Genomic DNA, 72,089 nt, shown 5'->3' with positions numbered 1-72,089 from the left:
AAGTACAACGGGTAACGGTAGAACTGACCAGCGTTCTATTCATGAATAGATACATAGGGACGTTGGTCACTACAATGGTCATCTCCCCAGGGTGGCAAGCCTGATAAATACTCTATTTTAATCTTAAAATACTCCCGCTCGTGTAGGACTATCGCCAGATCAGCCCGCGTAATTGGCCGCTTCATTGGTCAATAAAACCGCATAGTTGTGTTCATAGTACTTCATAACTCAATTGTTGTATCGTAAAGCGTCAGTATCAGGGATTAGAATATATCTTGACAAAATTAAAAGGTATTGTTTCTGTGTTGCCATTTAAACATCAAAGAGTTTCGTCTCTAGACCATCAGCTTTTCCTAGGGAAGAAAACAGTAGGTAGTTATTGGAAAGTGTCTCTATAGACATACGTGGGACACCTGGTATCACTCTACTCTATACAAATGGTAAAATTACACCTGAAATATGTATGTTAACATAATGTTTGTTTACGACCACAATTAAATATTCTGTGGAAAAATAAAATAAATAAGAGTGAACTTTCAGTTCATTCCTGTGAATTAAAGTAATATGCTTGCATGTAAAAATAAATTAAAACAAATCCCCACATAAATCCGACATCAGGTGGGAGTAAAACAGCTCCATTAGGGGAGTCAAAGGTCAAAGAAACTGAACCCGGGTACATATCGGTATACGAAGTTAATAGACACATCGAAATTGATTTCAGGCAACATTACATTGCAATAATCGGGTAATCAGAAAAGTTACGGGGCTTTCAACAGTCGCCATTCGAGACATTTTAGCGACTCCGATCTCATGTAAAAACAGTTTCCCTTTTGTAAACAGCCCTCTGAGAATTAATCTAAATGACGAAATCACAGGTCATTACGGAGAAAAGTGCCTTTTAAGATAAGTTAAACGACTTTACAAATGTGACGGAAAATTCGAATGTTTTGATAAAAATTACATCTCATAGTTATAATTTTGATTCATGAATGGGTAGGGTAGATTTTAAAACATGAATTGATTCGTGTTATTCAGTTCTTGTGTCAGCGATTAGGCAGGAATTGACTATTCTGTGTCATTCATAACCACAATGTAATACAGTCGCGTGCATGTTTCACCAATAAAGACATCATTTTCATGACGTGACTATACCGAACATTATCTTCTTTTTTAAATAATGTGCATTTCAATTGAAATAGATTTATGTGATAAAGTTTTAGAGGTATAATTATGACATTACCCCGATACGACTTAATTTCTCCCAGCACAACGAAATGTTATAAATACTTTGATCATTAGGAAAACATAAAAATTGCACTCACATAATATGTTGAGTCATAATGCTAGTTGGTGGTCTAAGAACACATCAGTTATATGGCTGTTAGACCAGGTTTGGAGTACAAGTAGGAATGTGTTTCGAGTGCAAAAAGTTTGTTTAAATAAAAGAGTTAATAAAAACGACATGTAAGTGCAAATCAAATAACGGCACCGGGTGCCCTTTATAAAAATACTCACATTTCGTTTGGTATAAACCTGCGTAAAGAGGCAAAAATATGTTTACTATACAGTCGTGTTGTATGTTGAATATGTAGGCCTACATTATCTTGCAGCACTATGAAGAACTGTTTTGATTGGTTGAGAATGTGAATACGAAATAAACCCTTTTGACCCAAAGTACCGTTATCCACATGCACAGGTGCGCTCGCGCCAAATATCATTAGATAAAATCAATCAATGCGGCAAAGTCAGCTTCATAAAAACAGGTATTATCTTCGGCTATTCAAGTGATATCATTCATAATGCAGGCAGGGGACACGAAAATACCCAAACAGGTGTGTAAAATTCAAAGATGAATTACAAGGCTGAAAATCTCTATGAAATTACACGCGTTTGTGGCGACATGCGCGAGACCATCTGTTACGCTGTGCATGCATCGGCTTTTCTAAACTGCACATCGCGTTCGTCCTTGGTAGCGCGTCCACAGAGGGTACATTGACATTCATAGGGAACCGGGATATCGATTATTTGTTTGCAAACATTATCTAATGTTTATAGCATTTACCAAGTTAGTATTAATGACGATACAAGTTATGAATTAGAGATACCGTATATAAAGGAGACATTTTATTGTTTACAAGAAATTTCATAACATATTAAAAACCCACTTTTTCAAAATTTTACGAAGCCATCATGCCACTTTATATTAATTGTACGGATTATAACGAAAAACCAGTGTGGGATTCTGCGTGTACAGAAAGTTTCATAATATTTTATACTCATTTCTATATCATAAACAACGACGAAGACGTTTAAAGAGTAAGGACTGTCTCCGACTGACCTTTGACCTCTAAAGAGCTATGACCTTTGCGCTCTCCCATCTGTGAATGTTCCCAAGTGAAGCGTTGGTAACTGAAGCGGACAATTGGAGAAGCCCTGAGAATGGAGGGTGCATTCAGTCCCCAAAATACTCCTTATTATGGGCACATCTGTCATTTTCTAGGAGGATACTACCCCGAACTCAGGAGTACTCTTAAAGTCAGATACCAAATACTAATCCAATCACGGCTCTTCATATACTTTTTAGATCAAGTGTATCACTTCTAATATAGATGACTGTCTTTGATTTCGTAACTGTTTTCTGTTTAATATATTCAACATAAAAATGTACCAGTTATAATATACAACTTAAGTACCAAAACGTTCCTTATTTTAATGCATATTTCGTTTCAGGAATATTTTGTATAACGCCTTTGCAACAGATTTGATCATTAAATTGACGGATTATCCTACATGTGTTTGTTCCGTATTTATTTTAAGACTGGTAGCTTCCAGCTTTCTTTCATGAAATAGTTGCCCGACAAACAACTAAGCTAATACGTGTCGCATGATTTAGTAAGAAATAGAATATTTATATTTGTTTCCCCCAATAAAATTAATCACCTTTCAAGTACACGATATATTGCACACGAAGGTCATTCGTAAGTAACTATAAAACGAGGCAATACAAACCAAGCAAAGCAATTGTTTTCCCTATTCTCAGACCTGAAGTCTATTTCATCCTTAGCGTCCTTTTAAATGGTATTTAAGTTCCGACGATTGTGTTATACATGCATGTTATCCTTGCAAATATAGAAATTCATTTACTACCGATCTTACGATATACAAATGGAGCGTCATACCTGGTATAGTCGTAAAAACGTTTTCTTTTTAATTTGTAAACCAAACGGTGTCAATAGAAAGGTCACACCCTTGAGCCTAGATCAATGATTGTTTAACGCTTCCCTAAGCGTGCCAGGGACTTTAGCTTAAACTGTTGAAGTACAAATGGGTGTCTTTTACGAATAGCAGTAATATATGGCGATAATCAGCACAGTGTTCACGGTAACATTTCGAGAGTTAAGATTATACCCCGATACTGACGATAATTAAAATATCACAATAGAAATTTTAATTAAGGGTCTTCATAAATCTTAATACCCTGTTAATAGGATGTATCTGACGTACACTGGAGAGGAAGATTAGGACTGATAAGCCATTTCAATATCTTGTTATCAATAACGTAACCCTATCTTCACAGCTTAGTCAGCTTATAAAGGATAGTGTACACATAATAATGGCATTTAACTTCGATAAGCAAATACGTCACTTATATACAATCCAAGATTAAAAAGAAATGGTTTTCCTAAATTCATGCGGTATTTTTTGTACTAATAAAATTGACCCGCTGAACGAAAATCAAAAATAGCTCGAACAAGCTAACAAACTGTGTCATTTTTGCAGTAGATAATATAGTAATCATAATTACTGAAGATTTACTCAGCTTTAATCGGATGACAGTAGCTTTGGATATATCCCGGTAAAATTAGTTGTAAAACCATCACCATTACCATATTATCTATTAAAATATTTGTTATCTTTCTGAGCCTTGATATAGTGTAGTAGGCAGCTTTAACGAATCTAATATTGCAGGCGAATTTCAGACAAATGCGCTCTGTTCAAAACAGATGATTCACTTGTATATACTGGTACCTAGTTTATAATTCAAAGAAATCGGTAATTATACACAGGTATATTACTTCGGAAACCTCGTGATCAAGCTAACTAATCATCGACTGCTTCGGGTCGTGCGCGAGCAAAGCCAAATCTATTACGACCGGAAATGTTGTATTGTTTATCTTTAAAATCATAAATACCGCAGATTATGTGAAACTTACACCAAAGTCGTCAATATCATAATTGTCATTTTCACGCTAGTGTTCCGTAGTGTTAATTCGATGTAAGTTGAGGGACAACCTATTGTACTGCCCTGGTCTGAATGCTACCAGAATTAGTACGTTTTGTCCATGTCTCGCCTAAAGGGAGAGTTAATAGAATCTTCTACAATTTTCTGTAATTGGAGACAGTCAAAATAACTTAAACAGTAAGTTTTTTTCTTAAAAATGAAACCTTGGAATTAAATTATTAAACAATTTGTTCGCTTTTGTTCATTTTACAAGGCTAAGTATTTTAGTAGCTTCTTTTTACACTTAATTATTTCTTAAACAAGTTGGAAATTTTCTGGCCAATATATCACGCATGCTCATTGAGTAATTGTCGCCATAGATTGTAAAGATGTTTTACTCGCGTCTATTCCTCTATAGATAATTTTGTCCACATTTCAGGTCAATGCCTTCTTTTCCGTGATTTTTATAGATAATTCCTCTGTAATATACAAAGAGAATGCTATGATCATTGTTTGGCGTGTGTATTTTTAAAGCAGTTTAATTGAAACTTAAAATAAATTCGAGAGAGTTATTTTCTCTGAATGCGAAAAAGCAGCATCAATATATGTATTGTATTTTTCATTTATTACGTATATACATTCAGAACATTTATCTATTTCTGCTGAAATTGAGGATATTCTATTCATGTTAATTATGACAAATAAACTTGAAATAACATTAAGTTTAAATCTATTTCATTGAAGAGGTAGTAGTATTGCCATTTGTACTTGTTTTGAAATTATCTAGATTTTGGCTTCATCTAAGTATCCCTCTTTTTATTCACCTGAAGCTATAATATAGCTTCAAGTATGGCGACAAAACCTCCTACGACTTTATCACCTAATACACTAAATATAATGTTTCAGGTTATCGGCGTCACCACCAAAACCGATATTGAACCTCTTTAATTCTGTTTAACAAGAATTGATTTCAGATATTAAAAAATACCGACACACCGAGACATTCGCGCTGGAGGAGATTTTTTGTCAACGACTCTCGCCATCTGTTGCTTTCAGAGGGAAGAATTTGAAAGGGTGATCATTAAACACTGATATCAACATGTGCAATGTTTCTCATAGGTAAGTGTAATACGGGAACTCTATTTCTGACTTACAGTATAGTAGTTATAAATTATTTATTTGATAAAAGTCATCACTTACTGCCCTGATAACATTTTTGAATTTCATGTGATTTAATTCATTTTCATCTAAATGAATAAATATCCACAAATGAGATATCGCTTATGTTGTTTGATATATTCATTTCTTAGTGTAAATTTCCGAAAGAATTCCTAGCAGATGTTTCCCAAATGAGCTCGACACACAACAATTATCGTCTAGTTCAATCATCAGCAGGTTTGTGGAAATAATGTAATGTTCATGTTTGCACAAAGTTTATTTATCTATGTTGACATCAAAATTAATTGACTGCAGAAAAAGTGTGAATTGGCAAAATTAAGAATTTGAGAACTGTTTGCTAATTCATATGCACAGGTGTAAAAACTCCCCGACTTTCTGTATGTGAATTCTTTATTGACTCAACAAAAGCGCCTAAAATATGGTCGCGTGGCTAACAACAGTTTATATATAGTAAAGAAGAGATGAAAGCCGCAAATCCATTTTTTATGAAATGAAATACCCGCATTTCAATAGCACTGTGTCATAACATTAGAGTATTCCCTCGTGCGCTTCAGTTTGCTTCCTTTTTAAATGGAGAGTGGAACAATGCCGGCACGCAAGCAATGTTGTGTCGAAATGTATAAAAATAAACTCTTTCATTGGATAGAATTGAACTGTTTTTATTTGAAATATTTGTCAATATGACGAGGTCGATGTTTAAAAGCAAACGTCCCGAAAGACGCCGAAATTAATGAAGTATGAATGATGGCTGGCTGGTTAGAGATAGGGGACAATACATCGAAACTACATCAAGTGGAAATAGGCCAGTGCAATCGTATAAATACAATCCATAAAAATCTATCTTCGGAACACCTCCTTCTTTTATACGTGGTCAATAGTTGTTATGTATCGGTCAATATCAAAATTCGCCTTAAATGCTCGCTCTTGTGAAACCTTTATAACATGTTACAAAATTCTACATAATTCACAGACTCGTATTCTTTAATCTGAAACGTTTTGATAGTTAAACAAAATTATATTATAAACTAGAGTGAAATATTCCTTGGTTTCAAGTTGTTTTCTTAAGTTAAGTATGCTTGGTTTTTACTTTTCTGTAAGGCAAGATATCTGAATACCATATATTTAGTTTAGAAGAAGCAACGTGAAGCAATACGGTCATGATAGTTATTCCACCAAACAGCATTTTCCCATGTTTCGAATTTCTTTAAGAAAGAATTGCTTTCACCTACACTTGTGCAAATAAGACTTATATTACTGCTGTTCTTCAAATTGAAATATTTATCTGTAGTCGATTTATTTGAAGTCGCTTTACGAAGACATTGGCATGAACTCCTATCAATGCTTACACCACCACGTCTATCTGTTCCCTACACTCTTCTTTCCCGGACAACTTTCCATTTCTACGCGCGAACGCGTACTGCTATCGTATAGCGCGCGAGTCACTAGTGGTATATGGCGCGAGTCATTCGCTTTGAGCAATTAGATCCAGCAAGACGCCACGCGATCATCAAGCAACAAAATATTCAAGAAATTCTTCAAAGGTTAAAAGTGAAAATATTACTTTTTATTTTTTTAATATCTTATAAATACATATATAGTTTTTCTGTAATTATACTTCAAATTGGCGTAGATTGAGCCGTCACTTAACGTCAGCGGAACCTTTCTGTTTCAAAAACATCAAATAGGTCTTGACAAGGTTATATATGAGGTTTATTATATATACATTAGTACAATAATTATGTATTTGGATATGTTCTGCTTGACTGTACCATTTCAAAGGCAAGACACTTTATCATACACATAATCATCCGATAGGATATACTATTTGATATTAGATTTTAGATTTTCTGATTGTACTGATTTATAGATTTGAATCTGAACACCAGAAGGTAACAACAAACGATTTAAGCCGTTGTAACACCTCAAACAATATTGTAAGTTATTCCATTTAAAACTCCGAATCGCGGAGATCAACTTGAAAATTATAAATTTGAATTTTTAAGAAAGTCATTGAAATACAAAATCATGTACCTGTGTTTTCTTGCTTTGTGTTGTTGTGGTATAATTTGAAAATGATTTCCCTAATATTGGCAATCTTAGTAAAATAACCAACAGAAGATGAACTATCTAACAAACATTCGAGTGAGCAGTGATTGGTTGTGTACATCAACCCTTTAAAGACTATATATAAACCTGTGATTTGACAAAACAGAGCATATTAGGGTGTATTCAGCAGCGTATAGTTCAATTAGTATTATGTAAAAGGAAACGGATACAAAAGAGAAAAAAGTCAACATGACACATTATCAATCGTCCATTGTACAATACAACCATTTGCATGTCACGAACATGTGAGGCTGCCCATTAAAGGGTTTTAGTTTTACTAGTCTCATAACAAGGACCTAAAAACGCCGTTCCCTAAACGATCGAAACAGTGCTATTTGGTGTGATTTAGTTTGCGCTTTATTGTTTCAAATGCATATAATATGAAGGGTAAAATCTAATTCAGTTAACACATAGAATGCAATAGCCTATAAATTCAAATGAATGACGTTATAGCCCAACTCACTTGTTTACCCAATGCGATTGACTGAGCATGTACAAGAAGTAAATACGATGTTAAACAGTAGAAATGGCGATTGTTAAGGATGTACCATTACCTGATATTGTCAAAATTGTATATATGATTTAGGAGTTAATGGCGTTGGCATTGGAATATTTGGTAATCATCTGGTGTCATATTCACGGGGTGTAATAAGAACCTATTGCTCTATCTATGTCATCAGACTGACCCTTAACAGATATCCGGACAATAGTCATTGATGGATGGTCAGTTGCGGGTGCAATGTCCCCACTTACTTGTGGTTCTGGTATTGTCCAGTCCCGTATTTAACGGGTTTGACCGTTACTTGATCATTATTTAACAGATTATGACGCAGCGTACATTCGTTGTTATTTTTCTTTGTCATGGTCAATTGTAGATACCAAATCTATTATTTACCTATAGATACTGTCGTCCGCTATAATTAGCTTATCAAAAAAGGAGACACCTCTCAGGGGATTTTCTCTATGTAAGCGTGGCACGACTAGACCATTTGACACTAAGTGAGAAGAGAAAGTGATCCTTCCTTGTCCATTGCAAGCCTCATTAGTCACTGGAGTACAACAAGGGAACCCTCTGTGCCCTTCTCTCTCGTTGTCACCTCGACGGAGACAGGCGGCGGGAACAATTCGCAACAAGTCTAGTTAGCTTTTATTTGAATTACCTTTACAATAAAGGTGGATCTAAATCAAATAATGCATTTCAGTATGTCAAAACTGTGTTCGTATAAACTGTAAATTCATGTGTATTTATATGATACAAATGTGTACAAACCATAAGATACATTGTATCTTGGTTTGAATATTTGTGATTTTGTTTTTTAAATAAAAGTGAACTATACACCGATAACGAATATATGAAGTAAAATTAAATAGCCATATCAGCAGATTATCCCTGGAATCTCGAGTCAGTCTAATTAATGGTTTCTGCGTATATTGATTTGGGCAGTATCGTTATTATATACCTTAATATCTGACCAATCACACGATTTAAATCTCTTGATAGGTATTGAATTATCTCCCCTGATGACAGCAGACAAAAGACATTTGATTTGTTTACACTGGGTGTCATACATAATCATACCTGTCACATGACAAAATACCAAGAGGAGACAACTCAAATAATCAAACAAAATTAATCTATGAGCGGATCTGCTATATCCCCGCTGATTTATGTATAAATAACATCCTTTCTGAGGTAGATCACCCGTGGTGTAGCGATGGAGAAATGTGACACATTTTGATATACACATTTACAGAAATCTATTTCAATCAGTTATAAATTGAAATAAGATGCGCATATGAAGTTTTCTAAACTAAGCATCATTAGCGTTGACAGATTTTCTTCCTGAGAATCAGATATGGAACTTTTTAATCAATGTATAAAGCGCCGGAAATCGGATGGGCGCCATTTACATGTATATAAAATGAGTTCCTCTACCGATACCAGTCCGATAGGCTATGTAAAGGCGCATCATATCAAATGTATCAATACGTGACTGAATAAACGAGAGGCATGCATCTTTCTTCATTTTAAATCCATTTTGATAAATCCTGAATGACAATTCTCAAGGTTATATTATTATTATTAAAATGACTACCGCCCCCAAGAAATAAGTAAATAAATGATAATTTTTTCACATTTCACGTAACGAACTACTTCATGATTAAATTGGAGACTACAAAAAATAAAAACGTCATCAATACCATTAGTGATACAGATATAATGCTTGATATTTTTTAATCATCTAAAATCTGATACAGTACACTTAGTTTTTGTAATTATATCTTTTGAATAAGGACGATCCAATAGATTCTGTAGACCTTGCTGGTTTCTCTATAGTATGTAATATTGGTAGAAATCGAAAATTTCTTTAATACCAGTTGTGTTCGTGGTTTGTGTTTCTTTTTGTTGGTCTACTAATACACCTTGAAGTAAATATTTGCTGTATCCCTACAATTTATTTAAGTGTTGTATGGAGCATGCCCTCACTGTACTATCCTCTGTAAACCGTATGTCGACATGAGACGGAAGCTACCTAGACTTGTTCAGTATTTTGAAGTAAATCATGACAAGATGGTTCTATATATATGTTTCCTGAAGAATTGATATGTGTCATGTGTCATAGTTTGAAGGACTCTTTGACTGAATGGAGGAATAGAAAAACTGATCAGTAGTAGAGTTTACTGGAGATGTCAAAATATTGACATGTCTTAAACTTGCCGATTTTCTGGCCCTGTTGACCCCGAATTGTGATACATAAATCTGCCAATGAATTGTTTCGATCCTCATTTATTGACCTCTTCAATGGACTTCTGCCATTTGATAATTTCAATCTGTGTGGGAAAATACCATGACTTACATCTACATATCTAATACTGTTGTATATATTTTTGATAAAAAGTACAATAAATGATAATTTGGTTTCTTGAAGGTGTTACGTATTCATTATCTCCCTTTTCTATATGCATGTCATTTTAATCTTAATGTAAAATGTATACAGTAATTTACAAATATATTCAACAGAAAAAGAATAAGAACACGGATCAAACACATACAAATATCAAGTTAATGAGAAGTTTTGGATATGTTTAAATTGATAAGCATCCCTATTTTTATTCTCCGTCTGGTTATTGCATTGTACATCACGAGACCAAACTTAAAGTGCAATAAATCATGAAATCTGTGTCAGGAGCGGATGTACATTTCATTTTTCTCTTCAATATCAGGTGTGCACAATTCTATATCTTATCTACGTGAACATTGTGATGTATATCAAAGCTTAAACTACTAGTCTTACACTGCATATGATAAGAGAAGCCTGCATACAAGTCAAGTAATCTAAAGATGGTAATATAAGAAAACTATATTATCACAGCCGTTCACTCAGAGTTCATTCATAACCCATCCAGATTACATCTATATGAAATAATTGTTGCGGGGAACATTATTTACAGAAGCAAAGAGAAATTGGTATGATAAGTTGATGTATATTGATAGCGTTCATCTGATGGTTATGAAAGATAAATATAAATAAGGCATCCCTGCCGAACACCCTGTATTACACGAACAATATCAGCACCAGCATAAATAATGTCAGAGCCTTTCTTCTAAGATTTCTAATGTTAGTTATCATAAGCTCGATTAAAATCTTTAGTTGATTAAAATCTGGAACAGGATAGAATTTTCGTATATCTGCAAACTTGATCTGATAAAATATGAATATGTACACTTTTCTGAAGACAATTTTTAAGATTTTTGCGCAGATTAATTTTGAAACTCTTTTGTGGCCTATGTCCCTTACCCCCTTAATGTGGTCCGCTATCTCATGTTCTGGTTTTCAAATGAACAAGGAAATATTAAGATTTGAAAAACAGGTTTAATGACCATATCATTATGTTGCTTGATAAGAATGATGTCACTTTCATCATCCATGTGTCTAAGGCGGAAGTGGGTGCTTTGTTACATAAAAAAACATAATTACCTGTCGTGTGCTCCCATTTTAATGGAAACAGAGGTTCGGTATTGTAACGTCCTATCAACAACTAGTGTCATTTTAGGACGGTCTACCCTGAATGTGTTTAGCATATGTGTCGTTTTTCAATTCGCTATTCGCAGCTCGTACTTTGCAACTATTTCTCAATTTTATTGTTAATTTGCAAATAAAAATGTTTGAATTTGATTGAATACTATCCCTAGACGACCTCTTCTGTTTGCGATGTAATATTTTTCCCGCTCATATCTGAGAATATTAAATTTTAATGTGAAATTTTCTTTTTTTTTTCCATTAAAAATCCCCAAGAAATACCGATACATGCAATGTAAGTAAGTATATAACCATGCGTACATGTACATAAATACACCCATGTGCATATAACCACATACATAAACAATATATATACATACACACAAGAAGACACAACATGAACATACCGCAGTCTTCTAAAACACGCACCTAACACTACATACATGCTACACATCGCATACATGGGAGGCCAGTCCTTGCATGACCATAGCTGATATTAGGACGTTAATTAATCAAACACTTGTCCATTTTGAAATTGGGCATTAAAATCCATCGTAAAAGGCGACTACATTTTGGATATGCTATTTTGTCTTTTTCATTGCGTTTCCCTTGGCACCGCCTGTCTTTGCGTAGGGTAACGTATGTTCTTGGATCTGTACCTTAGTCAAGGCGGTACCATATTAGATGTTTCTTCTACTACTTAGCGCTCTTCTTGTATAGTGGAACTATTGCCCTTTATAGAGTACTGAAATATCCCGCCGAAGACCCCAAGCAAAACTCCCCACCAAGTCACATTATACTGACCAGTCGTCCCACTCCCTGTTTGCTGAGCGCCAAGCAGGAGCAGAAAATATCTCTATTATAGACTTCGGTGTGTCTCGGCCAGGGGACAGAACCCAGAGCTTTCCTCACAGGGGCGAACGCTGAACTCAACTATTAGGAAACATAAAGTCAGTTAGGAAGACGAGAAAAGATAAGATCCTAAATTTAGCTGCCTTTTACAATCATTTACGCCCTACCTGCAACGAACATACCGCAGTCTCCCAAAACACGCCCCTCGCTCTTCACACACGCTACACACTGCATGCATGGGAGGCCGTCCTTACATGACCCTGTCTCTTAATAGGACGTTAAAATAATCAAACAAACTAAAGCTTAGCGCGCTCTGCATAAATGAAGTGCTCGTTGTCAAAATAATGTGACCACGGGTGGAGAATACTATTTGGTGTATGGCAGCATGCTTCAGTGAGATAGCACTATACAAGGACGAGAGTTTAACTATTGTAAGGGGACACACGAAGGTATCGCAAGTTCGTATTAACATAATATTTTTCTACTCGCACTACTTTGCACACAGGGATATGTCGTCCTTAACTAACCTTAGCTGTTAATAGAACTTATCAACTAACAAAGAGTTATCTGACTGAAGCATATTGACACCGAACAGCACACTACACCTGGCCATATTATACTAACAGTAGGTAAACCAGTGCAAACGCAGTTATCGTTTTTATAGACCAAGGCTTGTCAACCGGAAGTCAGAATCCAGAACCTTCCTAAAACAGCCGAGTGCTCATCCCTAGATCAAACGTGAAACGGTATCAAGGGAGACATTAGAAAAGGGAATTCAGCTAGGAGGAAAAGCATCAAGATAAGATCCCAAATTTAGTCGCCTTTCGTGATACAACGAACTAAAAACTGCCAAATATCTAAGACGTTGGTGTGTCACGGTCAAAGGACAGAACCCAGTCTTTTACCGAGGCGAACGCTCAAACCTGGACAGCAATAAAGAGCTAGCGAAAAAGAAGACTTTAGAAAGAAGATAATATTATAGGTTCGTGAAACAATCCTGAAATAGGAAAAATGGTTTCACCATCCCAACAACCAAATCCATGTGGTCAAAACAAGTCACCGTTACAAAGCAATGGCGTATACAAATCAGGGACAATGGCTTGAGGCGAAATTACTGATGAAGCAAATTTCATAGACGCAATTATCATTCATTGGCATTAAAAGTTTTATTGGGCTTATAATAGACCCACAAGATTTTAGTGCCATTAAATGGAACACACAAACGTAGTTTTCAGAAGCCGAACTAGACGAACATTAGAAACGACTTACTTAAATCGACAGAAATGTCAAAAGTTCTGATGGATCGTACACCTCCCATCACATTGTATCTGCTGTGCTAACGAGGTGTCCAGCATATATTTCATTTTAAACATAGAATAGTAAATATATAACTGCTGTTTAGACATTGGGGATCTCAAGGCTTTACACGATTATCACGTAAAGTATATGTAAATGTTCATGAATATTACAATGATCCATCTAAATATACGTGGTGCTCTGTAGAAAGCCGATAACCTTTTCAAACCAGGCAACTGGGCGAGCGTAGCCACTGACACTATAACTAAAATATAACTCCCTATATATAATTTTTGATAAATGTTACCCGGCCACCCGTATCACTTTAGAATCGAATTTAATCCCCGTCCCCTTTGGGCGATACTGGCACACATTCATATACACTGTATGAGCTTAATAAGGCAAGTGGTCGGCGTTCACTTCAAGTCACGCATGCGGGCTGTGCATCCCCCACGGCGCCACCTAGTGGGCATTCGCTCGTTGTACACCTGCTGCCAAACTTTGTCCAGGACTAGAATGACGGTACTCATTGAAATCACAGAAATCAAAGGACAGTATCGGCATGTTGCCACGAGCATGATGGAGACCACTTATGTTCTAGGTTTTGGCAAACCCACATGTCATTTTCACAATCCTAAGTTTGCGAATTTACAGTTATATTAGTCATGTGCAGTACTACGTAAGTTCCAGATGTCTTATATAAATCGAAATTCCTGCCAGAGGTATTTTAATGGAATAGTTTTATTGTGGACTTTTAGGGAAAACGAAAGATAAAGAACTAGCATAGGCATTTTTAATTTAGGTAATATGAATCTTCATTCATTTTCATTCATTTACGGTGTAATAAAAAACGGAGAAACATTGCATAATAAAACATAAGAACTGGCAGTTACTTCCGTATACTTTAAGTAAGACATTGCAGTAGACCAAATAACATTGAATACCAATATTAGTATACGCTATTATTTTGTTCGAAATATCGGTGTTTATATGGATTTTCTATTGCTGTTACACAATTAGTGTCTTACTTCAGGATAGCGCATGGCTCTAGTTAGTCAGAACAGCATTTTAAAACGAGTATTACTTTTCATCTGTTGCGTGGTATGTTACTATATATTTTCTAAACGTGGAACTTAACAAAAAACATTGGACCTAAAAGACGTCAAAGTTAGAACAAACAATTAGGATGGACAAACATCGAGTAAAAACCACGATGGACTTGTAAGTACTACCATCATACCATACACCTGTTCGTGAATCTGGTGACTACACTAAACTGGTAGGACACACACAAAAACTGCGACATTTCTTTAATACAATAGACCTTTGTTCTTTATTTAATTTTGAAATCTGAGAATATTGCCTGAACAAACATCGAGATCGAAACCAGAATTTAAAGTTGTAATTAATTTCGTGTGGATTCACAATCACTGAATTTTATTCATATAAATAACAATTCAAGTATTTTTTATAAATTAAGATGTAGCTTTCTTTATACGCCTTACGCCTGTCGGTTCCCGGACATGTTGATTCAGTGTCAGTCTTTACCATGTAACGGCACGTGACGACACGGGACCGACGAATGGAAAGAACCGGAGGACGGACAAGGCGAAACCCGCATTTGCCGGACTACGGTAAAACAAATTATAGCTGTCGAAACGAAAGAGCTCGTTATCACGACATGAACTGTCCGGGTAGTCCTTATGACTTTAGGGATGCCCTGAAATGGTGTCGGGAACGACCAGTCATATGCAGATTGTCCTGAAACTTGAGCGATTTGATTTGAATGTCTCTTTATTCTTCCGTGTTTGGCGGTCAATGAATTGTATTAAGGCTCCTAAGCGATCCATCATCGGTAAAATCGCTCTTGTCTTGTTTCGTTAGTATTAGGATATCACCTTTAAAATATACAGTCTCTATTGATCAACAAATGCTTACCTAATCTGAAATGCAATAGTATGACAATGCATTATTATATGCATACTCAGCATGTTCACTGTAAAGTTTCTCTTCTCGTCCCTCTCTACCTCTATCTGGTTTCCCTGTTGTTTTCTCCCTTCATATTGTCTCTCTGACACATCCTTTAGTCCCCTAATCATCCATTACCTTACTCTCCTGCCTCAATATCAGTGATACCGTATAGCGGTTATTTTCGCGATTTTGCGGAACATTGCTATGCTTGCGAAAATTTGATCAGAAATATTTTAAGATATGGTAGAATCATATGTACCCTTAAAGATTTTCTCGTTTTGTATTAAATCGCGAAAATGTTGACCATCGAAAATAATCGACAACGCGGTATTGCAGTTCCACTTCACCACAAGTCCCCTCTAGTTTGGCCGCATTGTCTACTTCATCACTCATGTTCTTCTCAGACCCCTCATCACATGCGTTTTCTCTTTAGCTCAAATCTACATCTGTATCTCTCAATTTCCTCCTTTTCTCTATGTTTTCCTATCTAGATCTTTTCCATGATTTATGTCATATCCGTAAACTCTTCCTGTACATCTTCAGTACCTAACCCCCATCCATGCTCTCCGATCCCCTCTTGTTTCCACTATAAGTCTAGATGCATTCCGATTTCCGGTCTAAATCCTCTCGTCCTTTTCCTATTTCCCTTCCATGCCCCTCTATTTCCCTCCTCCCCGACCAGCTCCCCACAAGTTTTGACAGGATATCATTTTCAGCAAATTTTCAAACATCAGATCATTAAAATGGCGAACGTGTAGAGAGTTCAATACTTTGTAAAGTCATTTTAAGTAGTGACTATTTTTCCAACAGCAAGCCGGCCTCTGATCTTAAACCACTACCAATCATTATTCCCATATGGTGCAAATTGTACTGCTGTTTCTCTGCTTAATGAAACATAAAAGTGACAGCGCTGACTGGGGCGGGCTACAATGGCCGTCCACTGGACATTGTTCCAAAGGACCAAAGGCGGCACGCCCCGACCAATTTCAGGACTGTCCACCTAGACTCCCCACAGTGACCAATTACACGGACACCGGACTCTGGCCAGAAAAGGTCAACTGTTTTTCCATGTGTAGTTTTAAATAAAACTCTTTGACACCAATGTGAAAGCTGTCAAGACGCATGTATATGGCAAACGTGTCCCTAAATTGGTGAAGGGTTTACATAAGTTATACCATATTATATGAAATCCGAGTTAATCGTTCTGAAGGGCGCAGTCCCGGATGTTAAAGACAGGACAAGTGGTAACTAGGGGTGTTTAGTAAGGCAGACCGGAAGTACTGACTGCCAGGTAGATGTAGGTAGGGATATGTATTTACATACCTGTCAGGTGCCGTTAACAGGTACTATACCTGGCTACACGTTAGAGCATAACAACGCTCACCATATTTGTTTAGTAGGATTCAGGAGCTCTCACAAGGCATTCCGTGCTTTTGTAAATATGTTTAAGTTAGCGACATATTTAATGCTGTTTTGACATGAAGTTTTCGTGGATGACACTTTAAAACACTATCTCTCCTCACTCGAAGTTGGCAGGATTGAATCATATTTCTTTGTCAAATATTTAGTTATGCCTTTGACTCCAGTTGGTAGATTGTTAATCAAACAGATGTCAATCATATGGAAAATCTCACATTTCTTGTCCTGTGTCGGCATTATTTTGAAACTTATTCACTACATAAAAATGTTCCTTACAAGACGATGGGTTTCATTCTGAAACAGTAATTAAATAATACGCAAAAACACCTTTGACTATAGCACATGCTCATGTGGGCAATATCGGGTAGTGGGATACTATTCATAATTCTTTCCTATTTTAATCTTATTTGTACATGTTTGTTGGCTTCAAAAAATAAATTTCTGATGTTATGATTCATAACAAAGTTAAAGCTTCTGGGCTAGTTTATATCAAGCTTTAGAAGAAGTAAAACAACATTAATAGTCTTCCATGTTGAGTAAGACAGAAATCGGATCTTGTATTGAGACGGAAGATAAATATGGTCTATAGTCCTCTGTGAATAAATTACAGAACTACGTAACGTGACGACATGAAACCTTTCTCCTATGAAAGACTTCTTAGATTAGAAATAAACATTGAAGCAAAGACGCATCCTGTTGAAGAAAAATCATAATAATGGATGTATAGAAAACTCCTAAAAGTTTGCCCATATTGTGTAGCAACCTAAGCTTCCATTACAAGAATGCGCGCGCGGGGCACGCGACCGTCACGTTCCAGAAACGTGCCGGGGAAGCACACGTATTCCCGCCATTGTGATAAAGCCTGATAAGCTGAAATTTCGGTTTACGATATGAAACTCTGGCATATCCCATCTAACTTTTGTTGCTCGAGAAGCCATATTTTACTCAATTGTAAACCAACTGTCGGTGTGTTTCGTGACTGAGTAATATATGACCTAACCGCGACTATTTGGTTAAACGCTAAACCCCCTGTATACCTTTAAAAGACAATATTTAAGAGTACAGCGGATTGGTGTCTGAAGAACAAGAGCAAATATCGGCCAGAGAAATTTGAGATTCCGAGGTATTAATTTATTATAAATCAATCGCGCAAGGATTTTGACATGTCAGTTTGTATGTTTTCTTTCTAATACTTTGGCCTGTCCGTAGTAATTAATTCGCCATCAGCGTGCTGAGTTAAGACCGTACAAGCCTTACTCATTCTACAATCACATTTTCCCATCACAATATTATCCTAACCTTTGTGATCAGAGAAAAACATCACAATCTTATCCTATCGCTAAGTCCAAAACACAAATGGTAACGCAACTTAATGTGTAAATGAACACAATTATTTAGGATATCAAGTTTGAATAATTCGAACTGTCACCGGACCAACTCTACATCAATTATAGTTATCAATTAGGGTTCTACAAAGAAGGGGTTTTTAAAAGTCTCCGACTAAGATGGATTTAACCGTGAGCGTAGCCTACTTAAACATAGAAGAAATGACAAGCCCCTCTTTTGTATTCTGTCCCATTTGCTATTAACAGCACGAGATATATTACGTGGGTGATGTGTAGAGGGATGACAAGGGCACGAGAGGCTAAAGGAAACAGCTTGTTCATTAAAATAAGGAAAAAAAATTTCTATGCCCTGTATAGAATACATCGCGTCAGAATATTGCTGTTATAACTGCCACTTGTTAGATCTATCACAGCTTGATTGAAGATCACAAATGACAAAACACAGATTCATGTAATTTTACACATACATGTATTTCAAAGGAAAGTGCACCATGTTAAAATAATGTTCTTGTCTTATAAAGTTATAATAAAGTTGTACATTTTAGTTTTAATATATTGATAGCTTTTGCTTTTCATAAAATCTGTATTTGAAACTGGCACAAATACTAGATGCACATGACATATTAAATACGTTCAATTAGAGTAACGTCCCTTCGTTTTGACTTTCTCAGGCGGTAACACGCGGACTTCTTAATGGAAGGAAGCAGGAACGCAAAAATATACAGGACAAGAAGGTTAACATACGAGGACAATTGTCTTCACAACTCGTATTCTCATTTTCTCGGAAATTTTATTTTGTATTTGTTCATAGTCAGTCAATAGAGAAATTCTGAGGACTAACTTTCACTATTTGTCTTGAACAACCCATCAATTAAGATGAGATTAGATGTCAACTTTACAATCGCTATTTCTGGGATGTTGATTTCATTTTCGTCTTAGAAAGTAGATTTCTGCCTATTCATGTGATTACACGAAGCGTACATTAAATGTACTCTTACTTAAAACGACCGACGTTCATGTGTAAATAGATTATTATAATACATTCGCATATCATTTGAAATGTATAGAAGAGTTACAAAATTCCCATTTTTAATCAACTGAAATTGGTTTAATTTATCATGCGGCATGTTCACGAAAAATCCTGGGCGCGACGGTATAGAATATGTGCGCACTCGTGGAAAAGTACTAAATGACCAAAGTGTCTTAATCAAAACTGACCGCGCGCGCTATTGTCCTGTAGACTGCCGTCCATATACATAGTTACTACGAATTCGAAAAAGTGAAAGTTTGTCTATTTATGATAATGTAAATACACTCAAATTATAACGGTCACAAATTAAGATGAAAGAAATATTTACACTAGCAAACAAACACTGGACTTCACAAGTGGACTCAAGACGTTTGATTTAAAAGACACATTAAGTCTAGGAACTTGAGAAATAGGACTACCGACAGAGTTGCTACAATACATGAGAGAATATGTTACTTTTAATGGGGTTCGCCTTTCACGTTCGTGTGTCTCGGAGCGGAAATACAAACGGGGGTAGTTTGTTGTGGTCAGTCGAACGTAAGATTCAATATTTGAGGTAAATATACTGATTGTGATAGTTTACATTTCTGACCACACGCGGCGACAGTTGACCATTGATCGCCTGTCCGCTTCGATCAGTGACCGTTACCGACACTCACGATACAAACTAAAAACAAACTGAGAAAAACAATTACAAATTGGTAAATAAAAACAATTTTACAATTGATTTAAAACTAAACATCTTATTTTATGATAAATATGCGTCTCCCGTTGAACATTTCAAATGTCGAGGGTCGTTGGCGTTTTGTAAATAATAATCAAATATCATTTTATCTCCAGCGTTTGAGTTAATATTTCGTTGTAGGTATAAAACAGATTACATCAATTTGTGTATCGTAAATGTATTTAACTGTCCGGAAATAAATACATATCGAGGTATTGCATATGTGACGTCTCAAATGGTTAGGAAGCCAAGGAATAAATAATAAAAAAAAATATTTCAATGCCTTCGTTTATTTGAATACTATTTTGTTCAAAAGAATTAGTATCCATTCCTTTTCTTTCATCCTCATCCACATTTTCCCTACTGCGTCCCATTTTAATACCATTTTCCTCTATCTAAGCACGGGTTTTCAGAACTCCTTTGGCCCTACAGTTAAGGCGTCGGAATGGTACCTGCTGGCCCTATTGCATGATCGAGTAAAAGGCGACTAAAAGGATCTTATCTATACTCGTCTTGCCAACTGAATTTCACACCATATACTACAAAAGTGTTAGATTCTGTTCCTGTTCAGCACTCAGCCTATAAAGAGTTCGACGACTGGTTTTGCCCATTGTCGGTGTAATGTAACCGGATGGATTGTACTTGTTGGGTTTCTTCAAGTGCTTAAGATAGCACAATAAAATGGCAAGTATTCCATTATTACAAATGTACTATCACCGCAGCCTTCCAAACCATACAGGCATCCACACATATGGGAGGTGGTATCCACTAGTGACCCTATCTGTTAACAGGACGTTATACCAATCCAAACTTCTGAATTCGCCTGCCTGACCTCCGCCGCAACTCCGACACCCTATCCTGCTTAGCGCTCAGCATTAAGGGAGTAGGACGACTGGTTCGTCCGTTGTTAGTATAATGTGACCGGGTGGAGTGTATTGCTTGGTGTCTACGGCGAATCGCTTTGGTGATATAGCACTTTAAAAAGGGTAAGAGTTCAACTATACTAGAAGACACAACACGAATATACCGTAGTTTCCCAAAACACCTTGCACTACATACACGCTACACATCGCATACATGGGAGGCCGTCCTTACATGACCATGGCTGTTAATAGGACGTTAATTATTCCAAACTTGAGGCGGCATCAAAGGAGTTTCCTTAAGGAAAAAGTATATGCGCCTAAATTTAGTCGTCTTTTAGAGTTGTTCAAGCATTCGCCCACGTGGGGAAATCTTTGCGGGTTCTGTTCCCAGGCCAAGCCATACCATAGTCTATAAAAGTGATAGTTTCTGTTCATAAAAAGAGTTGGACGAATGATATCACCGTTGTCAGTATAATGTGACAGTGTGCTTACGCTGGTTGATATCTGTGGCGACGTGCCTCAGTCATATAGCGCTATAACAGGACAATAGTCCGACTATAACAAGGAGACAAGTCAAGGTTTCTTTGGTTAAATTTAACCGCCATGATCATGTAAGGACGGCCTTTCGTGTATGTGGTATTCTGCGTGTGTCAAGTGCGAAGAGAGTGTTTTGGGTAACTGCGGTATATATTCGTGTTGTGTGACTATCTTCTTGTATACATAGTGGAACTCTTGTCCTTTTTACCAAGGAACAATGCCCACCCAGTCACACTGTACAAACAACTGGGGAACCAGTCATCACACTTCCTGATGCTGAGCGGTAAGCAGGAGCAGAAACTCCCATATTTGTAGACTATGGCGTCTCCGTCCGGGGACAGAACGGAGCCTATCTCAGAGGCGAGTGGTCACTTGAAGGGATGTCAAGGGAGACGTCAGGCAGAATAACAAGGGTAAGGAAGAAGAAACAATATCCATACTTTAATCCCCTTTTACGATCATGCAATAGCACCCCAAAACAAAAAGAAGTTTAGATACGTATCACCGCCTAGTTATTATTGGACGTTACCACTTGCCAACAATTTTTTCTTGTCCCTACGCCTCCTGTTTTGCACCTACAGGTAAGGGATTAAAATTGCACCTGCTGCCCAAATGGCAACTAAATTTAGAATCTTATGTTTTCTCTTCTTCCTAACGCCTTCCTTGACATCGTCTCACTTTTGGCCTTCTGTTGAGCGCTCGCCCCTGTGAGGTAGACTGTGGGTCCGTCCCCTGGCCGAGACCAAACGCCTATGCCCTGTAGGTAGTGCGTTAAAACCGCACCTGCTGTTCCTATTGCATGATATTAAAAGGCGACTAAATTTATGATCTGATCTTTTTCTGTTATTCCTAATGTCCTTTCTTAACACCGCCTCAATTTTGGCCTTCGGTTGAGCGCTCTCCTCTGTAAGGTAGGCTGTTGGTTCTGTCCCCTGGCCGCGATACACCATAGTCTATAAAAGTGGCAGTTTCTGCTTTTGCTTAGTTCTCAGCATTAAGGGAGTGGGACGACTGGTTCGCCCGTTGTCTGTATACTGAATGTGACCGGGTATGGTTGGTGTGTTGCTAGGTGTAGCACTACAATAATTGCAAGTATTCCACAACACAAGAGGGCACGACACAAATCTACTGCAGTCTCCCAAAGTATGCACCACACACGTAAAACACTGCATGCATGGGAGGTTGTCCTTGATGAATCTGCTTGTTTAATGTTTCCAGCTTATAGGTCATGGTTACCTATTGTCCCTGTTAATAGAACGTAAACTACTAAACCGAGGCTTCTCAACTCTCACCGTCACTTAGTTCCCTATCGCAACCCACAGGTCTCATGTATTCAGGAAACCTAGCATTAATAGTGCACTCGACAGTGCACTGGCTCACGTGTTTAATTGTCAAAATATCAAACATTTTTATCAGCGTAGCATCTCTCTGTGTCCTGACATAATTATCTGTAATTACTGTTTTTAAAATATATGGTTTAGAAACAACTGACGATTTAATTTGCATCTTAAAATCAAAATTATTACATGCTTTTCAATAAACCACAATACCAAAATGTTTATCCTACCATCAAGGAAAAAGAAATATAACAGGTTTTGTTTATCACTTTTTTCTGACAGCATTTAACAGTTAATAAATAACACACGTTGACAGGACATTTCGTGCAAGAATAAAACTAATAAAAGTTTTTTTTTTCTTTCCATTTTTTTAGACTGAGTTCTGATAAATGTCCATTCTCCTTTTTGTCCATTACGTCACTGTTAACATCAGACTTTTAACTTTATGATTACTAATATATAACTTGACGTTTATAGCCCTTAATTACGGACAATTTCTAACACACGCGGCATATTTCATTATGTGAAATATGCAAGTTAAAGTCGAGAGGAGAGATACCTTTTTAATTGTCTCCTTATCATTTGTACAAGTGACAAGCTAGGTTCACAGCTCACTTACAGATTTCAGGGTTTTTTTTTCATTTCGTAATGAAAAATTAAAAAGATATTTTTGTTAAGGCAGTCCATTTTGAAATGATTAAACCTCCAATTCCGTGCGCAAATTCATATGTCTATCTCGTTACGATTTCAAAATATGTTATCACCCTGTACATCTTCAATAACAGTGCACTGCACATCTTCATACACTACATGTACTGCGGTTTTGATTGCTACAATACTCTGTAAAGAGTATGCGGTATACTGTACGCATTGCTCACTAACTTTAGGTCATATTGGCATTCTGAGAATGATTATTCTCCAGGCGAAGAATGTAAATAGAGTAAATCAATTTCAAATGCAATATACATCTGTAGATGAATGTTCCAGGGTTTTCTTCTGACATGCAAAACATTTATCTTGTCTTCTGAATCCACTGTACAAGTCTTTATCATTTTCTCCTTTTTATCATTACATGTGATTTTCTTTCCTCTCAATGAAGATCACATTTAAAAACAGTTTCAACAGTTTAAAATTGAAACTTGAAATGGGATGTATCGTGTACCTTTATGAACTATATACCATGGTACATGTAACGAAAGTGTGAGTCAGCGTATACATTCATCGCTCAATGTCTTACTTGGAATTTGTCAATTCATTTTCTAAATGAGATAAAACATGAGCAAGATAAAAAAAAATACAAATTTCGAATATCGGGTACAATATCCAATCATTCGTCCGTATAAAATAGAAGAAGGAAAGGATTCGATTTTGACATCTAATACTGATTAAGACAGTTGTGCAATGCACATGAAGCACTTGTATTGAAATAACAGAGAGTGTCGAACCCAATTAAAATGGACGGGCTTTATGAAAATCTGCTTTAAACAAATTATCAGCGCCATTCGACCCTTCCTTTTGTTTGACGATGCACAGTAGCAGTTCCGGAATTTGACGTCTGTCAGTGTCAAGACTTTTATTGAAATGCCGTGACGTAACAAATCCAGCCACGGTTTCGTATTTCCGACTGTTGACTATTATGGATACTGTCACGATATTTTTGGATATAATTGAACCTAAAAATGGATACAGTTACTTGTGTTATTCGTATCGAAGTTTAGCTCGTAATTATCAGCACCTAATACGTTTGCAATAATGTGTGTTGACACGGCAACAAGCGAGATCAGTTCTCCATGGCAATGGTTGCTTCTGATTCCATTCATGGTGACAAAAATACGGGTGTCAACACACTCCCAAATCCATATTAGTTCTCCCTCACTGAACTCTAAAATTAATTCCGAGATCATGGCCTTTAACCCTCGTAATGTAACCCCGCTTCCCGGCAACAGACGTAATTGGTGCCAAATTAAGGAAATTCTGCTTGTGTAAAATAATATAATTGGAAAAATCACCCAAATTGAAACGACATGGAACTGCATTTGTAATCAACAACTAATGTATATATATATGTATAGCTTTGTCAGTACTACAGTTACATTGGTGATAGATCAGAATTACTATAGCTATATATAACTTAATTTGCTGAAATTGTTTTGACGTTCCTGCATGTCAAATGTACATATATGATAACATGGTGTGTGTGTTGTTGGGTTTTTTTTTTGTTTTTTTTTTTTTTTCATTTTATTTCTCCGACGTTTCATTTTCTACGTGGACTTGGAAAAAAACCGTTTCTAGGACATGAATAATCGTAATATTACCCTGTATATTAACATACAAAATGTAGAATTGTTCTCTTTTTCCCGCGATAACAGAACGTGATTACCATTATGAACACACTATGAATGTAATGGCAGTTAGTTTCGTTGTAATAGCGTTAATTTTTCGGCATGCGTGATCGGGTATTGTTTGTGATGTCATTAGCTTTTTAGTTAATCGTAATACTAAAAGAACATACATTTTATGGGAAAACGCCATGAACTTCCTCAAGCACACATATGATGTGACAATTAAAATACGTTCAAGAACAAATAACTGCAGAGTAGAAAACACACATTAATAAGTAACAAGAAACTCAAACCAATATCTAGCAGTATGACCCCACTAAAAGTTACACATTTACATCGTGAGGATATACGCTCACCCTTGTATCATCCCAATACTACACTGTACTTACTGTGGAACATACCTTAATCTAACCTGACATCAAGTATCAATTAACACCGATTGTTTACAATTAACGCTTTATTTACACCGGACAAAAGTTATAAGTGATTTTTCGTGCCTTTTAAAACTATACACGTGTCAAGTGAATATTTATGGATAAACGGTGAGGTAGAGTGACATAACGGTATCAAACCCTGGGGTCAGCCAAGGAGACTGAATCGCATCAACACGCATGCAATTACAAGAAGGGGTAGGTCAGGGGACAGTTCTTAAACCATGCATGTTCTTAAAGTATCACACTGGTATCAGTTATGAAGCCTTCAACACCCCGAGTTATTTGCGGTTGAAGGTCAAAGGGAAGGATTTTTTTAATATCTATTCATTAGGACTAGCCTCAACTAGTTATCACTTATGTTCAATCAAATAGCGTGTATTGATTTTTATTTCAAATACGCGTATATTTTAGTTCACAGGGAGCGTTCTTAATGTGTAAGAAAACCACGAATCAATGAAACGGACACCAGAAAATATTTTAGTGGCCGACCGGGAAATCGAACTACGAGCGCACGTGCAGAAAACTGATCGGTCACATTTTGTTTTACTCCGTCAGATATGATATCGCAGTAGCAGACCATGGACTCTGAACGCGCAGACTTCTGTGTCAGTATTCTCAGAAAATTATACGTTGGTGTTACATGTACTTTGGAAATAAATTTGAATTAAAATGTACACCAGTGATATGAAGTAAGACTTCATTTGTGACTTGAAGATTAGCGAGTCATCTTGTGGTTTTTTCAGTACATGTCAAAGACAGAAAGACTGATAGATTGATATTCTGCCATGCCTCGTGACAACTAAGATGTCTGTCAAAGTGTAGGTCTCCATTCTAATACAAGGCAATTACTGTCAAACAGAGCTCATATTCTGATATACGACCAGTTATTTTTTTTATAATGGTATGACCTTGATATAAAAACTTCTAGTTTACTCTGTGTCAAAATAAAGGTGATAAAATCACCGAATTGACCGGTCCAAGAGTTCGGCTACTGATGGTCAATTATAGAGTGTAAAAATGTAGGTATTAGACCGCAAGTGATAATTACAGTACTTATTTTGTAGGTGGTCCGAAAACATGTTTTATCTTCGTGTAAGTGGTCACTCAGTATCCAACCGGGAAGGTGGTCACTGCCGTTAAAACATTTGCGCTTGGACAATGGTCATCTACCACTGGCACGGCCATCCGTCCGCGATTAAGGCACTCGAAAGGATTCGATCATTATGTCACCCAGTAAAGTAAGCGAAGACCCAATTTTAAAGAATTTAGGAGGTCATCGAAAAATAGCGCGGAATTCGTATATAACATCCGGGTAAATTGCATCTACGTAATAGAGAAGGGAACAAACAGTGACTCGTAACTTTCATAAGCCGAGACCGTGTCTGGTTGAAAAGGGAACTTCCGGGACAGAAATCCCCTAAATACATCCCGACAGGTAAAGCCAGTGTCGCCACCAAGTTTACCCGAAACTTTCTCCAAATATTGAAAGTTTGTTTTGTAAGCAGAACGAAGGTGTGTTTCAATGGCGGCTTCATTGATGAAGTGTGTTTGCATTAGCCTACAAGTTGTTCACCGCCTTGCGAGGTTTTATACACTGTAAGAGGGTTAGCAACGGGACTTAAACATATATCACAATAATAACGAATAGAATCCTAAATTACATTAAACAGTACTGTGATCCTATAGGGATTAGTGTCTACAATAAAGGTTTCATCCATCTATGTTGTGTCAATGAAACAAGATTTGGCTTCAGAAATATCAGTTGTAGCCAGAGATTTAAATAGTAGCATTGAATGAATGTGAAAAGAAAGTAAATATGTTGGTTTTTCAGATGTTTGCCGTCATCAAAGCTAGGGAAAAGTATTTTCAACATTTATGTATGGGGAAGTAACGCTATTTTATATGATCATATATTTACTTTCTGTCGATGAATAGTAAAGTTATCTGACAATGCATTTAAGACAAACATTATGAATGAAAATTTTGATATGAAGTCATCGTTTCTTTGTTGATATTTTCTTTTTTTTAATAAACTAATCATTGGGTTGGGAGAGTCTTGTTTATATTTGCTATACAATTGCGGTTCTGTTGTTACTGTATCGAAATGTGGATAAAACGGAAGGGAACAGAACAGATTATGTAAACTCAGCTTTTATCAAAGTACAAATGAATATATTGTTGATTGTGATGTTATATCATCTGAATCGACAATGAAACTCGACTCAATACCTTTACAGGAAAATACAATCAATATCGTTACAATGAAAACTTCCATAGGGTCAAGGCTGCAATGAAGTCAGTCCCTCTCTCACAAAATACTTTCGAGCCCTCCCCATCCTGTCAGAATGAATCATAATAACAAAATGAAATACAATGTATTAATGTTCAAACATTTTCTCATTATAAACATATTTTATTGTATCAAAAAACACAAAAGGATCAGACACAAGTTATATTAACTTTGGAAGTCGTCTAAAGGTGACATTCTAAGTGCGTATTTATGTTCATAACTAAAACAAGATAAGTTTACTGCAGGCCATATATTCAATTTAAGAATAAATATCGGAAGGTAAGTCAGGTAAAAGCGGTAATAAGATATATTTTTTACAACGGAATTCTTGTAGAAAACAGGTTTCAAGGGAGGTAATTGCATTAATCCATATTGTAATTTTTTTCAATCGTCACCTGATCACAGAGTAATGATTGGATATTAATCTTGAACACAAGGGTTCGTTAAACGTGAAAGAATTGTTTGTTTTATATGACAAAATAATAACTAAGATTTAAATAGTATTATATTTAAATCTCTGATAATAATAAACGCTAATTCAGCAACGCCGTGTACCAAACACAGAAACAGGGTAACAGGGACATAGAACTTGGGACTGGAGCATGTTTACCATGATACAAGGATATCGATGATGTGACACAGCAACATAACAGTGATATAAAATCCTGGTTTCGTGTCTATCATTATTATTGTTTCTACATTAAAAGTAGCATTATTGTCCAAAATATAAGGGGTCATCCGTAAAATATAAACATATCGACGGAACATAATATATCTGATAGAATATTTTAAATATTAATCTAAAACTGAACAACCTTCGTCCGAAACCCTACTGGCGAGAGTCTGTTTGTCAAACTGTAGAATTGAGTCCCGTGGGGTTCCGACGACGAGAACGAAATCTTTAGATCGCCAACTGCCGTCATACAACGATGAACAAGATGTTATTATGAACGCACTTATATCATATAAAGCTGTTCATTTATAAACACCGGCCCTTTTAAGGCTCAGGTGCACACGTCGCCCCTTTAGGCTCAGGTGTATGGCGGCAAAGTTACACCTGACCTTATTACAGGTATGTTTACTATTTTATAGGATTACGAAGTATTATTGTATAGGGAAAAATACTAATAAATACCTAGTTTCTGACAACCGCTTTAAGTAATAAATATAAATAATTTGAGTATTTGTGTTAATGGTATCAGCGTAGCCCGTGTGTCGTGATTTAAACTCGTCCAGTTTATGTTGATTTCATTGTCGAAAAAATATGTCTATTCAAACAAGGAGGTCCAAAAAAGGACTTTTAATTACCATTCCTCTGAAAACATTAAACTTACGAAATATTTCAAGACCACGCTATTGCAAATATAATATATATGTTTCTGACTATAGCTATATTTTTCAAATTACAACCAAAAACAGAGAAAATCAGTTTATTTTTAAAAACAGATTTACACACAACAATATATCACACTGAGAAACGCTTCGCTGTGTTTGGTCAACTGTCGATGGCGGTCACACTTTGTGGGCGTGGCTTCGCGTAGGTGACATGTTTAATTACTACGTACCCGCTAAGCCTTACCTGTCAATCATGCGTGACCTTTGCTCCCTGAATGATCCGCCCTAGCCAATCGGGACAATGGGCCACGCGACTGCCACACGACCCGATAATCACCGATCGGACTAAGCTCGCAGCACGATAGACCTTTCACTATTCCTGAAACTCAGATCGATAAAATATGAACACAGCAAAAATTTTGCAGCAATATATTTTGATAAAGCCCAATACATTTCAGAATGATGGGCAATCGCAGGCTCTGCGGTCTCTAGAAAATGCACCACATATACTGTCTGAGAATGGGCAGTACGTGACGAAAAACATCATCAGTTGTCAAGCCGATTCCACATCATGTGTCAAGCGTACCAAAGTGTCCAGCATGTCCCGCCGAAACGCCAGAGAACGAAGGCGCGTGAAAATGATCAACCTTGGGTACGAGACTCTAAGAGACCATGTTCCGGCTGGGATTGAAAACAAGAAATTAAGCAAAGTGGACACTTTAAGGTCAGCAGTGGACTATATAAAACAGTTACAGCGTCTGTTAGAAATGACAGACGGAAGTAGTAGTAATAATGGACAACAATCACAAACGGTCAAACAGGAATGTCCAACACCAGTGACCCCTTCTTGTTGTAACAGTCAGGTTCCCAGTACGACCACTAGTCCTTCGGACAGTGTCCATTCTACATGTAACAGGACCGAGTCGTCCACATCCTCCGGGCAGTCCCTGCATCCACAACCGGACAGTAACACCGGAGTGCTAAGAGAAGACAATGTGTTCATTGACATTGCAGAATGGCTCTGTAGATCTTCAGCTGGCTATTCGAATATTGGAATTGGATTTGAAGGTAAGCCATTTTGAACCATTTAAAGTATACTTCGTGAAGAAAACCACTTCATTATCTTATTCCTAGCCCATTTGGTATTGTAGTGTGACTTAGTAAACTATCCAAATCAAATAAATAGTCATTCATGATAAATAGTAATTCCGTCACAAGATTAGCTAATTTGAACTGGACAGAGATAGAAATTTCACTAAGAAGTGTAAAAACTCGTTTCATGTCGTTTTCACTTGAAGCACCATTTGTTTGAAATATCATGTTTCGTGTATTCGTTTGGTAAATCCGTATTGGACTTGCAAATTAGTTTTGGCTTGAAAAGTTACAAATGTGTCTTCAGTCGATCATGAAAGAGTCTTTTGAATTTGTAATGTGTAAGATTTGTTTTGAAATTGCATTGCATGACTGTATTTGATCAAGAGGGGTGTCCTTAGGTTCTTTAAGGTTAGTGAGATCAGATGGGGACAGAGGGAGAGCGAGCAATTTCGGGTGAATCCCATTCATTTGGCAGTATCAACGGGTCAGTTCGCGGTCATCTTAAGTCTCGGACGGTGTATCACACTTGACGGACAATGCGGTCAAAACATTAATGATGGATACGGAACATAAAGAATACTCGAGCTTTTCCTATGAAGCATACCCGTTCGGAAAAATAAATTAAAAATGTCATCCGTACAAAATTCTCGTCATTGAAATATCATGAAAAAGATGTCTTTTATGTTTATGTAAATTAGCCCTCAGCAAGTCACCTACACTGCATTAGGGTAAAAATTAACCCTGTCGGAGTCAATGTGAGCACATAACAATGCAGGTCCATCGTGGACCATGGACAGGTGGGAGTTCTGTATTGTAATGTCACATGACAAAAAATTCAGGTGTAATTTTATAATCGGTCTTCAATATAGTTTGTATCTTATTTATTTGAGCATAAATCCGACAAAATACATTGACAAGGGGCAATCATACGTCACAAAGGAAACTATAGATCCGGAAATTTATCGCTTACATTGTACTGAGGAATTAATGGTCTAACATTGACAAACGGGATACATGCTGCTGAGCGAGAAAGGCAATTTGTTATTAGATAAATAAAATCGATATATTGATCTGTGTTGGTTGTGATAGGAGTATGAACATCGCTAACCGCACAACATAAAATCAATATATCCTAATTAGCGGGTATTTCGTCCCGCCAATATGTAACGATGCAATAATTCATTTTGACCTTTTTCAGTGAAGCAATGGAAACTGAGTGTCATTTATTCTTTCGTCCAAGATCATTTTAAACATTAAACATTATTATAAACCTTTAGTCATTCTATCTTTTAATTTCAGGATTGGAGACGTGAGGCTGGGACCGGATGAGATTTGCTGTTTCGGAAACCAAAGATGAGCTGGTCAGAATTATTTTTACAACGAATCAAATGCTTACAATGTTGAATTTTAATGAAGAACGAGATACTTGTTTTGAGAGACTTTTTACCACAGCATTATTGCTATATATACATGTTTTACTCAGGGAAGTTCAATGTGCTAATAAGTATCAAATGATTTCTGACACCGAGGACGAATTTGTCTCAAATATTCTCTCGTATATGTTATACGATATGCTTCCAATCAAAAATTATTGTACTTGTTGACTTTAAGAGATTGAGTGAACTAGTGCGAGATTTGTGACAAAAGAGACATAGAATGTTCTAATTGTTGGAGAACTATTTATATTTTTATATATTGCGTGCCTTATAAATCTGTTGAATGTGGAATGCAAGGAACATCCTATGAGTGCCTTCCCAACGTGTGGAAACAGGGGCCAGAAGCGTTCTCGACTGACGAGAATACCAAAGTGTACATTTTATGCATATCGTGCTTCATTTGTTAAATAAATAAGATATTTTCATAAAAGATATATCTCTTTTTTCTTTCGTTGATAAAAAAATAATTGCACAGACACGCCAAACCATAGCAGAGTAATTTCCATAGCAAGAAAAAGTTTGCATTTGAATAATGTTGTTATTTCTTTGCGTTCAAAGAAAAGTTTGTTGGGATGTTGATGAGTTAATGGAAAAAGGGATTTTAGGGTTTAGTGCAGATAATGGGTTTGTCGGTTCTTACCAAGACTTGGACTCTGAGAAAAACATCGAAATATAGCTAAGACTTTTGTGTGATATAGTTGATGGGTACAGTAGCATCGTCATCTGTTTCAAAGAACGAACAAAAATACATCAAACTTGTCATCATAACTGTGAGGCGGTTATGGTTGAATGATTCCGTTGTTAGCTACCGTGTTAATTAGAGTTCCGTTAGATTTCAGGTGAATGTATTCTCATTGTCTGCGGACACGCACGAGCGCGTTCTTAATTATGTACCGGTGTTTGAGAAGCGATTCCACTATATATGTCTCCGGGCTAATTTGACCCGAGTCGTAACACCTGCCCCTATGCCAAAACCATTCGCCATACCTCTCCACCAATCAAAACACTCCATTCCTATAGACGGGAGACTCGCGCGTGCCAAGGTGTACCATAACGCTACACGGACTATTAATAACAGTGACTACACCGCTACTGTCGCTCCCCTTCAGTGTTTAAAACTCATAAATTCTTCAAATGTAGCCATGAAATTTGTAATTCTTAAATAATACTTATATTGCACAACTCGCCAATCTTTATCATGACTAGTTACCACCCTATCGGACAACAGACATTGCCGTGTTGTATATTAGCTAAATCGATCATATCAGGTACAGGTAAAAAATAAAAACACCTGTCCCCCTCTCCGATACCGTTGCTAGGTTTAGCGTACAGTATTTACGGAAATGAAAGGAATTTATAAACGCAGTAATATTTGTTTTGATTTAAACATATTTTATTATATCTACATTATTCAGGGGATTGGAATAAAAAAATGACAGATAAAAATTAAGACTTTTCTGTCAAGCATTTTACAACGTACAATACAGAAAAATAATAAAGATGGTATTTGTAAAATGTATAAACAAAAATGCTAAATAAATATTCATGGTACATAAATACATGCGAAATCGGTTAGTGGTTTGGTAACTCATCTATCAAAAATCCTATTCTAAATTCCAACAAAAACACTGGTTATTTCCGTTGATAGGTATAACTTCAAAAATAATTTTATTTCATAAAGAAATATTTTAAGTTTACCACTTTTATAAGACACTAGCAGGTTGACGTGTACTTTATAAGATACATTTGATACAAATATCCTTTTCCTTTTTCCTTTAAAAATAAAATAAAAATAAAATACATTTTTTCATATTGTAACGTCGGTTGTCCGGATTTACGGCTCTGCTTTGTTGATTAGAGTGTGTTAAAACCATGATCGCGGCGGTACAAAGTAAACAAAGATCAGTGCTTTATGGGTATATTTCCAAAGTTTTAGTATGTCACACGTACATGTTATATTTACATATTCATGGATAAATAACGGCCCACTTATGGTAGTATGGAATTTATAACATAATTGAGACGTCTAATGATTCACGAATTCTCTCACTGGTAGATGATTTTACTAGACAATCAATTTTTTTAAAATCCGATGTTTTATCATGCAATGCAATTAAATGTTATTCTAGGCATTCTTGTTTAAGTTTTCCGTTCCAGGTGTTTAACACACAATGCAACAAAAACAGAAAATATACAACAACAAAAATAACAACAACAACAACAACAAAAAAACGGAAAATATAAACAACACAAAGAAAATATACAAAAACAGGAAATATACACACACGTAAAGCAAAAAATATATATATATATAAAAAAAACAACAACAGAAACAACAACATAATTCCGACAAGCAATCGGATGCTTTATGATTTTACAACTACAATCTGGAGCAATCTGTCGATGGTTCTGGACACTAGTCTTTACCACCCACCCGTCTTTATGAGGTATTGTATAACGTTTCCTTAACAACGATTTACTGTGACCGCATTATTTACTTAGTCATGTCGATGAGGTAATATATATGTTCACACGTATGATCGCCCTACTCAGATTTGAAAACCTTCGGGTGAAAATTATTGGCGTGGTGCACGGCGCATGTGCCTAAGCATTCCTGACGTACCCCGACGTACATGTATCTCAAAAATCATCCCGCAAACAGCAAGAAATTGAGGTTAATCTTCAAGTCTTGGCGATTTCAAACCATAAAATAAATAAATATTTAGCAGAGGAGCAAACCTTTTCTAAAACTACAATGTACTGGAATTCATTCCGAAAAGAATATCAGACAAAAATTCTAGACATATCTAAATCTAATTAAACTTTAAATCATTTTAAAGTATTATTTTACAATAACCGGTACACAATTTTTTTTTCATTTTGAGAAGGAATTTTATAAATTTTAGAAGAAAAATTTACAGGGGGTTCCAAATAGCATTTTTGGGTGAAAGGCACTTATATATATATACAAATATAATCATGAATGCTTAATTTTCCTCACCTGTTAATTTTCGTATTCTCTGCGGTTAATCAAAGTTAATAAACAAAGGGAATTACCAATACGGACAGGAGAGAAAACCTAGTTATAGATCACTTCAGTGCACCTGTCGAGAGAGGCGCCATACTCACATTACAACTGACAAGGGAGATCACCCCCATCAGCTTTCAATGAAAACAAGATTTAGAGTGGGATTAGTCCCGGCCGTTACGGAATATTTACAACAGGTCTTCTGCTTTTGAAGACACTAGACGTTTAAAACTGGGAGAGATGGATTATGAAATTTACATATCTCACTAAAACGTGTTTGTTTAACGTTTTATTGGGTAAAAGGGAAATTTATTGCAGAATTGGTGTTTCCATTTCTCAGTAAATTATGTGTCTTATTTATAGAAAATCTATTTACATTTTGGAAGATAGAATAGATACTCCATATTTGATACGAGTATCATGGTGCTTAACAATGGTTTCCGAAATTAGCAAACGAAAATATTGTCAATTAAGATTAAAGATATATAAGTACAATAAGTGGTTGATTTGTTCTTCATGATTTGCCAGTATGAAAATTACAGCACGCACACATTTTAACTTATAATGTTAGTGGTTACAGAACACGTGCATCCCCTTATATAGCTATTGTCTGGAACTGATACCATCCAAGTACACATGTACACGCCAATGTAACTAATATCATAGTCCCCATGGAGCAAACAACCAACCATTAATAGTTCGTACATTTAGTGTATACAGATATTGTGCCGGAGTTACTAGGGAGTTGAATTCACATTGATCAAATATATACATGCATATATATTCATGAAAAGGAAAATGCACGAGAGTGCACGTGCGTTACTCGTGCTGTCTGAGTTACCTCCCCTATAACAGTTTTTCTGAAGATAAATTGTGAGTTGTGGAAAATCGATTTTATGATGATGTCAAAAAGCCATGACACGTTTGCTCCATCTTAACTTGTGACTTTCACAAGCTATACGCTCATTTAAGAATTACGCATTATGAAAAATGTTCGATGTTTACTTCTTCATATTTAATGCAGAAATTTATATATTTTAAAAACATTTACCTCAGTATAATTTCTTTCATCGACCCTTCACTGAATAACGAAATTGCAAACTATAATTTATAAGAATGAAACGATACTTTCTGATCTTTTATTGCTTGGAAACTAATATGCTATGAGCATGTCTATAAGGTAACATAAAATTTCGATTTTTGAAGAGCGGAATGCCGGGTCTGGATTCGCTTCAGTTTACGTTATTTATTTAATCTAAACAAATGTCATATTATATTTTAAATGCAATTAAAATCCCATCAAACATATTAACAGGGTAAGTTTTAACAAAAGTTCGATACATACAGCACAGCAACTAGATAACAGAAGGTTGGATAACACACTCCAATATATCACGGCGTATGTCCTAGTTACAACACAATATGCTAAAATCAGATATAGTATGGGAATACAAATATGAATTCTTAAACATGTCATGAGAATACTGGACGATCAATATCTTCATCAAAATGGGTTATCATAGGAGTTGAGATATTCTTTAAACGGTCGGAATATGGTATATATTCGACTTTGCTGTAACGAAGGTTCACAGAGAACAAATGAGCTAAAATATCAAAATCTGGCGTCTGAGACACTGGAAGCTATGAAACGCTCTTGAAATTGGAAGAAACACTGAAATCTATCTGTAATCATATTGACTATAGCCTGGAAAAGATCTGCATCTCACCGTGAATAGTTTATATAATGGTATAAAACAACTTACTTATTTCATTAAACGTATAGACTGAAAATCATCGGCTTTTAATGCACCATTAACCCCCATCAATGACCTATATGTAGGTCTATATATTTGTCTGGTTTTATATCAAAAGTCACATTTCTCCAAATTGACGCCTAATAGAGTTTGCTACAGACAGAAATGTATATAAACGTAGATATGATGTACTTTTCCGTAAATCTCGATGTACTTTTAAAACGACTATAAAATATATATTATAATAAATAAATAAAAACTTATTTTAAAATCTACAAAAGCCAGTGGTGTCCTGAACATGAGCGACGGGTAGGGTAAGTTTAAAATACTGACCCGAACATTTAACCCACAACCCCGCGAAGATAAATACTAACGTCCCATACATCTAAATCACGGGACAGACAGACGCTATCATTAAGGATGCACCCCCGGTATATATTGGCCCATAAAACATTTTATCTTAAGGTGTCCCGCGCCAAAATAATAATACGCACCCCTTGTCGTTATAGTCCAATGTAATTACCTCCTAATGATACTATACCCGAGCATATATTTCTACACAAGTGAACGGCTTACATTTTTAACATACCGATAAATCATGTTTTAAACGGGTTCGGCTACCCATATACATTACGACTTCATGTAGAGAAACTTGATCCCGGTCAGGGGACAAAAAAGACAACGCTGTGAAAAGGATGACATGAAATATACATCCTGGTGCAAAGTGATTGTCTGGTGCACGTGCTCGTTATCGATGATGTAATAGAATAATTGTCTTTTCTTTATAGAAATTTAACTTTATAAGAGACATCTTATACCAACGATGTTTAAAACGAGTTCAAGGAAAAAGACCAACTCTACAGGCTTGTCCGCATAACATGTTAATTAAAAAAGGACACCAACAGAAGCCTGACAAACAGACCCCAGGTATTTGATAACGATTATAATACTGGATTATCTCTTCATTTTTCTTCCATTGAATTAACGATCGTTTCGATATTCTGTGATTTCTACAAAAGATAGACGGTTATTTGTATCCCCATTTAAAGTGAGATTTGTTTTATGCTTATTAAAATGATTAACTGAAGTTTGCTAACCGGAAATATTTTTACTAATATATAGAGAGTCTTATCTTTTATTTATTAAATCCATGTGCCTTTTATCCTGCTTCTCTCTTTTTGAGAATTTGAGTTAATAATCAAAATCTCATTATTCTAAGTGGAAAATTACGGCGGCGTATTAGGGCCACTACCAAATTTTATTTATCTTGTACGTACAAGATAGTAACTTGTACGTACAAGATAGTATCTTGTATGTACAAGATACTATCTTGTACGTACAAGTTACTATCTTGTACGTACAAGATAGTTTAATGTTGAAACTCTCGGTATTAAAGACTGTGAATGGTTTACTGTCACAATGGCATCGCATGAAGCTATACGTATATTACGTACCCTTTGTTTAAGCCAAATGGAAAGGAAGAATACCTTGCGACATTTTGTGGAGTTGTGATCCTGTGATAATTTTCCGAACATATACATGTAAATGTTTATAACGGAGTATTAACTATGATTATCATTTGGGCAATAATTGATGTGTGTATATGTCTAATAAACACAAAAACACATACGAAATAATTTGTTTTGCTTTTGTTGTCAGTGCAATCAGTAACTCGTTCGAATTTGGGCATAATGCCTAGGATTTTTTTCGGAGGCAGTTAATTATTTTCAATACTACTATTCTGAAGTAAAATAAATGCTCCAACATTTCCAATAATGGCACCAGTGTGAAGTGTTTAACTTTAATTATTGAGGAAAATTACGAATTTGTTTTCTCCTCTTTTTAATAGATCATATCCATTTTATCACTAAATATATCTTATCTATAAAACAAGCGACTATGCAGTGTCCTCGACAGGAACTATACAGTGTCAGTTTCAAAATAATGCAAGTGACTATACAGTTTCAACTCATAATCCGGCAATTTCAAATTACGATTGTGAAAAAGATATTGTCCTCATTAAGATAAATTTATATTTTTAATATTGTCAAATAAGATAATAAACCTGTGATCGTGCTTGAAGCAATGCAAAGTAGACAGACTATCTTTAATTACGAAAAATATCAGGCGGGTGACTCAATTCTGCGATGATGAACAGCAGTTCAACTCAACTTGTATGTACAAGATAATAAGTTGTACGTACAAGATAATAACTTGTAGGTGCAAGATACTAAGTTGTACGTACAAGATACTAAGTTGTACGTACAAGATAGTGGTTGTACGTTGTTCGTACAAGATACTAACTTGTACGTACAAGATACTAAGTTGTACGTACAAGATAGTGGTTGTACGTACAAGATACTAAGTTGTACGTACAAGATAATAACTTGTTCGTACAAGATACTAAGTTGTACGTACAAGATAGTAGTTGTACGTACAAGATACTAAGTTGTACGTGCAAGATAATATCTTGTACGTACAAGATACTAACTTGTACGTACAAGATAAATTAGATTAAATAGTGGCCCTAATATGCCGCCGTAGAAAATAAACCTAATTCATCGATATTGAAAACGAATTTTTAGGGTGTAGCTAACTAATACAGCCGTTAGTCATGGTATGGACGATATTTCGTCGGGCGATGTATATGTCTAGGGGCACGTTTGTGTGTGACCGTCACGGAATTAGGGAAAGATATCGGTATCGATAATCTTCCAAACTTACCAGCGGGTATATCATTACATTGTCCAGACTGACCCTACCTGACCACACTGGGACGGATCACCACCCTATCTATGTGTTTTTATCTCCATCGGCAGTGATCCGTCCGTCTGATTTTAGAGGGAAATTGGTTATAAAAAGTACCGACAATGTAACAAATATGTAACGAGATATCAGAGTTACTTCCCTTTGGTATAAGATAGTTTGACAGCCGATGGGGTCGAAGAAATTAGATCGACACAGAAAATGTACGTAAATGTAGTGTTCACAGAATTACAATGCTCAGTCAGACATCGTGGTATAAAATTATTACACACCAAAGCTTGATATACTTGGCTACTTGGAATTAATCTTAATTGGTAATAGTAAAGAGATTTACGTAAATACGCATAGTGCCACAACCCACTTGATTTTATTGAACTTGAACTTTTTGTCTAAGTTTCCACAATGCGCAACATATATCGTTTTCCGTGCCAACTGATAAGATTTTCTCCTGTTTTCTTTTCTGATTTCCATCCGTTCTCTGAACGTTAAAAAATTCTTGTTCTGTTGTAATTGAATTATTTGAGTCCTTTGCTAAGGTTTGATTATAAAGGAAACATAGAAGATTTGGATGGGTCCGATACGTTTGTGTTATATTCTACGCAACAAATAGGTTTAAATTAAATTTCAGTTTTCTTTCAAATATTACTATTTTTTATTAATTTAATCAAAATAAGTATTAAATGATCGAGTGTCTCAATGATAGCTATCCTATCAACGTGATAAAACTGTCTTATTTCCTTTCGACCAGTCTTTTAAAGATAGGTTCAAAAGTATGTGCAACGCCAGTTTCCATGAAATGCCTTAAGCTCTTTCTATTATAACAGTAGAAGAAAATTAGGAAAATCATTCTCTCAATGTTTGACATGATTTCAAACAGATGCAGGAAGAATTTATTACTTCAAAACATTTCAATTAACAGGCGTCAGATTTCTGTGGTATGAATGAGTAACAACGTGACACAAACACCAGTGCCGTTATGTGGCAATAGTAAGACAATGTCCAGCTTACTAACAAGTGTCAGAACTTAAAACACCTTTATGTTCATGCAAACACGTTAAACACGTTTGCATGCTAAAATGTGAAAGTTTAAAAATGATTGAATAAAACTGTGAAAACACGGACGGCAGCCATTAGCACATTTTCTTCACGTCACGTGTCAACGAGTCTGGTGTAAACAACAAACAATACGCTAGGTGTCGCCGTGGTAGGTTCAACTCGCGCCTCTGCTAATCCTACCACAAACAACCGTAAGTATGTATATCACAACTCTTCACCAGGTAATCAGTGTATCGATAGAAAACACAAGGGTACTCGACCGCTCAATTAGCCAAGTCCCCGCTATTCATTATGACCACGACCGTTCGTAATAATATTTGCGGTGAAAGGTGTTAGCTAAATTAGTTGTCGTTGTGTCCCATTCCGTTGGCATGTATTGTTCAAGAACAGAACGATGGGTGTTGAACTGTGATGTAAGCATTCAGTGGTCAAGCAATACACTGTTATATTACTGACATAAAGCGTAACTTACCCTATATACTCTGTCATGACTAGGACATGCGCGTCACGCGTCCACTCTCGCGATCAGAAGGCACACCCACGCGACCCTCCACGCGACAGGAAATCCTACACATCAATATACATACATGTAGATACCTTTACTGTCGGCTAACTTATTTATTAGAATGTAATGTTAAAGTTTACCTGGTCGCTAGTTTTTCGAATTCTAAGCACGTATCAGTTTCTCTATATATAATTAGCTTTGTATAGCGTAACAAGAATGTACATTATTTACATGATGTATATATGTAATAAGTCAGTGTCCTATGACAATAACTATATCTACTGAGACAATTTTGTGGTTATGCTTTGTTTAATTCTGTCTATTACTAAAACCAGTGGACTATAGTGTCAGAGACATAGGACTTAGGATGTGAAACGCATGGGCTGGCTGTAGGAATGTTTGGAGTGTGGACCAGAGGATTCACAGTATTATCCGCGTAAAGATGATCACGTATGACTTGCTGTTAATTATACGAGAAAATCTGTAAGCTTACACGTCCTATAATGACCTCTAATGTTGATACAGTGCTAAGAAATATCAAACATAACACATAACTAGTGCTATATCACATCCGCTATTTTCATAGTTGAATGCTGTATGAGGTACATGCATGTAATTCTCATATAAACAGACGTAAACTTTCTATATAATATCCTTTATTCACTGTACACAGTTTTTGTAGTTCTTTTTTGTTCACATGACAAATAGGTTATATAATTCAAAATGACATATACATAAACCAAAATGGCCGTCTGATGACGTGGTGTGCCATGGAGCAATACATCATCTCACACACAATCGCACATGCTCGTTAATGCCATTTATTTGCTCCTGGTTTTGTAACACACACTGTCCGTACATGACCGCCAGAAATAATTAAACGCATCACTTTCGCATCTCTGGCTAACCTCGTTCTCAATACCTCCACAAGCTCAATTCTAAAGGCACGAGGGCAGGGCATAATTATGACTGCCAAAATACTACGCGGAAGCAATGCGCGTGGCACGAGAAGTCGTTTTGTGGCGCAAAATTGTTACCTCGATGCTAGGTTTCGGCGCCGAAACTTCTTCGAGAATTAAAAAGGCCTCGTGCACCGTCGGAGAGATGTTTGTTTCATCCGTCATATTATGTCATGTCCTCACGCGATTGATGGAAGATATACGACATCAACACCACGTCTTTAAGACGCTTGTTTTACAGTTGCAAATTCTACTTTATGGAGTAAATCTTCACGTTGTATGGAATACAAATGCACGTGTAATTCAGTAATATGTTTTATGGGATCGTTTCCGGTCGGATATCACGTGACCTCTTGTTTCGAAAATACCAAACCCAATCTGTTACTTTTTTCCGGTTAGATTTTTGTCATGTGATGCGTTCGGACGTTTTAATTTTATACCTGGTACCCTGAAGAGTGTATAGTGTTTCTAAACAAAACAAAATTAAACTGTTTAAGCTTGGTCTACACTACAAATGTCGGTATTATCGTTATAACGGGAGAAAATAGGGGGAAAAACAACTGTTCCGTCTTTCTTCTCACTGTTGTTATTGAGTATAGAGCGAGCACGCGGCAGTGGCAGCTCGTGCCCAGACGTAAGTGACAAGACGTGGTCGGACAGGCGTGCTCCGCAACATTTTATGTTGATTTATATAAGAACCTAATTAAAAATACAAGTCACATCTGTGGTGAGAAAAACCGTCAACCGGAATTAAAACACCAAGCTTAAACTGTCGCTTGACCGATTTTGCACAGAGTACATAAATTTTACGATCTAATCTGCAGAAGAAAAAAAAACAATTTACATACACTACTGACAATATGCTGACAGTGTTTAGGGACGAGAGCTGATGTCGTTCAAGTATACTACTAAAACATTGTGTCCATAGTATATAAAAACAATTCGCTTTATGTTAACATAGCATATATAAACGATATTAATTTGTGTTAACTCCTATAAATGTATGTCTAATCAGAGATTTAAATCTTATTTATGTCGCTGGTCTAGTCAACACAACAATAATATAAAATAATTTGTTTTGCTTATGAATCATAAGCCACCAGTACTTCATTCCATAGTAGCATAGTAACATGGTCCAGGATTTTTCGGGATGCAAGTAATTATGTTTTTTTAATATTTTCACCCTGAAGTAAAATAAGCTCAAATTTTTCAATGGCGGTGATAGTTAAAGTAATTACAATAACTTTTGTTTTGAGGAAAATTAAAAATTAATTTGCTCCTTTTTTATTGGAGAAAATATCATTCGTCAGCAGTGTAGCGCCTTTAAGATGAAACTAATAAATCAGCGACAATGCCAAAATTAAGTATAAGATCAATGCAATTTTAAACTCTAAAACATACCAGCATGTTACTTCGGATACATGTCGTTGACCTACAGGTAACTTCAAACAAAGATGCCGCCCTTTTTTACGATGGTAAAAGGCGATTTAATTTGGTATCTGGTCTTTTCTGTTCTTCCTATATTAATTCATTCTTTTTAACGTCACAATCGGCAATGTTGCACTTGAGTAACGTTTGGTTTCTGGTTGGGTGTCTATCCTTGGGTAAATGACATTGTTTTCTGTCCATTGACCGAGATACACCCTAGTCTATAAAGTTTCCCCCTTCTGCGTTACGTTCAGTACATTGTGGGTGGGTGTGACTGTGTTGTGTGTGTTGTGCGGTGTCTTTGGCACCATTTGTCAGTGATAAAGCAATTTGATTTTTCTTTTGCTAGTAGATGCAAATTTCCAATGGAATTCATAGTTTTAAGCTTCGTATGAATGAGTATATGTTGCAACGTATTCAAATTACCAATAAGAAGACGACTTCCTATATTATAATAACATGTGTCTGATTCATTTGTTCTAAAACAACAAAATATGCTGCAACATGGTGCACTCAAACACTGAATACATTTCTTAATGATAATGTCTTTTTAACCAAAAATTTCGTATAGAAGGATCTTTAATTTACCTTTGATCTTAAATCATTAAAGACAAATTGTATGATATATGAAAAATTATGAACACATTTTAGTTACCATTACACACTTTCAATGAAAATGAAAATCATAACAGATGAAGGATTGCAATGGTAGTCTTAGTGTAATTGTAGGATGAGGACAAGAAAAATCCCACATATGGCATCACGTGAGATTGGCATCGATGCACGTGCATCCATGACGATTAGTCTATAATTAGATCATGGTAAATGTATCTCCGCCTATTTCCTGTAAAAGGATTATGACGTAACCGGCGCGTGAAAGAGGCCGCAAATCCGGAAATTTATGTAAATTATATTGAAACAAATGGGTTACAGCATCCTGCAACATGCGTGTAACATCATATCATGGGGTTGACCGATTGTTATCAAACATTACAAGATTGAGGTCTCCCCACATAATGTCTGCCGGAGAAAAACGAGTTTCATCCATGTAATAGTAGCATGCACGGACTAATTACCGCTTTTTATGACACGACCAGAATTATTTACCCCCGTACAAACAATGCTAGAGCATGACGATGCTTCATGTTATGGCCAACCGACGTTTTAACAGACAACACATTCGTCTCAATCAGGGATCAAATTGTATGATAGCGGTGTTAATATCTTGCTTTTAATTCTTCATAATGCGTTATTTCGCATGAGGAAATTGTGAAACGAATTGTTCATTCCCCAGTCTAATAGATATATTTTCAGATCTCTGTATAGTAATTTATCCCTTTCTTCTAACAGCCAAATATGTTCTTGCCCTCCTTGACTTTTTCGTAATAATCTTCTTTCTGCACCTCAGAAAATGAGGAAACTTCAAGATAGTTATAAAAGAATTGGAACATTAAAAATAATAAAAAGGTTTTAAGACTTTAGATCTTTACTATCAATGCCATTGGCGTAGTAAAAATGACATATACCCCATAAGGGTGAAGTCTGGTACAATCTAGCGTAAGTGGTTTTCAGTAATTTGACCCTTGTAGGTTAACCCTAACCCTAAAGTAATTGTTATTATTGTAATTCAGAGATCATCGAGGCTGTTTGTAAGCCCGTTAGGAACAGGCTCTAACAATTGTGGATACTTTTCTAATTGAATAACATAATTGCGAGAGATTTCCCGGTCTATAAGTCTTCGCCATCGAAGACCTAGCTCATATAGTAAGTTCTTGAATTCCCTTGCCATCCCATCTGAAACAAGTAAGGTTTAATCACAGACATTTAATACAATGGGAGCCGGGGAAATGGATAGATACACACAGTACGTACCACATACCCTCTGAAATCCAGCCGAACGCTACCTAAACGCCAGCGGTCGACCAGGCCCAGTGTTCTTCTGTATACCTTCTAGACGAGTACTGTCAGTAGACATAGTCAGAAGTAGCACTCAGTCTACTTATGCCAGAGTCAGTTCGTATTCAAATTTTAATCATGATGACTTTGCATGCATCTTGTAGGTAACGTAAGTTAGCATGCAATTTGATATCAGGTAAAGTAAGCCTTTCTAGGACGACATGCTTACACGCATTTAAAGTCAGAACTAATTAGTATTTAAATTCTAGTGGTGGTTATTTGAGATGCATTTATTAGGGTAGGTTACCATACATCTTAAAATCAAGTTCAAGTTTAATGGTGTTTTTGCGAGCATTTTACGGAAACATCAACTACAGTGTACAATGTACTCAAGAAGACTCTTCATAACTGTTCTAAGATGTTCTATCATTAAAATCCCTGGCATTACCCTATGATGACAGGTGACAGACCGAATACCTTATTATCACAGTTTGTGTTTGCTTTGTCTTAATGATATTGTCTTTAAAAGGCACGCTAATCATTTCAATGTTAATTTCACTACTTTTCATAGACATAGGTTTTTGAAATGTATCCTTTTCATGAATAAACATGGAAAACGACAACCTTTTCGCGATCCCTGTCAATCAAATTTCACATGTCCAAACTGGGTGAGCTATTAATTTCTCCTTAATGTATACAAATTGTCTTTTTTATTAGAAATACGCTCCTTTTTATGTCTTCTTTTAAATTCATATCATTTGTTATAGGGGGTTGGAAGCACGACAGTTGTCACCTGTTTATTTATAAGTTATTTTATTTTGACTTCTGTCAGACGTGTATAGTAAAACCCATTCCAATCCAGCATGATGTTATTTTTCCCATTTACTTTGCTATTGTTAGGAGACACTTACATTTATCATCAAAATTATCTATATCTTATCATGCTTTTCAGAAAAGACGTCAAGAGGTAGCGATATTTTTTCAAAAAAGACAAATTGTCAGAATTAAGTAAAAAAATTATAGAAATGAATAACCAACCTACTTTACTTTCAATATCTTTTTTTTTCAGGAAAAGTTATTTGTCCTGAATGTGCGAAGTGAAATTGAGTTCATACAATAAGTTTAATAAACAGAGTGTATGATTTTTACAACATGATTTGTATCCAAATCCATCAGTGTGGCATGATCTTATAATATCGTAATGGGATGTTCGTGGTGTTAACTGGTGTGTTGTTGGCGGCGATATTTCATGGTAAGTGTTATTTGTGTTGTTGGCGATGATTTGTGTTGCTGTTGGTGGTTGTGACAATAATGGTTTATTTTTAGTATTAGTGGCGATGTTAAGTATTATTTGTGTTGGTGGCAATGATTTGTATTGTTGTTTGTGGTTGTAATGATGGTAATTGTTGTTGTTTGTGGTAGTGACGATGGTAATTGTTGTTTGTGGTAGTGACGATGGTAATCGTTGTTATTTGTGGTTGTGACGTTGGTAATTGTTGTTGTTTGTTGTTGTGAGGATGGTGTGTGTTAATTTTGTTGGTGGCGATGGTTTGTGTTGTTTGTGGTTGTGACGATGGTTATTGTTATTTGTGGTTGTGAGGATGGTGTGTGTTGTTTGTGGTTGCGACGATGGTAATTGTTGTTTGTGGTTGTGAGGATGGTGTGTGTTGATTGTGTTGGTGGCGATGGTGTGTGTTGTTTGTGGTTGTGACGATGGTAATTGTTGTTTGTGGTTGTGACGATGGTAATTGTTGTTTGTGGTTGTGACGATGGTTTGTGTTGTTTGTGGTTGCGACGATGGTAATTGTTGTTATTTGTGGATGCGACGATGGTGTGTGTTGTTGTTTGTGACGATGGTGTGTGTGGTTGTATTGTTGTGGCTATGATGTGTAATGATGTTTGTGTTGTTGGCGATGTGTTGATGTTTGTTGTGACTATTAAAAGTTTATATAGCAAACCTTTTCATAATTCTATTTCTGTGTTATTACGTACATCAGTATACTCCAGTGTTACGATCACTCACGTCTATCGTAGTTTAATTCAATGATCAATTCTGTTCTCATCTTATTATGCATCTGCTTCTGCCTGTCAAGAGAAAACGCCAGACAATATACCAACACTACTGTGTTATCTATCTAATGTCCACGAATTAAATATAAATATAGATGCACAATGAACATGCTTTACATCTCCACCGTATATACTAAAGTTGGAGTAGAAAAACATCTGAGTGGGAGTAAGACTTTTTTAACACAACCGTTAAATAAAATCAAATGAAGCTGAATACATTATAAAAGGTTATCAATGTCTATATCCCTCTGGCTAGGTGTAAAGTACAACAACTTGTTAACATTCGTTTTAACAGCCTGCTTTATGCATACTGCTGCGCCCGTTTTGGTTTTGATATTGACGTTTGACAATCAAAAATCTCTTAATAAATATTAATATATTTAAACACGTTTTAATGTTAACCATTAACAGCAATACAATATTATTCACTGTTAAATGAACCAATCACATCAAAGAGCTCAGCGAACACGTGGTCGCGGGGGCGCCAGTATCCTAATGGCGGTAATTTGTTTACAGGGCACGCGCCAACTGTCAACTAAGATGTTTCTGATAATATATTTAACAACAGGTAACCCGCCCACCGTTAAGTTTAACATAGGTTTGTCCAACATTACCTATTAATTTGGGTTAGGAGGAGTGCCTTTGTGAAGTTGATAATAACTAGTGAGGATGACAAAATAGCTATCTGTACGCTTTTGGTATTTGGTGAGAAAATTTTTAAATATTACACATATTTTGTACGAAACTATCGAGTTTCCACCACTTTCGATGATAATATACTAAACGTTTTCCTCAATGTATTCGTTGACTCGACGAAAGTGTTTCCACAATTACCTCCTTTTAAAGTCAATGTCATATATTTTGGCGATCAAAGAGAGCCAGAACATCCATATAAAATACCTAACTTGTATACGGTCTTCCGAACTGGCAATACTACAGCGGTTTACTGCAACAAAGTGCCAAGAGAACACAACCATTTTATTGCACATTATTCTATTGTTCTGAATTTATAAATTATCGTTGTATTTCATGTAGCCTACTCCGTGCATTGTTACCCGACAAGGCGTTTGTCTGATAAAAGTTAGGATATCTCGACATATTACCTCAAGCCCTCCACCTTCTGGGTCGTGAGTTTGAATCCCATGTGAAATAGTTGCCAGGTACTGACTGCTGGTTTTTCGCCGAGTAATCCGGCTTTCCTTCAGCGACAAATCTGGCAGTTAATAGGACGTTAAACTAATAAACTCAAATTTTACAAATTAAGTTTTGACATTGAATTTAATTTTTTTTTTTGCTTGCACATAGCCGTATCTAGTACAGTTGTACGTTTTGCAGTGTCCGTAATAAAGTATGCATATACAATAAAAACCAGTTTCAGTACTTGGTTATTCTTGGTTTCTGCAGGTTGGGCGTCAGAATCGTACCTGCTGCCTCAATTACATCGCAAAAGGCGACTAAATATGGAACTATATATTTTCTATTCTTCCTAGCTGCCTTTTTCTAACGTCTTCGATGACACCACCTCACTTTTGTTTGACCTACAGTACAGTCGAGCGCTCGCCCTTGTGAGGAAGTCCAGGTTCTGTCCCTTGGTCGAGACACACCATAGCCTATAAAAGTGTTAGTTTCTGCTCCTTCTTAGTGCTCAGCATAAAAGGAGTGATACGACTGGTTTGTCTGTTTTCGGTATAATGTGACCAGATGGAGTGTGTTTGTTCTGTGGCCTTCAGTTGAGCGTTTGCCCTCGTAAGGAATGCTCTGGGTTTTCTACTTTTGCCAAGAAACACCAGACTCTATAAAAGTGGTAGTTTCTGCTCCTGCCTATCACTAGGCTTAAAGGAATAGGGCGTTGCCCGTTGTCAGTATAAGGTAATCTGTTGGAATGTGCTTTCCGGTGTCTCTGGCAGTATGTGGCGGTGAAATAGCACTATGAAATGGGCAATAATTTTAACTACTACAAAAGGACATATCAGCCTCTCAAAATATACAAACATTCAAACAAACGGCCGTTTTTAAATAACCTTGGCTGTCATTAAAACATGAATAAAATAGCTAACCAACAAATCAAACAACTAGCATAACGCTTCAGTGAGATAGTAATATAGAAAGGACAGAGACCACTTTTATCTAGACACAACACGAACGCAGCGCAGTCTCCCAAAATACAAACGCACTTCCTACACATTTCGTACACCGGAGACCGTCCTTAATGGCACTGACTATTGATAAGATGTTAATCTAATCAACTAACGAACCAGTAAATTGTAACATATGTGCAATAGTGGTACCTTTGGCAGCAATGTGCAAAAATAGATTTCTCATATTTTATCAAGAAGTCATGTTCATATAGAAAAATAAAGGTTTTACTTTCAAACCTAGTTACTTTCTTCTTCCTAACGTCTTCCTTGACATCATCTCACTTTTGGCCTTGAGTTGAGCGTTCGCCCCTGTGAAAGCTTTGGGTTCTGTCCTCTGGCCGAGACACACCATAATCCATTAAACTAGTAGTTTCTGCTCCTGCTTAGCGCTCATAATACAGGGAATGGGACGACTGTTTTGGCCCTTGTCAGTATAATGTGACCGGATGAGTTATGTTGCTTGGTGTCTTCGGCGGCATGCTTCAGTGATATAGCAGTATAAAAAGGACAAGAGTTCCACTATACAAGAAAACACAACACGAACATACCGCAGTCTCCCAATACACACACCCGCACTTCATACACGCTACACATCGCATACATGAGAGGCCGTCCTTACATGACACTGGCTGTTCATAGAACGTTAATTTATCTAACGAACAAACAAACAAAATTTAAACCTAGTTATCTGAATCTCGTTTAATGATTTTGATGACCATTTTATTAAGTTTTATCTTGGCCTCGTGTAAGCGAGGTTTAGAATTATGTGATACGATACAGGGTTCGTTCTGAACCACAAAGAAGGTACAATAGGTATATATTTTGAATCATAGTCATGATTCAGATATCACATAAAAATGTATGTCTACAAACCAAAAGGCTAAAATGTCGCATAACTGTAAGCAGATATTGTAAATAAAGAATGTGGATACTGATTTTAACATTTTTTGTAAAGAATAGATTTTGTTGGTAGCTACGATACCCGTCAAAATAGCTTTTTATTTAACAAAACAAGAATTGAACGTAATCTTTAAAATAAATTTACCTTTGACAGCTCGTGCAGGTAATTTATCATTTGTTGGACAACTGCATGTGATAAACTTAAGTCATGCAGTTAGTTTACAATTAATTCTGCAGAAGACACCTGCACATGGAGACAGTTATATCGAATACCTGTGTCACTCAGTACCTAATTTTACATACCTGTTGCAAGAGTTCAACTGACGCACGACAAACGTCACCACGGAGTAATCAATTAGACGCTTTAACAGTTAATTACCTGTTCGCGTGGCGGCTGTCATAATTCTCACCTGCGTCTACTTAAAACATAATTACAGATGTTTGAAGGAAATAAATCCAAATGTAAAAGTTCTTGTATACAGTTTAACAAACGAAAGAAATATATATTCGAACATTATTGCTTTCTTTTAAAACAAATGGAAGGACACTATTTGAACTGTTCAATCTTTCAAAAGTTATTCTATGTTGTTAATAATTTTAAATTCAGGGACAAACAGGTTTGTTTTCTTGAAAAATATTAAACTCGATATAAGATGAAAGGAAACAAGCTTCATCAAACGCGTTTTAATCAATAAACCTTGAGAAGTTTAAAACATACTCAAAGGAATTCTGAATACAAGAAAGATTGTTTGATTCCAAATTGAATGCATTATAAACACTTTAATTGATTTTAAATCGACAGTCAAAGCTATATATTTTCTCCAAATGTCACCGGGAAAAATACCCAGAAATGCACTTATCAACTTGAAATCTATCCATCGGTTAAATGATTCTTCTAACACCCAACGTGTGCCCTATATCGATCTATAATCTGATAACTGTTTTTACAAAAGTAACACGAGAAGTAAACTCTTTAGCTATGTTTCTATGGAAATGTTTATTCATCCCAAGTTTGTTTACAATGCCGCGTTGTAATTATTTTAATAACCTTATCTATCTAACTTTCAAATTATAACGACTATGGAATTCTAAGTAATCACGTCATTATAATTCATTCACTGCATACTCACATTACAACTGTCTCGCACAGAATTGAAACTGATCACGTGCATTCAGACATAAATTCCTCCGTATAGGACCAATTGCGTTATAATACAAAGAAGACAGTTTTTACGTCTGGAACTTAGATGAGCAAACGAATTTATTATCCGTTAACAGGTTAATTCATAATCGTCAAGATGTTATCTTAAAGATACGTTTTATTTAAATCTAAAACTGACAAACACAACCACCCGGAATTTCTGAAAACGTTTTTGTTTGTTTTTTTAAGATGCTAAAGATACATGAATCTAATAAGTAATATTGCATTATTAATTGTGCATTGACAAACGAGCCCGTGCATATGGAAGCTCTGAGCAATTTATCATGGAGACATGTCTTTTACGCTTTTATTATCACGAATTCTTTTCTATTGACTAATGGTATATTTATGGTGCTAGTTTAATTACCAAAAGAGTCAGATGCATCATTATAAGGTGTTTGTTTTTTTGTCCATCATCATCAGATGACGGGCTAATAATTCAAATCGCCTTTCGTCCGTACTAAGTCGTGCGTCCCTCCATTTATCTTTCCTGTCGTGATAAAGAAGGGAATAGCAGATAAACTATATCTTTTCTGACTGATGAATATTCAGTTGTAATCGCCAAGATTCATCCGGGAGTTCTTGTAGGACACTACCATATCATTTTTTATGTTAATTGATGTTATGTTAACTGATAGTGTCAGATTAATTTTTATGAGGGACGGGTAGGGGGTTTGGTAGGGGATATGGAAGGATATCATTATTGTAAAATTGCAATAAAACGTCGTGTTATAAGAGAAAAATACTATACATTTACCGGTATATATGAATCTTAGAGTATTGGTCGGGAAATCTGTATATTGTTCGGGAAGATCTTCTAAGTCTGGGTGGTTTGTGGCATTGTTGATGGGTATTTGTTGAAGGACCTCAGTGAGCAGGCTCATGTAATTATTTTGTTTGTGGAAAAAATGAGTTTCGTATAGTTAGACGGTGACTTGTGTGCTATGGACGGATGACTAAGCCGGTTTGGGGAATAGAAGGGAGCTAACCTCTATATAATTCACTACACTGAGCACGTCCCTAAAGCAAGCGATCGGTACGCCATCATCCTATTTTTGTGGTCAACAGCACCAACAGTTGGATATTCAGTTTGATATACCAAACCATAAGTTAATATTATCCAGCAAATACAAATAAGAAAAGAATAATGACACAAGTAAACAAATTAATGAACAATTACAAATGAAATTAGTTTTAAAAAAATGGTTGAATAATGATGTTACCTATATATTAACAAAGAAAGAAATACCTTTTCTAATGTATCCTTTATTGTGATTTTCATACTGACGAATCAAGATATCATTATATTTACGTCTATAATATAACACAGTGAAATGAGTGCATTGAAATAATATCCTGGACCATTTATTGTCTTCATTTGTTACGTTAACATTTTTACAGTGTTATTAGTAATTGTTCAGTAATTTTTGCAGATATAAATCATCTTAACATGCATAAAACATAAAATCAAGAACTTCTACAGTTTCTACTAATCTCATAAGGCATCATACATATTTGTGTGGGTATTTGAATGATTTTAGCAATTCAAAACCTTACGGTTTTCGGTAGGTTACTGAAGAAAAAAATTGCATGTCAAAATATTCTCCCAGTTATGACACTTTAAAATCATATAAAACAATTTTTGACGACTATTAAGGATTGAAATATTGCACTGCAAAATGTTATTTTCAGCACGTCTGAAGTTTGAATAAGTGTGCACTTTTAACACTATATATACCTTCAGAGAAATGTTTAGATTGTCATAAAATGAATATAACCCAATTGATATTTTTTATAAAAGATTTTGATATTGACACCTGTGTGCCATTAAATTGTAATGGATAAATTTTGAGAACTTCTGTGGATTAGTAGGTAAGAACCTCTACTGGGGATAAATTATGTGAACTTCTGTGGGTTAGTAGGTTAGAATCTCTACCGGGGATAAATTATGTGAACTTCTCTGGATGAGGAGGTTAGACTCTCTACCGGGGATAAATTATGTGAACTTCTGTGGATTAGTAGGTTAGAATCTCTACCGGGTATACATAATGTGAACTTCTGTGGATTAGAATGTTAGACTCACTGCTTGGTATAAATTAGGTGAACTTCTGTGGATTAGTAGGTTAGACTCTCTACCGGGTATAAATTATGTGAACTTCTGTGGATTAATAGGTTAGAATCTCTACCGGGGATAAATTATGTGAACTTCTATGGATTATTAGGTTAGAATCTCTACCGGGGATAAATTACGTGAACTTCTGTGGAGTAGTAGGTTAGACTCTCTACCGGGTATAAATTATGTGAACTTCTGTGGATTAGTAGGTCAGAATCTCTACCGGGTATAAATTATGTGAACTTCTGTGGATTAGTAGGTAAGTCTCTCTTCCGGGTATAAATTAGGTGAACTTCTGTGGATTAGTAGGTTAAAATCTCTACCGGGTATAAATTAAGTGAACTTCTGTGGATTAGTAGATTAGAATCTCTACCGGGGATAAATTATGTGAACTTCTGTGGATTAGTAGGTTAGAATCTCTACCGGGGATAAATTACGTGAACTTCTATGGATTAGTAGGTTAGACTCTCTACCGGGGATAAATTATGTGAACTTCTGTGGATTAGTAGGTTAGAATCTCTACCGGGTATAAACTAGGTGAATTTCTGTGGATTAGTAGGTTAGAATCTCTACTGGGGATAAATTACGTGAACTTCTGTGGATTAATAGGTTAGACTCTCAACCGGGGATAAATTAGGTGAACTTCTGTGGATTAATAGGTTAGAATCTCTACCGGGGATAAATTACGTGAACTTCTGTGGAGTAGTAGGTTAGACTCTCTACCGGGTATAAATTATGTGAACTTCTGTGGATTAGTAGGTCAGAATCTCTACCGGGTATAAATTATGTGAACTTCTGTGGATTAGTAGGTAAGTCTCTCTTCCGGGTATAAATTAGGTGAACTTCTGTGGATTAGTAGGTTAAAATCTCTACCGGGTAAAAATTAGGTGAACTTCTGTGGATTAGTAGGTTAGACTCTCTACCGGGTATAAATTAGGTGAACTTCTGTGGGTTAGTAGGTTAGATTCTCTACTGGGGATAAATTATTTGAACTTCTGTGGATGAGGAGGTTAGACTCTCTATCGGGTATAAATTAAGGGAACTTCTGTGGATTAGTAGGTTAGACTCTCTACTGGGGATAAATTATGTGAACTTCTGTGGATTAATAGGTTAGACTCTCTACCGGGGATAAATTACGCGAACTTCTGTGGATTAGTAGGTTAGACTCTCTACCGGGTATAAATTACGTGAACCTCTATGGATTAGTAGGTTAGAATCTTTACCGGGGATAAATTATGTGAACTTCTGTGGATTAGGAGTTTAGAATCTCTACTGGGGATAAATTAGCGGAACTTCTGTGAATTAGTAGGTTAGATTCTCTACCGGGGATAAATTAGGTGACCTTCTGTGGATAAGTAGGTTAGAATCTCTACCGGGGATAAATTACGTGAACCTCTATGGATTAGTAGGTTAGAATCTTTACCGGGGATAAATTATGTGAACTTTTGTGGATTAGGAGTTTAGAATCTTGCTATCTGGGCACCATAGGTTGAACTGCATTGCTGTAAGTGTGCAATTCTGTCTAAGACCTTTTGAACATATTCGTTGAATTGAAAGTGGATGTTTTATAAACTTCATTTTCGTTTAATGTTAGATTCGGGCCTAATTACGTGAGTTCTAATATAAAACTTTTCCCACACAATTGCAAATAATAACAAACAAAGTCATATTGTTTAACATTTTATTTCATTGTACCAAAAAATAGAATCTTATTTACAAGTAAATATTGCATGTATGATTACCGGTATTAATTGAGTGAAAAACCGTTGAATTATTTTTAATTAAATGAAATATAAATTAACGAGCACTAATTACATGTAGCAATAATAAAGCTTCTTTTGTACATTTGTATAAAAATAGACATATCTCTATATTAATGGAAAAAGTTAATAAATAAATCTTGACGCGTGTTGAATATAATTCCAGCACTTTCCGTCGCACTGCATGAGCTATTTTACACGCGTGTCCTTTTAATGACAGACGTGACTAGCCAGCCACATGTTCTGAGCACACCTGTACGGGGCTGTAACGTCTCATTGTCAGCGTGTCTTCGTTATAGTCTCTGCATTTCTATACTGGGTAGCCGTGACGCTGACCTCCCGGACCGATCCGGAACTTCTGTCACCGTCTTCTGATTTGCGCTACTGTTGGTAGCTTGCATGGCAACCAATCAGGTGCGGAGGAATCGATAGGGGTGTTACCGAGGGCGAGGCCTTGTAGAACGTACGCTCTTCTGCAAAATAAAGACAACAATGTATCACGTAATCCTCAAAACCTTACAAGAGAAAACTGGAGTTATCATTCTGTTTATTTTACAAAAACAAACATTCTTCTCATCAAGGAAATCCCAGACCCGTTTGATAAGAATAATTTTAATTAGATTATATTAATCAGTAAGATCGAATTATTGCATTAGAAGTAGGTTTATTGATTCAGTAGTATTTTTATATTACCTGTAAATACACACGATTCCAAATAGAATTTGACTGAAATTTGCTTAAATGTTTACATTGCTGAGAAACTGTCATACGAAAAGCCATATTGAACAACGTCAATGTTTCATATCTTTTTCAGATAAGTTCTTTTTGTTGTGAATAGATAGCGATGCTCATTCAACACGCCCAGATCGAGGGTGGGGAAGATTAGGGTCGGTTCCTCGGGGGTTATCAAGTCCCAGTACCGCTACAAGATTACAGGTATCACTCCCGTCAAATTTATCAGTTAAGTTGGCACTTCTGTGCCCTCGGTATTGATCGACAATAACCTTCAGCTCGGGGAGCGTGATAACATCTTTTCATCCTTTCAATTGTTTAACACTTATATTTGAACAATATCTTTGACGTGTAGTGTCAGTTAAATTAGTAATTGCCGTTTTGTAATCTCGTAAACGTCATCGATAACGAACCAGGATGCAAGAACCAATTGAGGGAGATCGCAATAAAACTAAATTTGATTCCTAATTAAATGTTAATTGCTCTATTGACATTGATCCTGAATCCGGATTTTATTAAAACTATTCAATAATGTCATCCATTAGAATCGACTATATTACATTAAAGCCGATTTGATCTCACCACATCACGGAATTTTCGTTGATAGCTTATCCAAATGTCATCAATATTTGAAGAAAAATATGTGAATAAATTAAAAGAATGAATACTAAAACAATTATTGAATATCATAAATGAATTGAGTTATGAGCAAATGACTAAATTAATTAGTAATTAAGAAATATGGATAAAGCTATTAACAAGGAAATAAATAAATAATTGAAGTATCGATTACAAAATTACTGTCTTACATATTATTTTAAGAGGTAGTAAACTACTATTTTAATTCAAATGAATTTTTCTTGGTTCGATATTGGAAACAATCTATAATATACCCAGTCAATGTACGAAAATAGTGCAGTGAACTAACTTCCAATGAAACATTTACCAAAAAAAGAAAACTATCTTAGTGCATACGCACAATACATTGTAAAATAACTTATTATCGATAATGTTCTTTAAACGTGTTTTAGCGACATATTTATAGGGGCTACGTTTGTAAGGAATGCTAAAATCGTAATTTTGTTACTCGTACTACCTCTGTAAAAGGATGGAGAGTAGAGAGAAGGATGTTTTTACGCAAACATTTTGGCGAGGGGGTCGATGGGGTAGGAAATAGAGGATGTAATAGGGGTGACACTCTAGAGGGGGATAACTTACCGCTGTTTGAATAGGAACATCCGGATTCTCTATGAAGCTTCAGAACCAGTTGGCGAAGTCTAGTAACTCTTCTTCCTCAGCACTAAGGATCTCGTGGGAAGTCTCGGAAGATGTACTCGGCGTCGGGGAATGCACGGATGGTGATGCTGGAGAAATAGCTGATTTAGGGAGACAGTTGTTATCTAACACTGCGTTTACTGCATCATGTTCATCCACAAGTTGCTGAAGGTACCGGATGTAGTCGATAGCGGCTTTTAAAGTGTCCACTTTGCTCATTTTCTTGCTTTTACCATTTTTTCCACCAGTTGGAATATGTTCACGTAAAGTTGCAAAAGTCATGTTGATTAGTTTTACCCGATTCCTCTCGCGTTCGTTGCGTCGTTCCACCGCCACAGTGGGTGGTTTGCTAAGTCCGAGATAGGTGTCTTGGCTATTGAAATCAAGACGCCTCTTGCACACAATTTCTCGAACATTTTCTTTCATAACTTTGTAAAATTTGGCTTCGGGCGTAGATGGCGATGATTGTGGAGAAATTGTGAACATGCAGGATGGTCTATCCATGGTCATTGTTTGAAAAATTCCTTGACCATCGATAGTGGACATTGGCATTACGGGCATTCTAGACTCTGTTTCCATGTCCAGAAGTCGTGAAACTGGCTCGTGCATGTCGCGTGCCTTGATATGTCACTTACGTCACGAGCTGGTAGTCAAGGTAGTCTGTTGTCGGTAGGTAGTGGGAATTTTGGATGGGTACACGTTACACTGTGTTGACTTTTATATAAGGCGTGCGACAATGGCGCTAGCTCCACCTCTCTCTGCTATCGGCGAGATTGTCTCACACCATTCGCGGGTCGGGCGCGTGCCCCTTGTCAGTCGAGTGAGCAGGAACGAGCGGTACCTTAGTGAAGACGCTTATAGTGACAGGAGGGAGTGGAAAGCACCTTCGCTTTAATGATTAAAATGAATGAAGTGAATTCAAATTCTGACCATTTAAGGGTTACGTGATTTTCAATAAATCTTTGTTATGTAAACACAGGGGCCTAAGAAAGGCTTCGCCATGTATTTATTGCATCACAAATGAATGGCGGATTTGTTGACTTCGCTGCCCGTAGCGTACCGTTGTTTGTCATATTGTGTGTCCAATCTATCAAACCGGGACTTCGTCCTAACAATGATCCCCACGACTTCCAGAGAAAGCCGTAAGATTGCTTACGCCGAGAGTAAACAGAGAAAGCCGTAAGATTGCTTACGCCGAGAGTCAACTCTTTCCGTTGTGTAATGTTTCATTTTCATCCCTTTGTAAGGAAAAAAATCAAACGCCCTAGTCAGAAAATGAGTTGTGGCGTGCTTTAACGCCCAATATTGGACAATGACACTCAACTTTAAACTCAATATATATCAAAAGTCGACAACAGTTTGGAAATATTAATTGAAGACGTGCTGATTACACTACAATTAGTATAACTCTGTATTACAATGAAAAGAAATGATTTCATGGTCTGAAAAAAGTTCATTGACATTTGAAGTTCATTTGCCCTTTTCACAGTCACTACAACAATTGACTTGATTGATATGATTTCAGATATGATATTTAGCATTGTCAAACAATATGTCCAAAAATTATTAAAACAAAACTGATAAAATACTTGACGGGTCATTTTGGATTGAACGACAATTGTACGACAATAAAGAAAATTTCTATTTCCTTCACAATAAAAAAACGAGTTATTAGAAGCTTAGAAGGCGCTTTATTTTTCCGTACACATTATTGCTAAGGTGTTCACGTTGACTGCTGCGGCGTCAATGTTGCGTTTCGCCATGTATTGCGGTCCAATAATCCGATAAACTGATTAGCACTTGAGCGTGCGTTAGAGGCTATCGTTGGGTCATTTACAAGATTAGATAACCTTATTGTGAGTTTGATGCATTGTCTTCACAACTCCTTCCCGTTATAACATAACTAAAACACAAACAGCATTGTTAAGTCGTAAAAGTTGAGTGAGTATACAAGGAACTCCTTTTTTCTAGACCATACCTTAAATATAAATAGCTACTCGTTTTTAGTCCAGTTCAAATAAACAATGTTTTTAAGCTATTAAAACTGTTGGTTAATATTGTATGTGTATCTAACGTAATGCTACCCCAATTGGAACATTGTTTTGTAAATTTTTTATAAAGTGTGCATGAATCCAGATTTTCGTATTACATATTCTAAAGGTGTTCCATTTTGGGTAGCGTCACGTAAAGTATTGCAACATGGAAACTACAACCTAGTGACAATGCGCACCGTCATTTAAAGAATGTACCGCATAATGTAGTAACTCTGCTGTAGTTATTGACGATTTTCGGTGAATGTTTGATTTGATGTGCCGTACGTTGATGATTGACTGGAGATCTTTATATGTGATAAGTGTTTGTCTGAGCAAGGGAGGTTGAGTTTGATATTCGATTTTAAGATATTTTGTTATTTCTATTTTATTCATTCCTATTTTCATTTTTGACTCTGGTTGTTAAAAGGACGTAACTATAATAAAGCAAACCAAACTAAACCATTTCTTAAACATTTAAACCTACTTGGTACATAGTAGTATCAATGGATTACAAATATACACACTATCACACAACCTAATGATATAGCTACAAAGTCACTTAGAAATATTAAACACGTTTTGTAATTTTACGAATTTTGTTTGACGCTCAATGTAAGTCGGTTGATGATATGGATCTGGTTAGCTGTTGGCATTACACCAGCGATGAACCCTTCTACCCTTCTTATAACGTTTGTGCTAGTGGACCGACATCGTCGATTTCATAGGATCAATTTGTATTATGTGGATTCTTTGCTTTACTTTTTATATAAATATATATATAAATATTTTTTTTAAATTTTATAGTAATCTCTAACAATTATGAAACTGATGTTAATCTTGATTTCTTTGAACTTTGATTGTAATCATGAAAGACTTAGTCAATAAGGTATCAAGGAACATCTCTGTACACCTTAACACTGATGTGAATTCACAGTACAAGACAATGTCATGCTCCATTATACGGAGTCTTGATGGATTTGACGACTAAGACTAGAGATCGTCTAACTATGCTACCAGCATTGCACGATTCTCTTTTCTCTTTTTGTCAACTTTTTTGGAATATTTTTCTATGACAGCCAAAGAACTGTTCGTTAATTGCATTAACTTTCCGCCAAAAATGACTGTGTATTGTTTCTAGTGACAGATTAATATTTATTTAAGTGTACACTACTGAACAATACAATAAATGATAAACAAAAGCTGACTTCACTGACGTAGTAGCAAGAATTTTATCGTTGCTGTTGTTGTCCATACGCTAAGTAACAACAGACAACCTCCCGAATCTGGATCCTGAGACCTTATCATTATGCACGTGTGTCGTATTTAGGAGGGGAACCCTTCCAACAAGTCTCACCTGCCAGTAAAGATCCAGCTTGTAATCCCATCTCTTCACCTTATTTCTAAACTGGTTTACGAGGAGATCCGCCGTGCTTTCAAAGACTCGTATATCGTCGGTGACGCAACGTGCCCTTTTCTATCTGTGTGACCTTTGACCCTAACTAGTGTTACACCATCAGTGACTAACTGGTTATTTTCTTTAGATATGCTAACTGAACGTTTAGAGTCGTGTTTGACCAAATCGCTTCTTGTCCTTTAGCTTGTTACACTTTGGTTTCCAATGACAACGCATCTAATAGGGAAATTTCATGCATAAACTGTCGCCACCGATAAAGGTGAATGTATCGAGCGATGACAATGACAAAGAAAGCTTGTAAAATGCTTCGTTTTATCGATGTTTGTCTCTGATGTTTAATTCAAGAGAAATTAATTCGAATATTTACATGTAAATGGTTGCTGCAAATGTCCATTGCACTAATCACATCGTCGTTAATTGTGAATTATATACGATGTCGATGAGAAGATGTTTGTGGCCCCGGGGTACAGGGACTGTTACCTTAATACCCAAATCATCACTTCACTCACAAAATAAAACGATCAGAAACTAAAATGTGTGTTTAGAAGTAATGAATTTCCTGTTGAAGGAACTCCTTGTTTAATTGAGAAAATCGTTAACGTATACCTACGAACAGGTCAGTGGTTCTCATTTGGGGTTAATCGGTTTCAATATTTTGGACTGACGCCATATATTTAGGACTAAAACAATATACCTGAATACATATTTGTCGAAGTGTAAAAGCATACATTATGAAAGTATTATAACTATGAGCAAAGTGCGTTTTTAAGGTCTTTCCTCCCGATGAGATAAAGAAACAGTTTCGTTTTCAAAAAATGAAAAACTACTCTAGCTGGTGAGTTTTATTTTTTCGTTTTATATTTCCCTCCATAATATTTCTACTGACATTGGTTTAATTATGTCATTTCTATAAATCTTCTTTAAATCAAACTTTGAAGTAATGTACACTTATATGAATTCTCAAACAAGTGCATTATTTTTGAAAAAAATGCATAATGGCTTATTAAAAGGTTTAAAAAACAACAACAACAGCGTAGCAATATGATAGAATCAGGGGACTTCTCTTTCGCTTCTGAAGATCCGATACCGTGTTTTTACCTGTTTCTAAAACTTATGTTGTATTTATCCCTATCAAAATGAATGATATTCTTAAGCACAGTTGATCTTAATCTTTGTCCATGAATTCATGAGAACTGAAATAACTGAGAGTATCCATATTGTTTGTAGCTTCCGTAGTTTCAGTATATGCAGTGGTTTGTAATTCAATGTTGATAATACAATTCATTCCGCATTTCGGCATTATCATATACCACCAATACCGGTAATTGTCATCTAGCTCAACTTGAAAGTACTACAAGGACGAAATAATTTATCATTTTATAAAACAATATTTTTTCATGATCTCTCACTTTTTATTTGTATATTTATTAATCAAGCTGACAAGCCTTTTGGAAGATTAGTTATTCAATTCTAGACTACCTGTATGTCACACTCGTCCATAAGGCAATGTCTCCTAGTCATCTTTATTAAGTAGTGCTGTGTGTTAATGGAATCAACACGTGGCAAGAAACAGAGAAACTCCTTGTCACTTCAATCTATGACCGCTCTCAGTCTTACTAGATTCACACGCATTTTGATATTCCTCTGTAGGCCAACTCCACTGAGTACTAAAAACTGCTGATATTATTCTTTAATTTGTTTATATCTTTACCTCGACTAGTTGAAAGAAATCAATCGAATACCAACTGTTCATGCAACTTAATCCAAATTCATAATTTATTAGAAAAAGTTCGAAGTCAGACGAATGGCTTCTTTTCATGGCTTCTCATTTGCTATATAATTCAATACATTAAATTATTTCTTTATTAGTTAAAGCGATCATAGTGCTTATTACATTTAAAAATAGAAAACAACAACAAATTGAGGTATTTTCCTATGTCTTTGTATCTTCTTAAAAGCGCCATCATTTAATTAAGTATCGAGGAGTTTTATCATTAAATAACTTCATATAAGTTTAACTATACTAAAACAGCACATTATTCCTAACCATCAAATATTACAGCCTCATTGTAGCGTCGATTTAAATTTCTGTCGCTAACACGCTAAAAGAGTGATGCCCCTGCAGATAGGGCGTTATGATTGTACCTGCTGCCCCTATTGCATGATTGTAAAAGGTGACTGAAGTGCCTCATGATCACTTTCGGCCTTTGGCTGATCACATCACATACGCAAGACACCACGTACATGGGAGGCCGTCCTTAGGTGACCCTGACTGTTAATAGCACGTTATACACGGGAGGCCGTCCTTAGGTGACCCTGACTGTTAATAGCACGTTATACACGGGAGACCGTTCTTAGGTGACCCTGACTGTTAATAGCACGTTATACACGGGAGACCGTTCTTGGGTGACCCTGACTGTTAATAGCACGTTATACACGGGAGACCGTTCTTAGGTGACCCTGACTGTTAATAGCACGTTATACACGGGAGGCCGTCCTTAGGTGACCCTGACTGTTAATAGCACGTTATACACGGGAGACCGTTCTTAGGTGACCCTGACTGTTAATAGCACGTTATACACGGGAGGCCGTTCTTAGGTGACCCTGACTGTTAATAGCACGTTATACACGTGAGGCCGTCCTTAGGTGACCCTGACTGTTAATAGTACGTTAACACAATCACACAAACAAACCCTATTCACACCCATCGCTTCAAATCTAAAAAGTAGAATATTGATGTCATCGCAAATATTTTGAACACAGATTTGAAAGAGAAAAATAAGGTACGATTACAAATCATCTGTGTTGAAACGTCACAGAAAAAAAAAAGCTTCATTGACCATGTTCTGTTAATACTCGCGATACTTCAACGCTTCATTGACCATGTTCTGTTAATACTCGCGATATTTCAACGCTTCATTGACCATGTTCTGTTAATACTCGCGATACTTCAACGCTTCGTTGACCATGTTCTGTTAATACTCGCGATACTTCAACGCTTCATTGACCATGTTCTGTTAATACTCGCGATACTTCACCGCTTCATTGACCATGTTAATACTCGCGATACTTCACAGCTTCATTGACCATGTTCTGTTAATACTCGCGATACTTCACAGCTTCATTGACCATGTTAATACTCGCGATACTTCACAGCTTCATTGACCATGTTCTGTTAATACTCGCGATACTTCACCGCTTCATTGACCATGTTCTGTTAATACTCGCGATACTTCACAGCTTCATTGACCATGTTCTGTTAATACTCGCGATACTTCACAGCTTCATTGACCACGTTCTGTTAATACTCGCGATACTTCACAGCTTCATTGACCATGTTAATACTCGCGATACTTCACAGCTTCATTGACCATGTTCTGTTAATACTCGCGATACTTCACCGCTTCGTTGACCATGTTCTGTTAATACTCGCGATACTTCAACGCTTCATTGACCATGTTCTGTTAATACTCGCGATACTTCACAGCTTCATTGACCATGTTCTGTTAATACTCGCGATACTTCACCGCTTCGTTGACCATGTTCTGTTAATACTCGCGATACTTCAACGCTTCATTGACCATGTTAATACTCGCGATACTTCACAGCTTCATTGACCATGTTCTGTTAATACTCGCGATACTTCACCGCTTCGTTGACCATGTTCTGTTAATACTCGCGATACTTCAACGCTTCATTGACCATGTTCTGTTAATACTCGCGATACTTCAACGCTTCATTGACCATGTTAATACTCGCGATACTTCACAGCTTCATTGACCATGTTCTGTTAATACTCGCGATACTTCACCGCTTCATTGACCATGTTCTGTTAATACTCGCGATACTTCACCGCTTCATTGACCATGTTCTGTTAATACTCGCGATACTTCAACGCTTCATTGACCATGTTCTGTTAATACTCGCGATACTTCAACGCTTCATTGACCATGTTAATACTCGCGATACTTCACAGCTTCATTGATCATGTTCTGTTAATACTTGCGATATTTCAACGCTTCATTGACCATGTTCTGTTAATACTCGCGATACTTCAACGCTTCATTGACCATGTTCTGTTAATACTCGCGATACTTCAACGCTTCATTGACCATGTTCTGTTAATACTCGCGATACTTCAACGCTTCATTGACCATGTTCTGTTAATACTCGCGATACTTCAACGCTTCATTGACCATGTTCTGTTAATACTCGCGATACTTCACAGCTTCATTGATCATGTTCTGTTAATACTTGCGATATTTCAACGCTTCATTGACCATGTTAATACTCGCGATACTTCACAGCTTCATTGACCATGTTCTGTTAATACTCGCGATACTTCACCGCTTCATTGACCATGTTCTGTTAATACTCGCGATACTTCACAGCTTCATTGACCATGTTCTGTTAATACTCGCGATACTTCACAGCTTCATTGACCATGTTCTGTTAATACTCGCGATACTTCACAGCTTCATTGACCATGTTCTGTTAATACTCGCGATACTTCACCGCTTCATTGACCATGTTCTGTTAATACTCGCGATACTTCACAGCTTCATTGACCATGTTCTGTTAATACTCGCGATACTTCACAGCTTCATTGACCATGTTCTGTTAATACTCGCGATACTTCAACGCTTCATTGACCATGTTCTGTTAATACTCGCGATACTTCACAGCTTCATTGACCATGTTCTGTTAATACTCGCGATACTTCACCGCTTCGTTGACCATGTTCTGTTAATACTCGCGATACTTCACAGCTTCATTGACCATGTTCTGTTAATACTCGCGATACTTCAACGCTTCATTGACCATGTTCTGTTAATACTCGCGATACTTCACCGCTTCATTGATCATGTTCTGTTAATACTTGCGATATTTCAACGCTTCATTGACCATGTTCTGTTAATACTCGCGATAACTTCACAGCTTCATTGACCATGTTCTGTTAATACTCGCGATACTTCAACGCTTCATTGACCATGTTCTGTTAATACTTGCGATATTTCAACGCTTCATTGACCATGTTCTGTTAATACTCGCGATACTTCACAGCTTCATTGACCATGTTCTGTTAATACTCGCGATACTTCAACGCTTCATTGACCATGTTCTGTTAATACTCGCGATACTTCACAGCTTCATTGACCATGTTCTGTTAATACTCGCGATACTTCACAGCTTCATTGACCATGTTCTGTTAATACTCGCGATACTTCACCGCTTCATTGACCATGTTCTGTTAATACTCGCGATACTTCACAGCTTCATTGACCATGTTAATACTCGCGATACTTCACAGCTTCATTGACCATGTTCTGTTAATACTCGCGATACTTCAACGCTTCATTGACCATGTTCTGTTAATACTCGCGATACTTCACCGCTTCATTGACCACGTTCTGTTAATACTCGCGATACTTCACCGCTTCATTGACCATGTTAATACTCGCGATACTTCACAGCTTCATTGACCATGTTAATACTCGCGATACTTCACAGCTTCATTGACCACGTTCTGTTAATACTCGCGATACTTCACAGCTTCATTGACCATGTTAATACTCGCGATACTTCACAGCTTCATTGACCATGTTCTGTTAATACTCGCGATACTTCACAGCTTCATTGACCATGTTCTGTTAATACTCGCGATACTTCACCGCTTCATTGACCATGTTCTGTTAATACTCGCGATACTTCACCGCTTCATTGACCATGTTCTGTTAATACTCGCGATACTTCAACGCTTCATTGATCATGTTCTGTTAATACTCGCGATACTTCACAGCTTCATTGACCACGTTCTGTTAATACTCGCGATACTTCACCGCTTCATTGACCATGTTCTGTTAATACTCGCGATACTTCAACGCTTCATTGACCATGTTCTGTTAATACTCGCGATACTTCAACGCTTCATTGACCATGTTCTGTTAATACTCGCGATACTTCAACGCTTCATTGACCATGTTAATACTCGCGATACTTCACAGCTTCATTGACCATGTTCTGTTAATACTCGCGATACTTCACCGCTTCGTTGACCATGTTCTGTTAATACTCGCGATACTTCAACGCTTCATTGACCATGTTCTGTTAATACTCGCGATACTTCAACGCTTCATTGACCATGTTAATACTCGCGATACTTCACAGCTTCATTGATCATGTTCTGTTAATACTTGCGATACTTCACAGCTTCATTGACCATGTTCTGTTAATACTCGCGATACTTCACAGCTTCATTGACCATGTTCTGTTAATACTCGCGATACTTCACCGCTTCATTGACCATGTTCTGTTAATACTCGCGATACTTCACAGCTTCATTGACCATGTTCTGTTAATACTCGCGATACTTCACAGCTTCATTGACCATGTTCTGTTAATACTCGCGATACTTCACCGCTTCATTGACCATGTTCTGTTAATACTCGCGATACTTCAACGCTTCATTGACCATGTTAATACTCGCGATACTTCACAGCTTTCATTGACCATGTTAATACTCGCGATACTTCACAGCTTCATTGACCATGTTAATACTCGCGATACTTCACACGCTTCATTGACCATGTTCTGTTAATACTCGCGATACTTCACAGCTTCATTGACCATGTTCTGTTAATACTCGCGATACTTCACAGCTTCATTGACCATGTTCTGTTAATACTCGCGATACTTCACGCTTCATTGACCATGTTCTGTTAATACTCGCGATACTTCACAGCTTCATTGACCATGTTCTGTTAATACTCGCGATACTTCACCGCTTCATTGACCATGTTCTGTTAATACTCGCGATACTTCACAGCTTCATTGACCATGTTCTGTTAATACTCGCGATACTTCAACGCTTCATTGACCATGTTCTGTTAATACTCGCGATACTTCACAGCTTCATTGACCATGTTCTGTTAATACTCGCGATACTTCAACGCTTCATTGACCATGTTCTGTTAATACTCGCGATATTCAACGCTTCATTGACCATGTTCTGTTAATACTCGCGATACTTCAACGCTTCATTGACCATGTTCTGTTAATACTCGCGATACTTCACACGCTTCATTGACCATGTTCTGTTAATACTCGCGATACTTCACAGCTTCATTGACCATGTTCTGTTAATACTCGCGATACTTCACCGCTTCATTGACCATGTTCTGTTAATACTCGCGATACTTCACAGCTTCATTGACCATGTTCGTAATACTCGCGATACTTCACAGCTTCATTGACCATGTTCTGTTAATACTCGCGATACTTCAACGCTTCATTGACCATGTTCTGTTAATACTCGCGATACTTCACCGCTTCATTGACCAGTTCTGTTAATACTCGCGATACTTCACGCTTCATTGACCATGTTAATACTCGCGATACTTCACAGCTTCATTGACCATGTTCTGTTAATACTCGCGATACTTCACCGCTTCATTGACCATGTTCTGTTAATACTCGCGATACTTCAACGCTTCATTGACCATGTTCTGTTAATACTCGCGATACTTCACAGCTTCATTGACCACGTTCTGTTAATACTCGCGATACTTCACAGCTTCGTTGACCAGTTTACTGCGTACTTCACCGCTTCATTGACCACGTTCTGTTAATACTCGCGATACTTCACCGCTTCGTTGACCATGTTCTGTTAATACTCGCGATACTTCAACGCTTCATTGACCATGTTCTGTTAATACTCGCGATACTTCACAGCTTCATTGACCACGTTCTGTTAATACTCGCGATACTTCACCGCTTCGTTGACCATGTTCTGTTAATACTCGCGATACTTCAACGCTTCATTGATCATGTTCTGTTAATACTCGCGATACTTCAACGCTTCATTGACCATGTTCTGTTAATACTCGCGATACTTCAACGCTTCATTGACCATGTTAATACTCGCGATACTTCACAGCTTCATTGACCATGTTCTGTTAATACTCGCGATACTTCACCGCTTCATTGACCATGTTCTGTTAATACTCGCGATACTTCACCGCTTCATTGACCATGTTCTGTTAATACTCGCGATACTTCAACGCTTCATTGACCATGTCTGTTAATACTCGCGATACTTCACAGCTTCATTGACATGTTCTGTTAATACTCGCGATACTTCAACGCTTCATTGACCATGTTCTGTTAATACTCGCGATACTTCACCGCTTCATTGACCATGTTCTGTTAATACTCGCGATACTTCACCGCTTCGTTGACCATGTTCTGTTAATACTCGCGATACTTCAACGCTTCATTGACCATGTTCTGTTAATACTCGCGATACTTCACCGCTTCATTGACCATGTTCTGTTAATACTCGCGATACTTCAACGCTTCATTGACCATGTTCTGTTAATACTCGCGATACTTCACAGCTTCATTGACCATGTTCTGTTAATACTCGCGATACTTCACCGCTTCGTTGACCATGTTCTGTTAATACTCGCGATACTTCAACGCTTCATTGACCATGTTCTGTTAATACTCGCGATACTTCAACGCTTCATTGACCATGTTCTGTTAATACTCGCGATACTTCACCGCTTCATTGACCATGTTCTGTTAATACTCGCGATACTTCACAGCTTCATTGACCATGTTCTGTTAATACTCGCGATACTTCAACGCTTCATTGACCATGTTCTGTTAATACTCGCGATACTTCAACGCTTCATTGACCATGTTCTGTTAATACTCGCGATACTTCACAGCTTCATTGACCATGTTCTGTTAATACTCGCGATACTTCACCGCTTCATTGACCATGTTCTGTTAATACTCGCGATACTTCAACGCTTCATTGACCATGTTCTGTTAATACTCGCGATACTTCAACGCTTCATTGACCATGTTCTGTTAATACTCGCGATACTTCACAGCTTCATTGACCATGTTAATACTCGCGATACTTCACAGCTTCATTGACCATGTTCTGTTAATACTCGCGATACTTCACCGCATCGTTGACCATGTTCTGTTAATACTCGCGATACTTCAACGCTTCATTGACCATGTTCTGTTAATACTCGCGATACTTCAACGCTTCATTGACCATGTTCTGTTAATACTCGCGATACTTCACAGCTTCATTGATCATGTTCTGTTAATACTTGCGATATTTCAACGCTTCATTGACCATGTTAATACTCGCGATACTTCACAGCTTCATTGACCATGTTCTGTTAATACTCGCGATACTTCACCGCTTCGTTGACCATGTTCTGTTAATACTCGCGATACTTCAACGCTTCATTGACCATGTTCTGTTAATACTCGCGATACTTCACCGCTTCGTTGACCATGTTCTGTTAATACTCGCGATACTTCAACGCTTCGTTGACCATGCTCTGTTAATACTCGCGATACTTCAACGCTTCATTGACCATGTTCTGTTAATACTCGCGATACTTCACAGCTTCATTGACCATGTTCTGTTAATACTCGCGATACTTCAACGCTTCGTTGACCATGCTCTGTTAATACTCGCGATACTTCAACGCTTCATTGATCATGTTCTGTTAATACTCGCGATACTTCACAGCTTCATTGACCATGTTCTGTTAATACTCGCGATACTTCACCGCTTCATTGACCATGTTCTGTTAATACTCGCGATACTTCACCGCTTCATTGACCATGTTCTGTTAATACTCGCGATACTTCAACGCTTCATTGACCATGTTCTGTTAATACTCCGCGATACTTCACCGCTTCGTTGACCATGTTCTGTTAATACTCGCGATACTTCACCGCTTCATTGACCATGTTCTGTTAATACTCGCGATACTTCACAGCTTCATTGACCATGTTCTGTTAATACTCGCGATACTTCAACGCTTCATTGACCATGTTCTGTTAATACTCGCGATACTTCAACGCTTCATTGACCATGTTCTGTTAATACTCGCGATACTTCAACGCTTCATTGACCATGTTAATACTCGCGATACTTCACCGCTTCATTGACCATGTTCTGTTAATACTCGCGATACTTCACAGCTTCATTGACCATGTTCTGTTAATACTCGCGATACTTCAACGCTTCATTGACCATGTTCTGTTAATACTCGCGATACTTCAACGCTTCATTGACCATGTTCTGTTAATACTCGCGATACTTCACAGCTTCATTGACCATGTTCTGTTAATACTCGCGATATTTCACGCTTCGTTGACCATGTTCTGTTAATACTCGCGATACTTCACAGCTTCATTGACCATGTTCTGTTAATACTCGCGATACTTCACAGCTTCATTGACCATGTTATACTCGCGATACTTCACCGCTTCATTGACCATGTTCTGTTAATACTCGCGATACTTCAACGCTTCGTTGACCATGTTCTGTTAATACTCGCGATACTTCACAGCTTCATTGACCATGTTCTGTTAATACTCGCGATACTTCACCGCTTCATTGACCATGTTCTGTTAATACTCGCGATACTTCAACGCTTCATTGACCATGTTCTGTTAATACTCGCGATACTTCACCGCTTCATTGACCATGTTCTGTTAATACTCGCGATACTTCACCGCTTCATTGACCATGTTCTGTTAATACTCGCGATACTTCAACGCTTCATTGACCATGTTCTGTTAATACTCGCGATACTTCACAGCTTCATTGACCACGTTCTGTTAATACTCGCGATACTTCAACGCTTCATTGACCATGTTCTGTTAATACTCGCGATACTTCAACGCTTCATTGACCATGTTCTGTTAATACTCGCGATACTTCACCGCTTTATTGACCATGTTCTGTTAATACTCGCGATACTTCACAGCTTCATTGACCATGTTAATACTCGCGATACTTCACCGCTTCATTGACCATGTTCTGTTAATACTCGCGATACTTCACAGCTTCATTGACCATGTTCTGTTAATACTCGCGATACTTCACAGCTTCATTGATCATGTTCTGTTAATACTCGCGATACTTCACCGCTTCATTGACCATGTTCTGTTAATACTCGCGATACTTCAACGCTTCATTGACCATGTTAATACTCGCGATACTTCACAGCTTCATTGACCATGTTCTGTTAATACTCGCGATACTTCACCGCTTCGTTGACCATGTTCTGTTAATACTCGCGATACTTCACCGCTTCATTGACCATGTTCTATTATACTCGCGATATTTCAACGGTTATGAGTACACTAGGAGAGTGTATGAATTTAATTTTTAGCCCATC

General features: G+C 36.7%; 2 protein-coding genes across 2 annotated transcripts; one reads left to right on the top strand and one right to left on the bottom strand.

Moving 5' to 3' along the window:
• The first annotated feature begins 29,651 nt into the window (after positions 1–29,651).
• LOC138310936 (achaete-scute homolog 2-like) lies at positions 29,652–32,266 on the top strand. Its single transcript, XM_069252280.1, has 2 exons — positions 29,652–30,373; positions 31,700–32,266. Exons 1-2 carry the CDS (start codon positions 29,707–29,709, stop codon positions 31,711–31,713), a joined length of 681 nt encoding a protein of 226 aa, XP_069108381.1. The 5' UTR covers positions 29,652–29,706; the 3' UTR covers positions 31,714–32,266.
• A 23,051-nt stretch (positions 32,267–55,317) lies between these two features.
• Positions 55,318–58,099, bottom strand: LOC138310931 (achaete-scute homolog 1-like). The gene is made up of 2 exons (XM_069252265.1): positions 57,361–58,099; positions 55,318–55,883 (listed from the first exon to the last, which is right to left on the bottom strand). The coding sequence occupies exon 1, from the start codon at positions 58,024–58,026 to the stop codon at positions 57,400–57,402; it is 627 nt and encodes a 208-aa protein (XP_069108366.1). The 5' UTR covers positions 58,027–58,099; the 3' UTR covers positions 55,318–55,883; positions 57,361–57,399.
• Positions 58,100–72,089: the final 13,990 nt, after the last annotated feature.

The sequence above is a fragment of the Argopecten irradians genome, chromosome 1 (genome assembly GCF_041381155.1).
Source record: "Argopecten irradians isolate NY chromosome 1, Ai_NY, whole genome shotgun sequence".
NCBI classification, from domain to species: domain Eukaryota; kingdom Metazoa; phylum Mollusca; class Bivalvia; order Pectinida; family Pectinidae; genus Argopecten; species Argopecten irradians.
This window is presented reverse-complemented; position numbering and strand designations above follow the sequence as displayed.

Bases quoted from the DNA above. Each gene is read 5' to 3' on its own strand.
- LOC138310936 (XM_069252280.1), top strand. From the start codon at position 29,707: ATGAACACAGCAAAAATTTTGCAGCAATATATTTTGATAAAGCCCAAT.
- LOC138310931 (XM_069252265.1), bottom strand. From the start codon at position 58,026: ATGCACGAGCCAGTTTCACGACTTCTGGACATGGAAACAGAGTCTAGA.